This window comes from Petromyzon marinus, unplaced genomic scaffold (assembly GCF_048934315.1).
Source record: "Petromyzon marinus isolate PM22_M1 ecotype Great Lakes invasive population unplaced genomic scaffold, UKy_Petmar_22M1.pri1.0 PM_Scaffold_140, whole genome shotgun sequence".
In the NCBI taxonomy this organism is placed as follows: domain Eukaryota; kingdom Metazoa; phylum Chordata; class Hyperoartia; order Petromyzontiformes; family Petromyzontidae; genus Petromyzon; species Petromyzon marinus.
The window spans coordinates 39,191-111,279 of record NW_027423103.1 but is presented as its reverse complement, the minus strand read 5'-3'; the positions used below and the strand labels follow the sequence as shown (position 1 = coordinate 111,279).

Genomic DNA, 72,089 nt, shown 5'->3' with positions numbered 1-72,089 from the left:
CTGTGTGTGTCTGTGTGTGCGTGTGTGTGTCTGTGTGTGGGGAGCGGTAGTGTAGTGGTTAGCGCTACGCTGCGCTACGAACCCAGCGACCCCAGTTCGCTTCCCGCTCACGGCCAACACCACCAGTGACGATTATCTGAACCGGTCCCGGGCCTCCCCTAGGTCGACTCAGCCTCAAATGAGTACCTGGTGCGGTGTGTAAACATCGCCACTAGGGAGACAAAGGCGGTCGGGGTGGTGCTGGTCACCCACCCCTTCGTGTACCGTTCCGGCCTTCATAGGTGCTCGCTAACAGCACTTGCCCCTACAGTCTGTTAAGGCTATATGGGGGATCTTTGTCTTTTGTCTGTGTGTGCGTGTGTCTGTGTTTCTGTGTGTCTGTGTGTGTGTCTGTGTCTCCACCCCCACAACTCCCAATCGGTGATGGGGCAGTTGTGGAGAGAGTGTAGAGTTTCCCAAACCTGGGCAGTGTGCTTATGACTGGCTCCAGTTTAACAGCAGAGGTCTCACTCCAAATCAGTCGAGCGGCAATATCTTTTCATCCGTTGCATAACGCTGTGTGGAAGCTACCTGGTCTGTCGCTCCGCACTAAGTTTCAGGTCTTCTCGGCCACGGTCATTCCCTCCCTTCTCTACGCTTGCGAAACGTGGACCCCCCTAATGGAACATCTTCGCCGGTTAGAAAAATTTAGGCTGGCCTGCCTACGATCCATCCTGGGTTTGACCAGGCTGGATTGTGTGAGGAGCTCACAAATCCTTGAAAGATCTGGGCAAGGTCCCATCGGTGAGCTCCTCCGGCAGGCAAGGCTGCGTTGGTGGGTCATGTAGCCCGCATGCCCAGCCACCACATGCCGAAACAGCTTTTGTTGGGCCGGATCGAGGGGGCTAAATGGGCGCGGCACGGGCTAGAGAAGAGATGGAGTGATGTGGTACATGAGGACATGGAGCTGAGTGGACTTGCCGATGACTGGTACCAGTGGTGTCAAGATCGGCCTCTGTGGAGGAGGCTCGTGAAGGACGCTGCTGGGTTAGTGCCAGGCTAGGTGCACCTTGAGGCTACTGGGCAGTTGGAGGCAGTCGCCCTCCAACAACAACAGAGGGCAGAGGAGCGACGCTCACAACAACGAGCGGAGCGCCGGGTGGCTAAAGCACAGCAGGTTGGCACAGTAGGGGGCACAGGTGCTGCATCAGCCAGTCATCTCAGTCAGTCGACCCGTGGCACCTGGGTCTGCCCCGTGACCTCCTGCCAGGAGGCGTTCGACACTTCAAGTGGCCTCAAGGTGCACATGTCCTGGCACAAGCGTCGTGGTGATGTCACCGCCACTTAGTGGCGAACGGCGGCTGTTGTTGTGTGTGTGTGTCTGTGTGTGTGTGTAGTGGTGACTGTGTGTGTGTGTAGTGGTGACTGTGTGTGTGTGTCTGTGTGTGTGTCTGTGTGTGTGTCTGTGTGTGTGTGTAGTGGTGACTGTGTGTGTAGTGGTGACTGTGTGTGTGTGTCTGTGTGTGTGTCTGTGTGTGTGTCTGTGTGTGTGTGTAGTGGTGACTGTGTGTGTGTGTAGTGGTGACTGTGTGTGTGTGTCTGTGTGTGTGTCTGTGTGTGTGTGTAGTGGTGACTGTGTGTGTGTGTCTGTGTGTGTGTCTGTGTGTGTGTCTGTGTGTGTGTCTGTGTGTGTGTCTGTGTGTGTGTGTAGTGGTGACTGTGTGTGTGTGTCTGTGTGTGTGTGTCTGTGTGTGTGTCTGTATGTGTGTGTGTGTGCGGTTGTTTTTAGGGCATCACCTTTGAACCCCTCCCACCAAGAACACCTGGGCGAGGAGAAGAGGAGCGAGAGACGTGGGTGGGCGAGGAGGTGGGTGGGCGACGAGGTGGGTGGGTGGGCGAGGAGGTGGGTGGGTGGGCGAGGAGGTGGGTGGGTGGGCGAGGAGGTGGGTGGGTGGGCGAGGAGGTGGGTGGGCGAGGAGGTGGGTGGGCGAGGAGGTGGGTGGGTGGGCGAGGAGGTGGGTGGGCGACGAGGTGGGTGAGCGAGGAGGTGGGTGGGCAAGGAGGTGGGTGGGTGGGCGAGGAGGTGGGTGGGTGGGCGAGGAGGTGGGTGGGTGGGCGAGGAGGTGGGTGGGTGGGCGAAGAGGTGGGTGGGTGGGCGAGGAGGTGGCAGGCGAGTGTGACGATGCGGGAGACCCCGGGACTCCAGCCCCGCGCCCGCACGGCGCTCCTCCTGACCCTGGCGCTGACCCTGGCGCTGACCTTGGCCCTGACCTTGGCCGTGACCCTGGCGGCCATCCTGGCCGGGGAGCTGCGCTCGCTGCGTCTCGAGTTGGGGGCCCTCAGGGCACAGGTGGGGGGCCTGGGGGAGCGGCTGGGGGGCTCACCCCAGGGTGCCCGGGGCGGTGGCGGGGGTCAAGGGGTCACGGACGATGCCACGGTGAGTTGGGTCTAGGCGCTTTGATTTGTGTGGTGGGGAGCGGTGGTGCAGCGGTTAGCGCACTGTGTGTGTGTGGGGAGCGGTGGTGCAGCGGTTAGCGCTACGCTGCGCTACGAACCCGGCGACCCGAGTTCGATTCCCGCTCTCACGGCCACCAACACCGCCGGTGACGATTATCTGAACCGGTACCTGGGCCTCCCCTAGGTCGACTCGGCCTCAAATGAGTACCTGGTGTAGCGGTGTGTAGTAAACATCGCTAGAACTGGGGAGACAAAGGCGGCCGGGCGTGGTGCTGGTCACCCACCCCCTCGTGTGCCACAGTGCCGGTAGCCTTCACAGCTGCTTCTCGCTAACAGCACTTGCCCCTACAGCCTGTTAGAGGCTACACGGGGGATCTTTGTCTGTGTGTCTATAGGTGCTGCTCGCTACTAACAGCACTTGCCCCTACAGTCTCTTAGAGGCTACACGGGGGACCTTTGTCTTTACCTTTGTACGTTGTATGCACGTTCAACTTTTTTCACACCGTATGTAACCAACCGTGCTGTGTGTGTGTGATGGTGGTGTTGATGGTGATGTTGATGGTGTTGATGTTGATGGTGTTGATGTTGTTGATGTTGATGGCGGTGATGTTGATGGTGATGTTGTTGATGGTGATGTTGTTGATGGTGATGTTGTTGATGTTGATGGTGGTGATGTTGATGGTGTTGATGTTGGTGGTGATGTTGATGATGGTGATGTTGATGGTGATGTTGATGGTGGTGATGTTGATGGTGGTGATGTTGATGGTGATGTTGATGGTGATGTTGATGGTGTTGATGTTGATTGTGATGTTGATGGTGGTGATGTTGATGGTGGTGATGTTGATGGTGGTGTTGATGGTGTTGATGTTGATGGTGTTGATGTTGATGGTGATGTTGATGGTGGTGATGTTGATGGTGGTGATGTTGATGGTGATGATGTTGATGGTGATGTTGATGGTGATGTTGATGGTGTTGATGGTGATGTTGATGGTGTTGATGGTGATGTTGATGGTGGTGATGTTGATGATGATGTTGATGGTGATGTTGATGATGATGTTGATGGTGGTGATGTTGGTGGTGATGTCGATGGTGTTGATGGTGATGTTGATGGTGGTGATGTTGATGATGATGTTGATGGTGATGTTGATGATGATGATGTTGATGGTGGTGATGTTGATGGTGATGTTGATGGTGTTGATGGTGGTGATGTTGATGATCATGTTGATGGTGATGTTGATGGTGTTGATGGTGGTGATGTTGATGGTGATGTTGATGGTGTTGATGGTGATGTTGATGATGATGTTGATGGTGATGTTGATGGTGATGTTGATGATGATGTTGATGGTGATGTTGATGGTGATGTTGATGGTGATGTTGATGGTGATGTTGATGGTGATGTTGATGGTGTTGTTGATGGTGATGTTGATGATGTTGATGGTGGTGATGTTGATGGTGATGTTGATGGTGATGTTGATGTTGATGGTGGTGATGTTGATGGTGATGTTGATGTTGTTGATGGTGATGTTGTTGATGTTGATGGTGATGTTGATGGTGGTGATGTTGATGGTGATGTTGCTGATGGTGATGTTGCTGATGGTGATGTTGATGATGATGTTGATGGTTATGTTGATGGTGTTGATGTTGATGATGGTGATGTTGATGATGATGTTGATGATGATGTTGATGGTGTTGATGGTGATGTTGATGATGATGATGTTGATGGTGATGTTGATGTTGATGATGATGTTGATGGTGTTGATGGTGATGTTGATGGTGGTGATGTCCCCATGATGATGATGTTGATGGTGATGTTGATGGTGGTGATGGTGATGTTGATGGTGATGTTGATGGTGTTGATGGTGATGTTGATGGTGTTGATGGTGATGTTGATGGTGATGTTGATGATGTTGATGATGATGTTGATGATGTTGATGATGATGTTGATGATGATGTTGATGATGATGTTCATGGTGATGTTGATGATGGTGATGTTGATGATGTTGATGATGATGATGATGTTGATGGTGGTGCTGTTGATGATGATGTTGATGGTGTTGATGATGGTGATGTTGCTGATGGTGATGGTGATGTTGATGATGATGCTGATGATAATGATGTTGATGGTGTTGATGTTGATGATGGTGATGTTGCTGATGGTGATGGTGATGTTGATGATGATGTTGATGGTGATGTTGATGGTGTTGATGTTGATGATGATGTTGATGATGATGATGTTGATGATGATGCTGCTGATGATGATGATGTTGTTGTGGCAGGCTGCTGCTGGCCCTGTGCTGCCGGCCCTATGTTGATGTTGATGATGGTGATATTGATGATGATGGTGATGTTGATGATGATGATGCTGATGATGATGATGTTGATGATGATGGTGATGTTGCTGATGGTGATGTTGATGATGATGCTGATGATAATGATGTTGATGGTGTTGATGTTGATGATGGTGATGTTGCTGATGGTGATGTTGATGATGATGTTGATGATGATGATGTTGATGATGATGTTGATGGTGATGTTGATGGTGTTGATGTTGATGATGATGTTGATGATGATGATGTTGATGATGATGATGATGTTGATGATGATAATGTTGATGATGATGTTGATGGTGTTGATGTTGATGATGATGTTGATGATGATGTTGATGATGATGTTGATGATGATGTTAATGATGATGTTGATGATGATGATGATGTTGCTGATGGTGATGATGATGATGTTGTTGGTGCTGATGTTGATGATGGTGTTGATGGTGATGTTGATGATGATGGTGATGATGATGGTGCTGATGTTGATGATGATGTTGATGATGTTGATGATGATGGTGTTGATGATGTTGATGATAATGGTGATGTTGATGATGGTGTTGATGATGATGATGATGTTGATGGTGTTGATGTTGATGAGGATGATGATGTTGATGATGATGATGATGTTGCTGATGTTGCTGATGGTGATGTTGATGATGTTGTTGATGATGTTGTTGATGATGATGGTGATGTTGATGATGATGATGTTGCTGATGATGATGATGATGTTGCTGATGATGATGATGTTGCTGATGTTGATGATGGTGTTGATGTTGATGGTGATGTTGATGATGATGTTGCTGATGATGATGATGATGTTGGTGATGTTGATGATGATGATGTTGATGATGATGTTGTGGCAGGCTGCTGCTGGCCCTGTGTTGCCGTCTCGATGGTGATGATGTTGCTGATGATGATGTTGGTGATGTTGATGATGATGATGATGTTGATGATGATGTTGATGGCAGGCTGCTGCTGGCCCTGTGTTGCCGTCTCGATGGTGATGATGTTGATGATGATGCTGATGATGATGTTGATGGCAGGCTGCTGCTGGCCCTGTGCTGCCGTCTCGATGGTGATGATGATGATGTTGCTGATAATGTTGATGTTAATGTTGTTGGTGATGTTGATGGTGATGTTGATGATGTTGCTGATGATGGTGATGATGATGATGTTGATGATGATGTTGTTGATGGTGTTGATGATGTTGTTGTTGTGGCAGGCTGCTGCTGGCCCTGTGCTGCCGTCCCTAATGTTGATGATGATGTTGATGATGATGCTGCTGATGATGATGTTGTTGTTGTGGCAGGCTGCTGCTGGCCCTGTGCTGCCGGCCCTATGTTGATGTTGATGATGGTGATATTGATGATGATGGTGATGTTGATGATGATGATGCTGATGATGTTGATGATGATGGTGATGTTGATGATGTCCCCATGATGCTGATGATGATGTTGTTGGTGATGGCAGGCTGCTGCTGGCCCTGTGCTGCCGGCCCTAATGGTGATGATGATGTTGATGATGATGTTGTTGATGATGGTGATGATGATAATGATGATGATGTTGATGGTGATGATGTTGATGATGCTGATGATGATGATGTTGATGATGATGATGTTGATGGCAGGCTGCTCGTGGCCCTGTGCTGCCGGCCCTAATGGTGATGATGATAATGGTGATGATGATGATGTTGATGATGTTGATGATGTTGATGATGATGTTGATGATGTTGATGATGATGATGATGTTGATGATGATGATGTTGTGGCAGGCTGCTGCTGGCCCTGTGCTGCCGGCCCTAATGGTGATGATGATGATGTTGATGATGATGATGCTGATGATGATGTTGTTGATGCTGATGATGTTGTGGCAGGCTGCTCATGGCCCTGTGCTGCCGGCCCTAATGGTGATGATGATAATGATGGTGATGATGTTGATGATGATGTTGATGGTGATGATGCTGATGATGATAATGTTGATGATGATGATAATGTTGATGATGATGTTGATGGCAGGCTGCTCATGGCCCTGTGCTGCCAGCCCTAATGGTGATGATGATAATGATGATGTTGATGTTGATGATGTTGATGATGATGATGTTGTTGGTGATGGCAGGCTGCTGCTGGCCCTGTGCTGCCGGCCCTAATGGTGATGATGTTGATGTTGATGATGATGATGCTGATGATGATGTTGTTGATGCTGATGATGTTGTGGCAGGCTGCTCGTGGCCCTGTGCTGCCGGCCCTAATGGTGATGATGATGATGTTGATGATGATGATGCTGATGATGATGTTGTTGATGCTGATGATGTTGTGGCAGGCTGCTCGTGGCCCTGTGCTGCCGGCCCTAATGGTCCCAGTCCGATCGCGTCGGAGCCCGGCAGGGGAAGGGAAGCGATCTAAGAAGAGTGAGTTTACATACGGTACTATACATAGTCATATATATAGTCCTATATATAGTACCATATATAGTACTATATATAGTACTATATATAGTACTATGTATAGTACTATATATAGTACTATATATAGGACTATATATAGAGAAACGGTGTAGACACAGAGACACGGTGTAGACACAGATACACAGAGACACGGTGTAGACACAGAGACACGGTGTAGACACAGAGACACAGAGGCACGGTGTAGACACAGAGACACAGAGACACGGTGTAGACACAGAGACACGGTGTAGACACAGAGACACAGAGACACAGAGAGACAGAGACACGGTGTAGACACAGAGACACAGAGACACAGAGACACGGTGTAGACACAGAGACACAGAGACACGGTGTAGACACAGAGACACAGAGACACAGAGACACGGTGTAGACACAGAGACACAGAGACACGGTGTAGACACAGAGACACGGTGTAGACACAGAGACACGGTGTAGACACAGAGACACGGTGTAGACAGAGACACGGTGTAGACACAGAGACACGGCGTAGACACAGAGACACGGTGTAGACACAGAGACACGGTGTAGACACAGAGACACAGAGACACAGTGTAGACACAGAGACACGGCGTAGACAGAGACACGGTGTAGACACAGAGACACAGAGGCACGGTGTAGACACAGAGACACAGAGACACGGTGTAGACACAGAGACACGGTGTAGACACAGAGACACAGAGACACAGATACACAGAGACACGGTGTAGACACAGAGACACGGCGTAGACACAGAGACACAGAGACACGGTGTAGACACAGAGACACAGAGACACGTTGTAGACACAGAGACACGGTGTAGACACAGAGACACGGTGTAGACACAGAGGTACAGAGACACAGAGACACGGTGTAGACACAGAGACACGGTGTAGACACAGAGACACAGAGACACGGTAGAGACACAGAGACACGGCGTAGACAGAGACACGGTGTAGACACAGAGACACGGCGTAGACACAGAGACACGGTGTAGACACAGAGACACGGTGTAGACACAGAGACACAGAGACACGGTGTAGACACAGAGACACGGCGTAGACAGAGACACGGTGTAGACACAGAGACACAGAGGCACGGTGTAGACACAGAGACACAGAGACACGGTGTAGACACAGAGACACGGTGTAGACACAGAGACACAGAGACACAGATACACAGAGACACGGTGTAGACACAGAGACACGGCATAGACACAGAGACACAGAGACACGGTGTAGACACAGAGACACAGAGACACGTTGTAGACACAGAGACACGGTGTAGACACAGAGACACGGTGTAGACACAGAGACACAGAGACACAGTGTAGACACAGAGACACGGTGTAGACACAGAGACACGGTGTAGACACAGAGACACGGTGTAGACACAGAGACACGGTGTAGACACAGAGACACGGAGACACGGTGTAGACACAGAGACACAGAGACAGGGTGTATGCACAGAGACACAGAGACACGGTAGAGACACAGAGACACAGAGACACAGAGACACGGTGTAGACACAGAGACACGGTGTAGACACAGAGACACAGAGACACGGTGTAGACACAGAGACACGGTGTAGACACAGAGACACAGTGTAGACACAGAGACACAGAGACACGGTGTAGACACAGAGACACGGTGTAGACACGGAGACACGGCGTAGACACAGAGACACGGCATAGACACAGAGACACGGTGTAGACACAGAGACACAGAGACACGGCATGGACACAGAGACACGATGTAGACACAGAGACACAGAGACACGGTGTAGACACAGAGACACGGTGTAGACACAGAGACACGGTGTAGACACAGACACAGAGACACGGTGTAGACACAGAGACACGGTGTAGACACAGAGACACGGTGTAGACACAGAGACACAGAGACACGGTGTAGACACAGAGACACAGAGACACGGTGTAGACACAGAGACACGGTGTAGACACAGAGACACAGAGACACAGAGACACGGTGTAGACACAGAGACACGGGGTAGACACAGAGACACGGTGTAGACACAGAGACACAGAGACACGGTGTAGACACAGAGACACAGAGACACGGTGTAGACACAGAGACACAGAGACACAGAGACACGGTGTAGACACAGAGACACAGAGACACAGAGACACGGTGTAGACACAGAGACACGGTGTAGACACAGAGACACAGAGACACGGTGTAGACACAGAGACACAGAGACACGGTGTAGACACAGAGACACGGTGTAGACACAGAGACACAGAGACACGGTGTAGACACAGAGACACAGAGACACGGTAGAGACACAGAGACACAGTGTAGACAGAGAGACACGGTGTAGACACAGAGACACAGAGACACGGTGTAGACACAGAGACACAGAGACACGGTGTAGACACAGAGACACAGAGACACGGTAGAGACACAGAGACACAGTGTAGACAGAGAGACACGGTGTAGACACAGAGACACAGAGACACGGTGTAGACACAGAGACACAGAGACACGGTGTAGACACAGAGACACAGAGACACGGTAGAGACACAGAGACACAGTGTAGACAGAGAGACACGGTGTAGACACAGAGACACAGAGACACAGAGACACGGTGTAGACACAGAGACACAGAGACACGGTGTAGACACGGAGACACAGAGACACAGAGACACGGTGTAGACACAGAGACACGGCGTAGACACAGAGACACAGAGACACGGTGTAGACACAGAGACACAGAGACACGGTGTAGACACAGAGACACGGTGTAGACACAGAGACACGGTGTAGACACAGAGACCCAGAGACACAGAGACACGGTGTAGACACAGAGACACGGTGTAGACACAGAGACACAGAGACACGGTGTAGACACAGAGACACAGAGACACGGTGTAGACACAGAGACACGGTGTATACACAGAGACACAGTGTAGACACAGAGACACGGTGTAGACACAGAGACACGGTGTAGACACAGAGACACGGCATAGACACAGAGACACAGAGACACGGCATGGACACAGAGACACAGTGTAGACACATAGACACAGTGTAGACACATAGACACGGTGTAGACACAGAGACACAGAGACACGGCATGGACACAGAGACACGATGTAGACACAGAGACACAGAGACAGGGTGTAGACACAGAGACACAGAGACACGGTGTAGACACAGAGACACAGAGACACAGAGACACAGAGACACGGTGTAGACACAGACACACGGTGTAGACACGGTGTAGACACAGAGACACGGCATAGACACAGAGACACGGTGTAGACACAGAGACACGGTGTAGACACAGAGACACGGTAGAGACACAAGACACAGAGACACAGAGACACGGTGTAGACACAGAGACACAGAGACACGGTAGAGACACAGAGACACGGTGTAGACACAGAGACACAGAGACACAGAGACACGGTGTAGACACAGAGACACAGAGACACGGTGTAGACACAGAGACACAGAGACACGGTGTAGACACAGAGACACAGAGACACGGTGTAGACACAGAGACACAGAGACACAGAGACACGGTGTAGACACAGAGACACAGAGACACGGTGTAGACACAGAGACACAGAGGCACAGAGACACGGTGTAGACACAGAGACACAGAGACACAGAGACACGGTGTAGACACAGAGACACAGAGACACGGTGTAGACACAGAGACACAGAGACACGGTGTAGACACAGAGACACAGAGACACGGTGTAGACACAGAGACACAGAGACACAGAGACACGGTGTAGACACAGAGACACAGAGACACAGAGACACGGTGTAGACACAGAGACACAGAGACACAACGCTGACTCTGTGTGTCTGTCCACAGAGACACAGAGCTACATTCACCTCAAACCCGGGCCAGTTCTCGACAGCAAAGGTGAGCACACATCATACACATCATAAACATCATCAACAACATCAACAACAACATTAACATCATCATCATAAACATCATCAACAACATCAACATCATCAACATCATAAACATCATCAACAACAACATCAACAACATCACCATCATCAACAACATCAACATCATCAACAACATCGTCAACAACATCATCAACAACATCGTCAACAACATCAACAACATCAACAACATCATCATCAACAACATCAACAACATCATCAACATCAACAACACCATCAACAACATCATCAACATCATAAACATCATCAACAACATCGTCAACAACATCATCAACATCGTCAACAACATCAACATCAACAACATCCTCATCATCAACAACATCAACAACATCAACAACATCGTCAACATCAACAACGTCAACATCATTATCACAACATCAACAACATGAACATCATCAACAACATCAACAATAACATCAACAACATCAACAACATCATAAACATCATCAACAACATCATCAACATCATAAACATCATCAACAACATCGTCATGATCATAAACATCAACATCAACAACATCGTCAACAACATCAACAACAACATCAACAACATCATCAACATCAACAACATCATCATCAACAACGTCAACAAGATCATCATCCTTAACAACATCATCAACATCATCAACCACATCATCATCATAAACATCATCAACAACATCAACATCATCATCGTCAACATCATCATCAACATCATCAACAACAACATCATCATCAACATCGTCAACATGGTCAACATCATCATCAACATCATCAACATCATCATCAAGAACATCATCAACATCATCATCAAGAACATCGTCAACATGGTCGACATCATCAACATCGTCAACATCGTCAACAACATCATCAACAACATCAACATCATCAACATGGTCAGCAACATCAACATCGTCAACATCATCAATATCGTCAACATCGTCAACAACATCATCAACAACATCGTCATCGTCAACATCAACATCGTCAACAACATCGTCATCAACATCGTCAACATCGTCAACAACATCAACAACATCATCGTCAACATCATCAACATTATCATCAACATCATCATCATCGTCAACATCATCAACATCATCAACATGGTCAACATCATCAACATCATCATGAACATCATCAACATCGTCAACAACAACATCGTCAACATCGTCAACATCATCATGAACATCATCAACATGGTCAACATCATCAACATCATCATGAACATCATCAACATCGTCAACGTCAACATCGTCAACAACATCATCGTCAACATCGTCAACATTATCATCAACATCATCATCATTATCATCATCGTCAACATCGTCAACATCATCATCATGGTCAACAACATCAACATAGTCAACATCGTCAACATAGTCAACATCATCATCATTATCAACATCATCAACATCATCATTATCAACATCATCAACATCATCGTCAACATCATCAACATCATCAACATGGTCAACATCATCAACATCATCATGAACATCATCAACATCGTCAACAACAACATCGTCAACATCGTCAACATCATTATGAACATCATCAACATGGTCAACATCATCAACATCATCATGAACATCATCAACATCGTCAACGTCAACATCGTCAGCAACATCATCGTCAACATCGTCAACATTATCATCAACATCATCATCATCGTCAACATCGTCAACATCATCATCATGGTCAACAACATCAACATAGTCAACATCGTCAACATAGTCAACATCATTATCATTAACAACATCATCATTATCAACATCATCAACATCATCATCGTCAACATCGTCAACATCATCATCAACATCGTCAACATTCCACGTGTCCACGTGTCTCCTCGTGTGTCTCCACGTGTCCCTGTGTGTCCCCGTGTGTCTCCATGTCCCCGTGTGTCCCCGTGTGTCTCCACGTGTCCACGTGTGTCTCCGTGTCTCCATGTCCCCGTGTGTCTCCATGTCCCCGTGTGTCCCCGTGTGTCTCCACGTGTCCACGTGTGTCTCCGTGTGTCTCCATGTCCCCGTGTGTCTCCATGTCCCCGTGTGTCCCCGTGTGTCTCCATGTCCCCGTGTGTCTCCATGTCCCCGTGTGTCTCTATGTCCCCGTGTGTCCCCGTGTGTCTCCATGTCCCCGTGTGTCTCCGTGTGTCCCCGTGTGTCTCCATGTCCCCGTGTGTCTCCATGTCCCCGTGTGTCTCCATGTCCCCGTGTGTCTTCATGTCCCCGTGTGTCTCCATGTCCCCGTGTGTCTCCATGTCCCCGTGTGTCTCCATGTCCCCGTGTGTCTTCATGTCCCCGTGTGTCTTCATGTCCCCGTGTGTCTCCATGTCCCCGTGTGTCTCCATGTCCCCGTGTGTCTCCATGTCCCCGTGTGTCCCCGTGTGTCTCCATGTCCCCGTGTGTCTCCGTGTGTCCCCGTGTGTCTCCATGTCCCCGTGTGTCTCCATGTCCCCGTGTGTCTCCATGTCCCCGTGTGTCTCCATGTCCCCGTGTCCCCGTGTGTCCCCGTGTCTCCCCGTGTGTCCCTGTGTGTCCCCGTGTGTCTCCATGTCTCCGTGTGTCTCCACGTGTGTCTCCGTGTCTCCCCGTGTGTCCCCGTGTCTCCCCGTGTGTCCCTGTGTGTCCCCGTGTGTCTCCATGTCCCCGTGTGTCTCCATGTCCCCGTGTGTCTCCGTGTCCCCGTGTGTCCCTGTGTGTCTCCACGTGTGTCTCCACGTGTGTCTCCACTTGTCTCCCTGTGTGTCTCCATGTCCCCGTGTCTCCCCGTGTGTCTCCATGTCCCCGTGTCTCCCCGTGTCTCCCCGTGTGTCTCCCCGTGTCTCCCCGTGTGTCTCCATGTCCCCGTGTTTCCCCGTGTGTCTCCATGTCTCCATGTCCCCGTGTCTCCCCGTGTCTCCCCGTGTGTCTCCATGTCCCCGTGTCTCCCCGTGTCTCCCCGTGTGTCTCCATGTCCCCGTGTCTCCCCGTGTCTCCCCGTGTGTCTCCATGTCCCCGTGTGTCCCCGTGTGTCTCCGCTCCAGACGACGAGACTCGCATTCAGTGGCAGCTGGGCCTCAAGAAGGGTGACGCTCTGAGCCTGCGGGAGAACGCGATCCACGTGCACGAACGTGGATCATACTTTATCTACAGCCAGGTGCAACCCACACGCAACCCACACGCAACCCACACGCAACCCACACGCAACCCACACGCAACCCACACGCAACTCACACGCAACTCACACGCAACTCACACGCAACTCACACGCAACCCACACGCAACTCACACGCAACTCGCACGCCACCCACACGCAACCCACACGCAACCCACACGCAACTCACACGCAACCCACACGCAACTCACACGCAACCCACACGCAACTCACATGGAACCCACACGCAACTCACACGCAACTCGCACGCCACCCACACGCAACCCACACGCAACCCACACGCAACTCACACGCAACCCACACGCAACTCACACGCAACCACCACGCAATCCACGTGCAACCTCCACGTGCAACCTACACCACCGTCATTCAATTTTCCGCCCGGCCTCGCACCGAAACTACCTCGCTAGCCCCTCCCCTAGCCCCTCCCCTACCCCCTTAGCTCCTCCCCTACCCCTTACCCTAGCCCCTCTCCTAGCCCCTCCCCTAGCCCCTCCCCTAGCCCCTCCCCTATCCCTTTCCCTAGCCCCTCCCCTACCCTAGCCCTTCCCCTACCCCCTTAGCCCCTCCCCTACCCCCTACCCTAGCCCTTCTCCTAGCCCGTCACCTAGCCCCTCCCCTACCCCCTTAGCCCCTCCCCTACCCCCTACCCTAGCCCCTCTCCTAGCCCGTCCCCTAGCCCCTCCCCTACCCCCTTAGCCCCTCCCCTACCCCCTACCCTAGCCCCTCTCCTAACCCCTCCCCTAGCCCCTCCCCTAGCCCCTCCCCTACCCCTTTCCCTAGCCCCTCCCCTACCCTAGCCCTTCCCCTACCCACTTAGCCCCTCCCCTACCCCCTACCCTAGCCCCTCTCCTAGCCCGTCCCCAAGCCCCTCCCCTACCCCTTTAGCCCCTCCCCTACCCTAGCCCCTCTCCTAGCCCCTCCCCTAGCCCCTCCCCTAGCCCCTCCCCTACCTCCTTAGCCCCTCCCCTACCCCCTACACTAGCCCCTCTCCTAGCCCCTCCCCTAGCCCCTCCCCTAGACCCTCCCCTACCCCTTTCCCTAGCCCCTACCCTAGCCCCTCCCCTACCCCCTTAGCCCCTCCCCTACCCCCTACCCTAGCCCCTCTCCTAGCCCCTCCCCTACCCCATTCCCTAGCCCCTCCCCTACCCTAGCCCCTCCCCTACCCCCTTAGCCCCTCCCCTACCCCCTACCCTAGCCCCTCTCCTAGCCCCTCCCCTAGCCCCTCCCCTACCCCCTTCCCTAGCCCCTCCCCTACCCTAGCCCTTCCCCTACCCCCTTCCCCTACCCTAGCCCCTCTCCTAGCCCCTCCCCTAGCCCCTCCCCTACCCTAGCCCCTCCCCTAGCCCCTCCCCTACCCCCTTAGCCCCTCCCCTACCCCCTACCCTAGCCCCTTCCCCTACCTTAGTCCCTCCCCTAGCCCCTCCCCTAGCCCCTCCCCTCCCCTACCCCCTCCGCTAGCCCCTCCCCTAGCCCCTCCCCTAGCCCCTCCCCTACCCCCTTCCCCTACCCTACCCCCTCCCCTAGCCCCTTCCCCTACCCCAGCCACTCTCCTAGCCCTTCCCCTACCCCCTCCCCTAGCCCTTCCCCTACCCTAGCCCCTCCCCTACCCCCTTAGCCCCTCTCCTACCCCCTTAGCCCCTCCCCTACCCCCTCTCCTAGCCCTTCCCCTAGCCCCTACCGCCTTCCCTAGCCCCTCCCCTACCCTAGCCCCTCCCCTACCCCCTTCTCCTCCCCTAGCCCATCTCCTAGCCCCTCCCCTAGCCCCTCCCCTAGCCCCTTCCCCTACGCTAGCGCCTTCCCTAGCCCCTCCCCTCCCATAGCCCCTCCCCTAGCCCCTCCCCTAGCCCCTCCCCTACCCTAGCCCCTCCGCTAGCCCCTCCCCTAGTCCCTCCCGTAGCCCCTCCCCTAGCCCCTCCCCTAGCCCCTCCCCTAGCCCCTCCCCTAGCCCCTTCCCCTACGCTAGCGCCTTCCCTAGCCCCTCCCCTCCCATAGCCCCTCCCCTCCCATAGCCCCTCCCCTAGCCCCTCCCATAGCCCCTCCCCTAGCCCCTCCCCTAGCCCCTCCCCTACCCTAGCCCCTCCCCTAGCCCCTCCCCTACTTCCTTCCCTACCCTAGCCCCTCCCCTACCCCCTTCCCCTACCCTAGCCCCTCTCCTAGCCCGTCCCCTACCCCCTTCCCCTACCCCCTCCCCTACCCTAGCCCCTCCCCTACCCTAGCCCCTCTCCTAGCCCCTCCCCTACCCCCTTCCCCTACCCTAGCCCCTCCCCTACCCTAGCCCCTCCCCTACCCCCTACCCACTCCCCTAACCCCTTCCCCTACCCCCTTCCCCTACCCTAGTCCCTCCCCTACCCCCTCCCCCTACCCTAGCCCCTACCCTACCCCCTCCCCCTACCCCCTCCCCTACCCTCTCCTCCTACCCCCTCCTCCTACCCCCTTCCCCTACCCCCTACCCTACCCCCTCCCCCTTCCCCTACCCCCTACCCTACCCCCTCCCCCTACCCCCTCCCCTACTCCCTCCTCCTACCCCCTCCTCCTACCCCCTTCCCCTACCCCTTCCCCTACCCCCTACCCTACCCCCTACCCCTTCCCTACCCCCTACCCTACCCCCTCCCTCTACCCCCTCCCTCTACCCCCTCCCCCTACCCCCTCCCCTACCCCCTACCCTACCCCCTCCTCTTACCCCCTCCCCTACCCCCTACCCTAGCCCCTCTCCTAGCCCCTCCCCTACCCCCTGCCCTAGCCCCTCCCCTACCCTAGCCCCTCCCCTACCCCCTTCCCCTACCCTAGCCCCTCTCCTAGCCCCTCCCCTATCCCCTACCCTAGCCCCTCCCCTAGCCCCTCCCCTACCCCTTCCCCTACCTTAGCCCCTCCCCTACCCTAACCCTCCCCTAGCCCCTCCCCTAGCCCCTCCCCTAGCCCCTCCCCTACCCCCTTTCCATACCCTAGCCCCTCCCCTAGCCCCTTCCCCTACGCTAGCGCCTTCCCTAGCCCCTCCCCTACCCTAGCCCCTCCCCTAGCCCCTCTCCTATCCCCTCCCCTAGCCCCTATCCTAGCCCCTCCCCTAGCCCCTCCCCTGCCCCCTACCCTAGCCCCTCCCCTAGCCCCTTTCCCTACGCTAGCCCCTCCCCTAGCCCCTCCCCTACCCTAGCCCCTTGCCTAGCCCCTACCCTAGCCCCTCCCCTACCCTAGCCCCTTCCCTAGCCCCTCCCCTACCCTAGCCCCTCGTCTAGCCCCTCCCCTACCCTAGCCCCTCGTCTAGCCCCTCCCCTACCCTAGCCCCTCGTCTAGCCCCTCCCCTAGCCCCTCCCCTAGCCCCTCCCCTACCCTAGCCCCTCCCCTAGCCCCTCCCCTACCCCCTCCCCTACCCTAGCCCCTCCCCTACCCCCTTCCCCTACCCTAGCCCCTCTCCTAGCCCCTCCCCTAACCCCTTCCCCTACCCTAGCCCCTCCCCTACCCCCTCCCCTACCCTAGCCCCTCTCCTAGCCCCTCCCCTACCCCCTCCCCTACCCTAGCCCCTCCCCTAGCCCCTCCCCTACCCCTTTCCCCTACCCTAGCCCCTCCCCTACCCCCTCCCCTACCCTAGCCCCTCTCCTAGCCCCTCCCCTACCCCTTTCCCCTACCCTAGCCCCTCCCCTACCCCCGCCCCCTACCCTAGCCCCTACCCTACCCCCTCCCCCTCCTCCTACCCCCTCCCCTACCCCCTCCTCCTACCCCCTACCCCTTCCCCTACCCCCTACGCTACCCCCTACCCCTACCCCCTACCCTACCCCCTCCCCCTACCCCCTCCTCTACCCCCTACCCTACCCCCTCCCCTACCCCCTCCTCCTACCCCCTTCCCCTACCCTAGCCTAGCCCCTCCCCTAGCCCCTCCCCTACCCCCTTCCCCTCCCCTACCCCCTCCCCTACCCCCTACCCTACCCCCTTCCCTTAACCCCTCCTCTAACCCCCCCTACTCCTCCCCTAGCCTCTCCCCCAACCCCTACCCCCTCCCCTACCCCCTCCCCTAGCCCGTCCCCTACCCCCTAGCCCGTCCCCTACCCCCTAGCCCGTCCCCTACCCCCTAGCCCGTCCCCTACCCCCTAGCCCGTCCCCTACCCCCTAGCCCGTCCCCTACCCCCTAGCCCGTCCCCTACCCCCTGCACTAAGCTGGACTTGGCCCAGGCTCTAGTTGAGGTTGTGACCCTGTGACCCCATAGTGGTGGTGGTGGCGGTGGTGGTGGTGGTGGCGGTGGTGGCGGTGGTGGTGGTGGTGGTGGTGGCGGTGGTGGCGGTGGTGTTGACCCTGCGGTGGTGGTGGTGTTGGTGGTGGTGGCGGTGGTGGTGGTGTTGTTGGTGGTGGTGATAGTGGTGGTGTTGACCCTGCAGTGGTGGTGGTGTTGACCCTGCGGTGGTGGTGGTGGTGGTGTTGACCCTGCGGTGGTGGTGATGTTGACCCTGTGGTGGTGGTGGTGGTGTTGACCCTGCGGTGGTGGTGGTGTTGGTGGTGGTGGCGGTGGTGGTGGTGTTGTTGGTGGTGGTGATAGTGGTGGTGTTGACCCTGCAGTGGTGGTGGTGTTGACCCTGCGGTGGTGGTGGTGTTGACCCTGCGGTGGTGGTGATGTTGACCCTGTGGTGGTGGTGGTGGTGTTGACCCTGCGGTGGTGGTGGTGTTGGTGGTGGTGGCGGCGGTGGTGGTGGTGTTGTTGGTGGTGGTGATAGTGGTGGTGTTGACCCTGCAGTGGTGGTGGTGTTGACCCTGCGGTGGTGGTGGTGGTGGTGTTGACCCTGCGGTGGTGGTGGTGGTGGTGTTGGTGTTGACCCTGCGGTGGTGTTGTTGGTGGTGTTGGTGAGCAGGTGCTGTTCAGTGACCCCACGTTTGTGATGGGTCACATCGTGAGGCGAGGGGCCCACAGCAAGGTGGCGCTGTTCCGCTGCATGCAGAACATGCCGGAGAAGGAGCCCAACAACTCCTGCTACACCGCCGGTGAGACGGAGACACGGAGACACGGCGCTAAAGACACGGTGGTAGAGACACAGAGACACGGTGGTGGAGACACAGAGACACAGAGACACGGTGGTAGAGACACAGAGACACGGTGGTGGAGACACAGAGACACGGTGGTGGAGACACAGAGACACAGAGACACGGTGGTAGAGACACAGAGACACGGTGGTGGAGACACAGAGACACAGAGACACGGTGGTGGAGACACAGAGACACGGTGGTGGAGACACAGAGACACAGAGACACGGTGGTAGAGACACAGAGACACGGTGGTGGAGACACAGAGACACAGAGACACGGTGGTGGAGACACAGAGACACGGTGGTAGAGACACAGAGACACAGAGACACGGTGGTGGAGACACAGAGACACGGTGGTAGAGACACGGTGGTGGAGACACAGAGACACAGAGACACGGTGGTGGAGACACAGAGACACGGTGGTAGAGACACAGAGACACAGAGACACGGTGGTGGAGACACAGAGACACGGTGGTAGAGACACGGTGGTGGAGACACAGAGACACAGAGACACGGTGGTGGAGACACAGAGACACGGTGGTGGAGACACAGAGACACAGAGACACGGTGGTAGAGACACAGAGACACGGTGGTAGAGACACAGAGACACGGTGGTAGAGACACAGAGACACGGTGGTGGAGACACAGAGACACAGAGACACGGTGGTAGAGACACAGAGACACGGTGGTAGAGACACAGAGACACGGTGGTGGAGACGCAGAGACACGGTGGTGGAGACACAGAGACACGGTGGTGGAGACACAGAGACACAGAGACACGGTGGTGGAGACACAGAGACACGGTGGTAGAGACACAGAGACACAGAGACACGGTGGTAGAGACACAGAGACACGGTGGTAGAGACACAGAGACACGGTGGTAGAGACACAGAGACACGGTGGTGGAGACACAGAGACACAGAGACACGGTGGTAGAGACACAGAGACACGGTGGTAGAGACACAGAGACACGGTGGTAGAGACACAGAGACACAGAGACACGGTGGTAGAGACACAGAGACACAGAGACACGGTGGTAGAGACACAGAGACACGGTGGTAGAGACACAGAGACACGGTGGTAGAGACACAGAGACACGGTGGTAGAGACACAGAGACACGGTGGTAGAGACACAGAGACACGGTGGCAGAGACACAGAGACACGGTGGTAGAGACACAGAGACACAGAGACACGGTGGTAGAGACACAGAGACACGGTGGTGGAGACACAGAGACACGGTGGTAGAGACACAGAGACACGGTGATAGAGACACAGAGACACGGTGATAGAGACACAGAGACATGGTGGTAGAGACACAGAGACACGGTGGTAGAGACACAGAGACACGGTGGTAGAGACACAGAGACATGGTGGTAGAGACACAGAGACACAGAGACACGGTGGTAGAGACACAGAGACACAGAGACACGGTGGTAGAGACACAGAGACACGGTGGTGGAGACACAGAGACACAGAGACACGGTGATAGAGACACAGAGACACAGAGACACGGTGGTAGAGACACAGAGACACGGTGGTAGAGACACAGAGACACAGAGACACGGTGGCAGAGACACAGAGACACGGTGGTAGAGACACAGAGACACAGAGACACGGTGGTAGAGACACAGAGACACGGTGATAGAGACACAGAGACACGGTGGCAGAGACACAGAGACACAGAGACACGGTGGTAGAGACACAGAGACACGGTGGTGGAGACACAGAGACACGGTGATAGAGACACAGAGACACGGTGGTAGAGACACAGAGACACGGTGATAGAGACACGGTGGTGGAGACACAGAGACACAGAGACACGGTGGTAGAGACACAGAGACACGGTGGTAGAGACACAGAGACACGGTGGTAGAGACACAGAGACACGGTGGTGGACACACAGAGACACAGAGACACGGTGGTAGAGACACAGAGACACAGAGACACAGAGACACAGAGACACGGTGATAGAGACACAGAAACACGGTGGTAGAGACACAGAGACATGTTGGTAGAGACACAGAGACACAGAGACACGGTGGTAGAGACACAGAGACACAGAGACACTGTGGTAGAGACACAGAGACACGGTGGTAGAGACACAGAGACACAGAGACACAGAGACACAGAGACACGGTGGTAGAGACACAGAGACACAGAGGCACGGTGATAGAGACACAGAGACACGGTGGTAGAGACACAGAGACACAGAGACACGGTGATAGAGACACAGAGACACGGTGGTAGAGACACAGAGACACGGTGATAGAGACACGGTGGTAGAGACACAGAGACACAGAGACACGGTGGTAGAGACACAGAGACACGGTGGTAGAGACACAGAGACACGGTGGTGGAGACACAGAGACACGGTGGTAGAGACACAGAGACACGGTGGTAGAGACACAGAGACACAGAGGCACGGTGGTGGAGACACAGAGACACGGTGGTAGAGACACAGAGACATGGTGGTAGAGACACAGAGACACGGTGGTGGAGACACAGAGACACAGAGGCACGGTGGTAGAGACACAGAGACACGGTGGTAGAGACACAGAGACACAGAGACACGGTGGTAGAGACACAGAGACACGGTGGCAGAGACACAGAGACACGGTGGTAGAGACACAGAGACAGAGACACGGTGGTAGAGACACAGAGACACAGAGACACGGTGGTAGAGACACAGAGACACGGTGGTGGAGACACAGAGACACAGAGACACAGAGACACGGTGGTAGGGACACAGAGACACAGAGACACGGTGGTAGAGACACAGAGACACAGAGACACGGTGGTAGAGACACAGAGACACAGAGACACGGTGGTGGAGACACAGAGACACGGTGGTAGAGACACAGAGACACAGAGACACAGAGACACGGTGGTAGAGACACAGAGACACGGTGGTAGAGACGCGGTGAGACAAGAGACGCGGTGAGACAAGAGACACGGTGAGACAGAGACACGGTTGATGTCTTTGTTATTGACGTTGTTGTTGACGTTGTTGTTGGCGACGTTGTTGTTGACGTTGTTAACTTTGTTGTTGCTGACTTTGATGTTAACTCTGTTGTTGTTGACTTTCTTGTTGTTGATGACGTTGTCGTTCATTGCGTTGTTGTTGATGATGACGTTTTCCTTGTTGTTGATGACGTTGACGTTGATTGCGTTGTTGTTGATGATGACGTTTTCCTTGTTGTTGATGACGTTGTCGTTGATTGCGTTGTTGTTGATGATGACGTTTTCCTTGTTGTTGATGACGTTGTCGTTGATTGCGTTGTTGTTGATGATGACGTTTTTCTTGTTGTTGATGACGTCGTTGTCGTTGATTGCGTTGTTGTTGATGATGACGTTTTTCTTGTTGTTGATGACGTCGTTGTCGTTGATTGCGTTGTTGTTGATGATGACGTATTTCTTGTTGTTGATGACGTCGTTGTTGTTGTTGTTAACCCCAGGAATGGCGGAGTTCAGTAGAGACGACGTGGTGGACCTGGTGATCCCACGTTGTTGTTGACGACATTGTTGTTGTTGTTGTTGGCGACATTGTTGTTGTTGACGACATTGTTGTTGTTGTTGTTGGCGACATTGTTGTTGTTGGCGACATTGTTGTTGTTGTTGTTGGCGACATTGTTGTTGTTGTTGTTGGCGACATTGTTGCTGTTGGCGACATTGTTGTTGTTGTTGTTGGCGACATTGTTGTTGTTGTTGTTGGCGACATTGTTGTTGTTGTTGACGACATTGTTGTTGTTGTTGGCGACATTGTTGTTGTTGACGACATTGTTGTTGTTGACGACATTGTTGTTGTTGTTGGCGACATTGTTGTTGTTGTTGGCGACATTGTTGTTGTTGTTGTTGGCGACATTGTTGTTGTTGACGACATTGTTGTTGTTGGCGACATTGTTGTTGTTGACGACATTGTTGTTGTTGACGACATTGTTGTTGTTGACATTGTTGTTGTTGACGACATTGTTGTTGTTGACATTGTTGTTGTTGTTGACGACATTGTTGTTGTTGTTGACGACATTGTTGTTGTTGACATTGTTGTTGTTGTTGACGACATTGTTGTTGTTGACGACATTGTTGTTGACGACATTGTTGTTGTTGTTGACGACATTGTTGTTGTTGTTGGCGACATTGTTGTTGTTGACGACATTGTTGTTGTTGTTGTTGGCGACATTGTTGTTGTTGACGACATTGTTGTTGTTGGCGACATTGTTGTTGTTGTTGTTGGCGACATTGTTGTTGTTGTTGGCGACATTGTTGTTGTTGGCGACATTGTTGTTGTTGTTGTTGGCGACATTGTTGTTGTTGTTGTTGACGACATGTTGTTGTTGTTGTTGACAACATTGTTGTTGTTGTTGGCGACATTGTTGTTGTTGGCGACATTGTTGTTGTTGACGACATTGTTGTTGTTGGCGACATTGTTGTTGTTGACGACATTGTTGTTGTTGTTGACGACATTGTTGTTGTTGACATTGTTGTTGTTGTTGACGACATTGTTGTTGTTGTTGACGACATTGTTGTTGTTGTTGACGACATTGTTGTTGTTGTTGACATTGTTGTTGTTGTTGTTGTTGACGACATTGTTGTTGTTGATGACATTGTTGTTGTTGTTGACGACATTGTTGTTGTTGGCGACATTGTTGTTGTTGTTGGCGACATTGTTGTTGTTGACGACATTGTTGTTGTTGACCCCAGGTATGGCGGTGCCGAGTAGGGGCGACGTGGTGGAGCTGGTGAGCCCACGTTGTTGTTATTGTTGTTGACGTAGTTGTTGTTGAGGTAGTTGTTGAGGTAGTTGTTGACGTAGTTGTTGTTGTTGTTGTTGAGGTAGTTGTTGAGGTAGTTGTTGACGTAGTTGTTGTTGTTGAGGTAGTTGTTGACGTAGATGTTGACGTAGTTGTTGTTGTTGTTGACGTAGTTGTTGTTGAGGTAGTTGTTGACGTAGTTGTTGTTGTTGTTGTTGACCCCAGGCATGGCAGAGTTGAATAAGGGCGACGTGGTGGAGTTGGTGATTCTGCGTTGTTGTTGACGTAGTTGTTGACGTTGTATTGACGTAGTTGTTGTTGTTGAGGTAGTTGTTGACGTAGTTGTTGTTGTTGTTGTTGACCCCAGGCATGGCGGAGTTGAATAAGGGCGACGTGGTGGAGTTGGTGATCCCGCGTTGTTGTTGACGTAGTTGTTGACGTTGTTGTTGTTGTTGTTGTTGTTGTTGTTATTGATGTAGTTGTTGACGTAGTTGTTGTTGTTGAGGTAGTTGTTGTTGTTGACGTAGTTGTTGTTGTTGTTGACCCCAGGCATGGCGGAGTTGAATAAGGGCGACGTGGTGGAGTTGGTGATCCCGCGTTGTTGTTGACGTAGTTGTTGACGTTGTATTGACGTAGTTGTTGTTGTTGTTGTTGAGGTAGTTGTTGACGTAGTTGTTGTTGTTGTTGTTGTTGACCCCAGGCATGGCGGAGTTGAATAAGGGCGACGTGGTGGAGTTGGTGATTCCGCGTTGTTGTTGACGTTGTGTTGACGTAGTTGTTGTTGAGGTAGTTGTTGACGTAGTTGTTGTTGTTGACGTAGTTGTTGTTGTTGAGGTAGTTGTTGTTGTTGACGTAGTTGTTGTTGTTGTTGACCCCAGGCATGGCGGAGTTGAATAAGGGCGACGTGGTGGAGTTGGTGATCCCGCGTTGTTGTTGACGTAGTTGTTGACGTTGTATTGACGTAGTTGTTGTTGTTGTTGAGGTAGTTGTTGTTGACGTAGTTGTTGTTGTTGTTGTTGACCCCAGGCATGGCGGAGTTGAATAAGGGCGACGTGGTGGAGTTGGTGATCCCGCGTTGTTGTTGACGTAGTTGTTGACGTAGTTGTTGTTGTTGTTATTGATGTAGTTGTTGACGTAGTTGTTGACGTAGTTGTTGTTGTTGTTGACCCCAGGCATGGCGGAGTTGAATAAGGGCGACGTGGTGGAGTTGGTGATCCCGCGTTGTTGTTGACGTAGTTGTTGACGTAGTTGTTGTTGTTGTTGTTATTGATGTAGTTGTTGACGTAGTTGTTGACGTAGTTGTTGTTGTTGACGTAGTTGTTGTTGTTGAGGTAGTTGTTGTTGTTGTTGACCCCAGGCATGGCAGAGTTGAATAAGGGCGACGTGGTGGAGTTGGTGATCCCGCGTTGTTGTTGACGTAGTTGTTGACGTTGTATTGACGTAGTTGTTGTTGTTGTTGAGGTAGTTTTTGACGTAGTTGTTGTTGTTGTTGTTGACCCCAGGCATGGCGGAGTTGAATAAGGGCGACGTGGTGGAGTTGGTGATTCAGCGTTGTTGTTGACGTTGTGTTGACGTAGTTGTTGTTGAGGTAGTTGTTGACGTAGTTGTTGTTGTTGACGTAGTTGTTGTTGTTGAGGTAGTTGTTGTTGTTGACGTAGTTGTTGTTGTTGTTGACCCCAGGCATGGCGGAGTTGAATAAGGGCGACGTGGTGGAGTTGGTGATCCCGCGTTGTTGTTGAGGTAGTTGTTGACGTAGTTGTTGTTGTTGACGTAGTTGTTGTTGTTGAGGTAGTTGTTGTTGTTGACGTAGTTGTTGTTGTTGTTGACCCCAGGCATGGCGGAGTTGAATAAGGGCGACGTGGTGGAGTTGGTGATCCCGCGTTGTTGTTGACGTAGTTGTTGACGTTGTATTGACGTAGTTGTTGTTGTTGTTGTTGAGGTAGTTGTTGTTGACGTAGTTGTTGTTGTTGTTGACCCCAGGCATGGCGGAGTTGAATAAGGGCGACGTGGTGGAGTTGGTGATCCCGCGTTGTTGTTGACGTAGTTGTTGACGTAGTTGTTGTTGTTGTTGTTGTTATTGATGTAGTTGTTGACGTAGTTGTTGACGTAGTTGTTGTTGTTGTTGACCCCAGGCATGGCGGAGTTGAATAAGGGCGACGTGGTGGAGTTGGTGATCCCGCGTTGTTGTTGACGTAGTTGTTGACGTAGTTGTTGTTGTTGTTATTGATGTAGTTGTTGACGTAGTTGTTGACGTAGTTGTTGTTGTTGTTGACCCCAGGCATGGCGGAGTTGAATAAGGGCGACGTGGTGGAGTTGGTGATCCCGCGTTGTTGTTGACGTAGTTGTTGACGTAGTTGTTGTTGTTGTTGTTATTGATGTAGTTGTTGACGTAGTTGTTGACGTAGTTGTTGTTGTTGTTGACCCCAGGCATGGCGGAGTTGAATAAGGGCGACGTGGTGGAGTTGGTGATCCCGCGTTGTTGTTGACGTAGTTGTTGACGTTGTATTGACGTAGTTGTTGTTGTTGTTGTTGAGGTAGTTGTTGACGTTGTTGTTGTTGTTGACCCCAGGCATGGCGGAGTTGAATAAGGGCGACGTGGTGGAGTTGGTGATCCCGCGCGAGGATTCGGCGCTCAGCCTGGAGGCCGACTCCACCTTCATCGGTGTCATGAAGCTCATGTGACCTCGCGACGGTCACGTGACCCAGCGACGGTCACGTGACCCAGCGATGGTCACGTGACCTCGCGACGGTCACGTGACCCAGCGACGGTCATGTGACCCAGCGATGGTCACGTGACCCAGCGACGGTCACGTGACCTCGCGACGGTCACGTGACCCAGCGACGGTCACGTGACCTCGCGACGGTCACGTGACCCAGCGATGGTCACGTGACCCAGCGATGGTCACGTGACCCAGCGACGGTCACGTGACCCAGCGACGGTCACGTGACCCAGCGACGGTCACGTGACCCCCGCGGCGACGGTCACGTGACCCCGCGATGACGGTCATGTGACCCCACGATGGTCACGTGACCCCGCGACTATGGTCACGTGACCCAGCGATGGTCACGTGACCCAGCGATGGTCACGTGACCCAGCGACGGTCACGTGACCCGGTGACGGTCACGTTACCCCGCGGCGACGGTCACGTGACCCCACGATGGTCACGTGACCCCGCGACTATGGTCACGTGACCCAGCAATGGCCACGTGACCCCGCGGCGCCGGTCACGTGACCGCTCTCACGCCGTGGCTCGCGCGACCGGAGCGTGACCCTAGCATGACCATCACGTGACGGTGGTGTGCCTGTGGGGGTGGCGTGCGTGGACCCTGCCGTTGATCACGTGGTGTGGGGGGATCGTGGGGGGGGAGAGAGAGAGAGAGGGGGGAGGGGGTAACGGTGTCAAGGTGTAAAAAGTGCACCGAGCCTGGCACCACAAGCGTGGTGACGTCACCGCCACTCCTGCGGTTGTTGTTGTTGTTGTTGTGTGTGAGCGCGTGAGAGTCCACAGGCGTCTGTGTGTGTGGTCTTGGTGTGTAGCGGTTGGCGCTACGAACCCGGCAAAGACTCCCGCTCACGGCCGGTCCTGGGCCTCCCCTAGGTCGACTCAGCCTCAAATTGAGTACCTGGTGTAGCGGTGTGTAGTGAACGTCGCTGGCACTGGGGAGACAAAGGCGGCCGGGCCTGGTGGTGCTGGCCACCCACCCCCTCGTGTGCCACACTGCCGGTAGCCTTCACAGGTGCTGCTGCTCGCTAACAGCACTTGCCCCGAAAAAGCATATCAAGTGCAGATATATGGGAGCGACACGGTGGCTATGAGATGTTGACTCCCTCGCCTGGTCTACAGGAGGTCGTGGGTTCGATCCCGACCTTGACGACGCCTGCTGCTGCTGCTGTGTATCTGGAGTCTGCGTCTCTCGCTCATCCGCATCATCACGGTGGCTATGAGATGTTGACTCCCTCGCCTGGTCTACAGGAGGTCGTGGGTTCGATCCCGACCCTGACGACGCCTGCTGCTGCTGTATATTCGGAGTCTGCGTCTCTCTCTCATCATCATCATCACGGTGGCTAGGAGATGTTAACTCCCTCGCCTGGTATACAGGAGGTCGTGGGTTCGATCCCGACCCTGACGATGCCTGCTGCTATATATTTGAAGTCTGTGTCTCTCTCTCTCATCATCATCACGGTGGCTAGGAGATGTTGACTACCTCGCCTGGTCTCCAGGAGGTCGTGGGTTCGATCCCGACCCTGACGATGCCTGCTGCTGCTGCTGTATATTTGGAGTCTGCGTCTCTCTCTCTCTCGCCCCGTGATCGCGTGGATTCTTCTCCAGGTCCTCCGCTCTTTCCCCTCCACGTTGAGAATGAGCATCGCCGGGCGTCTAAGAATATTTGGCTGCTGCGTTCAACTTTTTAATTTCCACGCGACGATGATGATGACCATCCTGATGATGATGACCATCATGATGATGATGACCATCATGATGATGATGACCATCATGATGATGATGACCATCATGATGATGATGATGATTGATCGTCATCATCATCATCATCGTAAGGCACTTGGGTGAGCTATCATTTGTGGTACGCTTCTGTAATGAGAGCCCATACATAGCAGCCTAATCTGGTGAAGTAAAACGTAAAATAGATAGTGTATGTCGAGGCTATAGGGTGGGGTCTTTGTCAATGCACAGGTGTGAGAGTCGGTGTGATTGGTGGAGGGTCAAGAGTGCACAGACGTGTGTGTGTGAGGGGGTGTACAGGTGTCTCTCACACCTGTACAGGTGTGAGGGGGGTACACAGGTGTGTCACACACCTGTATAGGTGTGTGTGAGGGGGTGTACAGGTGTCTCTCACACCTGTACAGGTGTGAGGGGGGTACACAGGTGTGTCACACACCTGTATAGGTGTGTGTGAGGGAGTACAGGTGTGTGAGAGAGGGTACACAGGTGTGTCACACACCTGTACAGGTGTGTGTGAGAGGGTACACAGGTGTGTCACACACCTGTACATGTGTGTGTGAGAGGGTACACAGGTGTCACACACCTGTACAGGTGTGAGGGGGGGTACACAGGTGTGTCACACACCTGTATAGGTGTGTGTGAGGGAGTACAGGTGTGTGAGAGAGGGTACACAGGTGTGTCACACACCTGTACAGGTGTGTGTGAGGGGGTGTACAGGTGTCACACACCTGTACATGTGTGTGTGAGAGGGTACACAGGTGTCACACACCTGTATAGGTGTGAGGGGGGGTACACAGGTGTGTCACACACCTGTACATGTGTGTGTGAGAGGGCACACAGGTGTGTCACACACCTGTACATGTGTGTGTGAGAGGGTACACAGGTGTCACACACCTGTATAGGTGTGAGGGGGGGTACACAGGTGTGTCACACACCTGTACATGTGTGTGTGAGAGGGTACACAGGTGTCACACACCTGTATAGGTGTGAGGGGGGGTACACAGGTGTGTCACACACCTGTATAGGTGTGTGACACACCTGTACAGGTGTGTGAGAGAGGGAGTACAGGTGTGTGTGAGGGGGGGTACACAGGTGTGTGAGGGGGGTACAGGTGTGTGACACACCTGTACAGGTGTGTGTGAGAGGGTACACAGGTGTCACACACCTGTACAGGTGTGTGACACCTGTACAGGTGTGTGAGAGAGGGAGTACAGGTGTGTGTGAGGGGGGGTACACAGGTGTGTGAGGGGGGTACAGGTGTGTGACACACCTGTACAGGTGTGTGTGAGAGGGTACACAGGTGTCACACACCTGTACAGGTGTGTGACACCTGTACAGGTGTGTGTGAGAGGGTACACAGGTGTCACACACCTGTACAGGTGTGTTAGAGGGAGTACAGGTGTGTTAGAGGGGGTGCACGGCCTACGTAGTCTTTGCGGTTGTTGTTGTTATTGCATAGGGGTTGTTATTGCATAGGGGTTGTTGTTGTTATTGCATAGGGGTTGTTGTTGTTGTGTAGCTACACTCGTACGGTTGTCGTGGTTCGATTATTTTAGACTTTTTGTCTGCTGATATAAATTCCCACGTGGTGTGTGAGGCCGACGACGATGACGACGATGACGACAATGACGACGATGACGACGATGACGACGATGACGACAATGACGACGATGACGACAATGACGATGACGATGACGACGATGACGACAATGACGATGACGACGATGACGACGACGACGACGATGACGACGATGACGATGACAATGACGACGACGATGATGACGACGATGACGACGATGACGACGATGACGATGATGACAATGACGATGACGATGACGACAATGACGATGACGACGATGACGACGATGACGACGACGGCGATGACGACGATGACGATGACGACGATGACGACGTTGACGATCACGACGATGACGACGATGACGACGACGATGATCACGACGATGATGATCACGACGATGGTGACGATCACGACGATCACGACGATGACGACGGTGACGACGATCACGACGATGACGACGGTGACGACGATGACGATCACGACGACGACGATCACGTAGATGATCGCGACGATGACGATGACGACGATGACGACGATGACAATCACGACGACGATGATCACGACGATGACGACAACGATGACGACGATCACGATCCGCCATTTGCGTCGAGCAGCCGTGTGTGGTGGCCAATGGGGTGAGAGGATTCTGCGAGAAGCTCGCGACAGACGCCGCCCTAGCGGCAGCTCGGCGGGGGGCGAGGTGGGGGGCTCAGAGGTTTGTGAAGTGAATAAAAACTTTGACGTGGTGTCAGTGATGTCCCAGCCGTGGGTCTTCAGCTGCAGGTTTACTGGTGGGCGAGCCACACCTCCGGCCATGCCCCCGGGGCCGATCTGTGGAACAGCGGTCTAGGTGGCTCGGTTCTCGTTCCGTGCGTGTGTACACACAGACACACACACACACGCACACAGGTGTGTGTGTGTGTACACACACACACACACGTGCACACGTACATCGGTGAGCTCCTCCGGCAGGCAAGGCTGCGATGGCTGGGTCATGTAGCCCGCATGCCCAGCCACCGCATGCCGAAACAGCTTTTGTTCGGCCGGATCGAGGGGGCTAAACGGGCGCGGCACGGGCTAGAGAAGAGATGGAGTGATGTGGTACAGGAGGACGTGGAGCTGAGTGGACTTGCCGATGACTGGTACCAGCGGTGTCAAGATCGGCCTCTGTGGAGGAGGCTCGTGAAGGACGCTACTGGGCAGTTGGAGGCAGTCGCCCTCCAACAACAACGGAGGGCGGAGGAGCGACGCTCACAACAACGAGCGGAGCGCCGGGTGGCTAAAGCACAGCAGGTTGGCACAGTAGGGGGCACAGGTGGTGCATCAGCCAGTCATCTCAGTCAGTCGACCCGTGGCACCTGGGTCTGCCCCGTGACCTCCTGCCAGCGGGCGTTCGACACTTCACGTGGCCTCAGGGTGCACATAGCCTGGCACAAGCGTCGTGGTGGCGTTACCGCCACTTAGTGGCGAATGGCGGTTGTTATGTACACACACACGTACACACACACAGGTGTGTACGTGTGTGTGTGTACGTGTGTACAAAGGTGTGTGTACGTGCGTGTACGTGTACACAAGGTGTGTGTGTGTGTACGTGCACACACACACACACCTTATGTACAAATGTGTTGACGTCTAGACACACACACACCTTGTGTACACGTACACACACGTACACACACCTTTGTACACACGTACACACCTGTGTGTAGTGTCAGTGTATACACTACACACACACACCACACACATCTGTGTGTGTGTGGTGTGTACACACCTGTGTGTGTGTAGTGTCAGTGTACACACTACACACACACTACACACCTGTGTGTGTGTGGTGTGTACACACCTGTATGTAGTGTCAGTGTACACACTACACACACACAGTACACACCTGTGTGTGTGTAGTGTGTACACACCTGTGTGTGTGTAGTGTGTACACACTGCACACACACTACACACCTGTGTGTGTATAGTGTGTAGTGTGTACACACCTGTGTGTGTGTAGTGTGTACACACCTGTGTGTAGTGTCAGTGTACACACTACACACCTGTGTGTGTGTGGTGTGTGTGTGTACACACCTGTGTGTAGTGTCAGTGTACACACTACACACACCTGTGTGTGTGTAGTGTGTACACACCTGTGTGTAGTGTCAGTGTACACACTACACACCTGTGTGTGTGGTGTGTAGTGTGTACACACCTGTGTGTGTGTAGTGTGTACACACCTGTGTGTAGTGTCAGTGTACACACTACACACACACTACACACCTGTGTGTATAGTGTGTAGTGTGTACACACCTGTGTGTAGTGTCAGTGTACACACTACACACTACACACCTGTGTGTGTGTGGTGTGTGTGTGTACACACCTGTGTGGGGGGAGGGGCGCACCTGTGTGTGTGGTGGTGTGTGGGGGGAGGGGCGCACAGGTAGGAGCCAGGTGAACCAGTTTGTTCCTCTCTGTGTTGAACCTGCGCGCGTTATGCAAATTGGTATGCAAATTAGATGGGCGCGCGCGAGAGATCACGTGGCCCTGCTTTGACTCGGGGGGGGGGGAGGGCGGTGGGGGTAAGTGGTGGGGGGGGTGGAGGGGAAGGTGGTGGGGAGGGGAAGTCGTGGTGGGGAGGGGAGGTGGGGGGGGGAGGTGGTGGGTGGGGGGGGAGGTGGGAGGGAAGGTGGTGGGGGGAAGGTGGTGGGGGGAAGGTGGTGGGGAGGTGGTGGGTGGGGGAGGGTGGAGGGGAAGGTGGTGGGGGGAAGGGTGGTGGTGGGGGGAAGGGTGATGGTGGGTGACCGTAGTGAAACGAGTACGTGATCGGTGACCCAGGGGCGCAGCTTCCAATGTCTACAACACGAGAGAGAGAGGGGGGTTGAAGGTGCAAGATGCGACTGTGTCCCCCCCACTCCCTTCTCCTGTACACGTGGGCCAGGGGATGTTGACTACCTCGCCTGGTCTACAGGAGGTCGTGGGTTCCATCCTGACGCTGACGATGCCCGCTGCTATGAGGAGTCTGCGTCTCTCTCGATCACGGTGGCCCCTCCCCACACTCGCCACCACGCCCCACCCCACACTCGCCACCACGCCCCTCCCCACACTCGCCACCACGCCCCACCCCACACTCGCCACCACGCCCCACCCCACACTCGCCACCACGCCCCACCCCACACTCGCCACCACGCCCCTCCCCACACTCGCCACCACGCCCCTCCCCACACTCGCCACCACGCCCCACCCCACACTCGCCACCACGCCCCTCCCCACACTCGCCACCACGCCCCTCCCACACTCGCCACCACGCCCCTCCCCACACTCGCCACCACGCCCCTCCCCACACTCGCCACCACGCCCCACCCCACACTCGCCACCACGCCCCTCCCCACACTCGCCACCACGCCCCACCCCACACTCGCCACCACGCCCCTCCCCACACTCGCCACCACGCCCCTCCCCACACTCGCCACCACGCCCCACCCCACACTCGCCACCACGCCCCTCCCCACACTCGCCACCACGCCCCTCCCACACTCGCCACCACGCCCCTCCCCACACTCGCCACCACGCCCCTCCCCACACTCGCCACCACGCCCCACCCCACACTCGCCACCACGCCCCTCCCCACACTCGCCACCACGCCCCACCCCACACTCGCCACCACGCCCCTCCCCACACTCGCCACAACGCCCCTCCCACACTCGCCACCACGCCCCTCCCCACACTCGCCACAACGCCCCTCCCACACTCGCCACCACGCCACTCCCCCACTCGCCACCACGCCCCTCCCACACTCGCCACCACGCCCCTCCCCCAGACTCGCCACCCACAGCCCCGCCCCCTCGGTAACCCTGCAGCATCAACATCATCAACAGCATCATCATCCGCATCATCATCAGCAGCATCAACAGCAGCATCATCATCAGCATCATCATCATCATGGACCCAGCGACGTCTGTGGAACACAAGAGCTTTACAGCTCACCAGGATTGCCGAGTAAAACATCGTGATTCTGGCGACTCAGAGGACCTTGCTCTGTGCAGGCTACGGCCGAAACTCCACAGCCTCCCCCCGCGATTTATTCTCATGCAACAAGCAACACCGTCATCATCAACAACATCATCAACATCATCAACATCGTCAACAACATCGTCCAGATTATGGGATGCGTTTCTGCTTCTCCGGACAACACAACAGCAGTCGTGTTCACGATGTAAAAAAAAAAAATCACCAAACGGATCGCAGCCTTTTGGCAGGGGATGAAGTTTCTGCGTAAAACCGCACGCGGCACTTTGCGCTGAACACGCAAACATCGCCGCTCTGATCACAATCAAAATCATGATCATGATGATGATGTTACACGCGTTGCCTTCAATAATAATAGCGTAACTATGATGTTGACTTGAAGCTTTCGTGACTGCAGGAACTCAGAATCTCTGTGGGTCTTTCTGCAAAGCCACGTCGATGGAGGGGGGGAAATTTTTTTAAAAAAGTAATAACGGCGACAAATCACACGACGTTTCCATCGTGGCAACACAAAGCATTCGCCATCGGGCGAAAACAAAATACGGGGGAAGAATAGCGAGAGAGCGAAAGCATGGAAGAGGTTATCACGGTAAAAAAAAAAAACCTTGGATTGCAAAGCACAATTCCTTCCGGAAACACGCCTGCTCGTCATCCAAATCGCTCGTATATCAAAGCACCCGTGCGTCAGTTGTGATCACGTGACGCTGGGCAGTGCGAAGCGTGTTCACGTTCACTGCTCGTACTTCAAGGCAACCTCGCCCGTTCGTCAAGTCAAGATTCATTTAAACTTTTGGTTTTTTTTTGGCTCGTCTTGCAAAACAACTCGCGGGGCCGACGTTACTCGCAATCCAAAGGTTTTTTTTTTACGCAAAGTCTGAGATGGGTGCAACCCAAGGCTGAGTGGGCACGGGCTAGAGATGGAATTTGCAAGTGAATGTAAGATCGCAGAGCCAGGTACACCCAGGACATTGTGTTGCTAGAGATAAGCTTGTCAACCTGTTCATGTAACCCCCCTACAGCTACAGTGCTGAATAACCCATTGTGTTGCTAGAGACGAGAGTGTCAACCTGTTCATGTAACCCCCCTAAAGCTAAGGTGCTGAATAACCCATTGTATTGCTAGAGATAAGCTTGTCAACCTGTTCATGTAACCCCCCTACAGCTACAGTGCTGAATAACCCATTGTGTTGCTAGAGACGAGAGTGTCAACCTGTTCATGTAACCCCCCACACAGCTACGGTGCTGAATAACCCATTGTGTTGCTAGAGACGAGTGTCAACCTGTTCATGTAACCCCCTACAGCTACAGTGCTGAATAACCCATTGTGTTGCTAGAGACGAGAGTGTCAACCTGTTCATGTAACCCCCCTAAAGCTAAGGTGCTGAATAACCCATTGTATTGCTAGAGATAAGCTTGTCAACCTGTTCATGTAACCCCCCTACAGCTACAGTGCTGAATAACCCATTGTGTTGCTAGAGACGAGAGTGTCAACCTGTTCATGTAACCCCCCACACAGCTACAGTGCTGAATAACCCATTGTGTTGCTAGAGACGAGAGTGTCCACCTGTTCATGTAACCCCCTACAGCTACGGTGCTGAATAACCCATTGTGTTGCTAGAGACGAGAGTGTCAACCTGTTCATGTAACCCCCACACAGCTACGGTGCTGAATAACCCATTGTGTTGCTAGAGACGAGTGTCAACCTGTTCATGTAACCCCCCTAAAGCTACGGTGCTGAATAACCCATTGTGTTGCTCGAGACGAGAGTGTCAACCTGTTCATGTAACCCCCCACACAGCTGCGGTGCTGAATAACCCATTGTGTTGCTAGAGACGAGAGTGTCAACCTGTTCATGTAACCCCCCTACAGCTACGGTGCTGAATAACCCATTGTGTTGCTAGAGACGAGAGTGTCAACCTGTTCATGTAACCCCCCACACAGCAACGGTGCTGAATAACCCATTGTGTTGCTAGAGACGAGAGTGTCAACCTGTTCATGTAACCCCCCACACAGCTACAGTGCTGAATAACCAATTGTGTTGCTAGAGACGAGAGTGTCAACCTGTTCATGTAACCCCCCCATACACAGCTACAGTGCTGAATAACCCATTGTGTTGCTAGAGACGAGAGTGTCAACCTGTTCATGTAACCCCCCACACAGCAACGGTGCTGAATAACCCATTGTGTTGCTAGAGACGAGAGTGTCAACCTGTTCATGTAACCCCCCACACAGCTACAGTGCTGAATAACCAATTGTGTTGCTAGAGACGAGAGTGTCAACCTGTTCATGTAACCCCCCCATACACAGCTACAGTGCTGAATAACCCATTGTGTTGCTAGAGACGAGAGATCAGCGTTGTCAACGTGAGAGACATTCGGCAAATTCAACGACGACCACCCACCGCCACATCGAGGGAAAGGGAGTGGCGGTGGCTTACTATTTTTCCAGCTAAGTGACTTTACCGACAGGCCCAAAGGACTGTTGTGGAACTTGGGTAACGAAACCGATTGGGCCACACCGGAAGCAGCAGTGTCCTTCTTCAGGGCTGCCTCTCAGGCGGACAGTACAAGGGGAATGCCACACGTGGTGCTGGTCGTGGTGGTGGTGTAGGAGGGATTCATATTGTCCACACGTGGTGGTGGTGGAGGTGTAGGAGGAGGGATTCGTTTTGTCCACACGTGGTGGTGGTGGTGTAGGAGGGATTCGTTTTGTCCCCACGTGATCGTGGTGTAGGAGGAGGGATTCGTTTTGTCCACACGTGGTGGTGGTGGTGGAGGAGGGATTCGTTTTGTCCCCACGTGGTGGTGTAGGAGGGATTCGTATTGCCCACACGTGGTGGTGGTGGTGGTGTAGGAGGAGGGATTCGTTTTGTCCCCACGTGGTGGTGTAGGAGGAGGGATTCGTTTTGTCCCCACGTGGTGGTGTAGGAGGAGGGATTCGTTTTGTCCCCACGTGGTGGTGGTGGTGTAGGAGGAGGGATTCGTTTTGTCCCCACGTGGTGGTGTAGGAGGAGGGATGCGTTTTGTCCCCACGTGGTGGTGTAGGAGGAGGAGGGATTCGTTTTGTCCCCACGTGGTCATGGTGTAGGAGGGATTCGCTTTGTCCCCACGTGGTGTAGGAGGGATTCGTTTTGTCCCCACGTGGTAGTGGTGGTGTAGGAGGGATTCGTTTTGTCTCCACGTGGTGTAGGATGAGGAGGGATTCGTATTGTCCCCACGTGGTGGTGTAGGAGGAGGAGGGATTCGTTTGGTCCCCACGTGGTGGTGTAGGAGGAGGGATTCGTTTTGTCCCCACGTGGTGGTGTAGGAGGAGGAGGGATTCGTTTTGTCCCCACGTGGTGGTGTAGGAGGAGGAGGGATTCGTTTGGTTCCCACGTGGTGGTGTAGGAGGAGGAGGGATTCGTTTTGTCTCCATGTGGTGGTGGTGGTGTAGGAGGGATTCGTTTTGTCCCCACGTGGTCATGGTGTAGGAGGAGGGATTCGTATTGTCCCCACGTGGTCATGGTGTAGGAGGAGGGATTCGTTTTGTCCCCACGTGGTGTAGGAGGAGGGATTCGTATTGTCCCCACGTGGTCATGGTGTAGGAGGAGGGATTCGTTTTGTCCCCACGTGGTGTAGGAGGAGGGATTCGTATTGTCCCCACGTGGTCATGGTGTAGGAGGAGGGATTCGTTTTGTCCCCACGTGGTGTAGGAGGAGGGATTCGTATTGTCCCCACGTGGTGGCGGCTGTTGGTTGTTGTTCAGAGGTTAACGGCGATACCAAAAGGGTGGGGGGGGCGGGGGTCACGTGGGTCACACAGGGGGGGGAGGGGCGCGGGGGTCACGTGGGGGTCGCACAGGAGAGATGGGGTGTGGGGGTCACGTGGGGGGGAGGAGGAGGGGGGGGGTCCCCGAAAAAAAAAAAAGTTTAACAATAAAAAAATCGAACAGCAAAACCTGAAGCGGATTGAACGAGAGGAGCGCGGAGCACGGAGCACCAGCGTTGGGCGCGTTGGCGAGCGTGGTGCGGGGCGAGTGTGGTAGCTTGCTCCGGTCCGGTGTGTGGCGCCGGTGGCCGGTCCCGGTGCGTGTTGGCGGTGGTCAGAGTCCCGGTCCAGTGTCTGGCCTCAATCCGGTCCTGGTGCACGTGTTGTTGGTGTTGGTGGTGGCGGTGGCGGTTGAGAGTCCGGTCTGGTGTGTTACTCTAATCCGGTCCGGTGTGTTACTCTAATCCGGTCCGGTGCCCAACCGCAGTCCAGCCCAGCGTGTGACTGCAGACCCAACGGCGTGGCGGCGGTGGTGGTGGTGGTGGATGCCGGAGTGCGATCCGCCCTGTCGGTGGCGCGCCCTGGGGTTAGTCCGGTCCGGTGCGGTCCGGCGGACTCTATCCCATGTTTTTGCGGTTGCCCCAGCCTCGCCTGTGAGTGTCCTTCCATTCATCCCAATCGCGTGCGCGGCGCAGCGCCTCCTCATCGTCGCCCCCATCCTCTTCGTCGCCGCCGCCGCCGCCCTCCGCATCACCTCCTCCTCCTCGCTCCTCATCCGGAGCGCTTTCTGTGGCGGGCACCGTCAAGGGCAGCACCAACATCATCAGCCTCATCGTCCACGTCATCATCATCGTCGTCATCATCGTCGTGGTGGTTGTGTTGATGGTTGTGTTGATGGTTGTGTTGATGGTGGTGGTTGTGTTGATGGTGGTGGTTGTGTTGATGGTGGTGGTTGTGTTGATGGTGGTGGTTGTGCTGATGGTGGTGGTTGTGCTGATGGTGGTGGTTGTGTTGATGGTGGTGGTTGTGTTGATGGTGGTGGTTGTGTAGATGGTGGTGGTTGTGTAGATGGTGGTGGTTGTGTTGATCGTGGTGGTTGTGTTGATGGTGGTGGTTGTGTTGATGGTGGTGGTTGTGTTGATGGTGGTGGTTGTGTTGATGGTGGTGGTTGTGCTGATGGTGGTGGTTGTGCTGATGGTGGTGGTTGTGTTGATGGTGGTGGTTGTGTTGATGGTGGTGTTTGTGTTGATGGTGGTGGTTGTGTTGATGGTGGTGTTTGTGTTGATGGTGGTGGTTGTGTTGATCGTGGTGGTTGTGTTGATGGTGGTGGTTGTGCTGATGGTGGTGGTTGTGTAGATGGTGGTGGTTGTGTTGATCGTGGTGGTTGTGCTGATGGTGGTGGTTGTGCTGATGATGGTGGTTGTGCTGATGGTGGTGGTTGTGTTGATGGTGGTGGTTGTGTTGATGGTGGTGGTTGTGTTGATGGTGGTGGTTGTGTTGATGGTGGTGGTTGTGTTGATGGTGGTGGTTGTGTTGATGGTGGTGGTTGTGTTGATGGTGGTGGTTGTGTTGATGGTGGTGGTTGTGCTGATGGTGGTGGTTGTGCTGATGGTGGTGGTTGTGTTGATGGTGGTGGTTGTGCTGATGGTGGTGGTTGTGCTGATGGTGGTGGTTGTGTTGATCGTGGTGGTTGTGCTGATGGTGGTGGTTGTGCTGATGGTGGTGGTTGTGTTGAGGGTGGTGGTTGTGCTGATGGTGGTGGTTGTGCTGATGGTGGTGGTTGTGCTGATGGTGGTGGTTGTGTTGATGGTGGTGGTTGTGTTGATGGTGGTGGTTGTGCTGATGGTGGTGGTTGTGCTGATGGTGGTGGTTGTGCTGATGGTGGTGGTTGTGTTGAGGGTGGTGGTTGTGCTGATGGTGGTGGTTGTGCTGATGGTGGTGGTTGTGTTGATGGTGGTGGTTGTGTTGATGGTGGTGGTTGTGTTGATGGTGGTGGTTGTGTTGATGGTGGTGGTTGTGTTGATGGTGGTGGTTGTGTAGATGGTGGTGGTTGTGCTGATGGTGGTGGTTGTGTTGATGGTGGTGGTTGTGCTGAGGGTGGTGGTTGTACTGATGGTGGTGGTTGTGCTGATGGTGGTGGTTGTGTTGATGGTGGTGGTTGTGCTGAGGGTGGTGGTTGTACTGATGGTGGTGGTTGTGCTGATGGTGGTGGTTGTGTTGATGGTGGTGGTTGTGTTGAGGGTGGTGGTTGTACTGATGGTGTTGGTTGTGCTGATGGTGGTGGTTGTGTTGATGGTGGTGGTTGTGTTGATGGTGGTGGTTGTGCTGATGGTGGTGGTTGTGTTGATGGTTGTGTTGATCGTGGTGGTTGTGCTGATGGTGGTGGTTGTGCTGATGGTGGTGGTTGTGTAGATGGTGGTGGTTGTGCTGATGGTGGTGGTTGTGCTGATGGTGGTGGTTGTGCTGATGGTGGTGGTTGTGCTGATCGTGGTGGTTGTGTTGATCGTGGTGGTTGTGTTGATGGTGGTGGTTGTGTTGATGGTGGTGGTTGTGTTGATGGTGGTGGTTGTGCTGATGGTGGTGGTTATGTAGATGGTGGTGGTTGTGTTGATGGTGGTGGTTGTGTTGATGGTGGTGGTTGTGTTGATGGTGGTGGTTGTGTAGATGGTGGTGGTTGTGCTGATGGTGGTGGTTGTGTTGATGGTGGTGGTTGTGTTGATGGTGGTGGTTGTGTTGAGGGTGGTGGTTGTACTGATGGTGGTGGTTGTGCTGATGGTGGTGGTTGTGTTGAGGGTGGTGGTTGTACTGATGGTGGTGGTTGTGCTGATGGTGGTGGTTGTGTTGATGGTGGTGGTTGTGCTGATGGTGGTGGTTGTGTTGAGGGTGGTGGTTGTGCTGATGGTGGTGGTTGTGTAGATGGTGGTGGTTGTGTTGATGGTGGTGGTTGTGTTGATGGTGGTGGTTGTGCTGATGGTGGTGGTTGTGTTGATGGGGGTGGTTGTGCTGATGGTGATGGTTGTGTAGATGGTGGTGGTTGTGTTGATCGTGGTGGTTGTGCTGATGGTGGTGGTTGTGTAGATGGTGGTGGTTGTGTAGATGGTGGTGGTTGTGTAGATGGTGGTGGTTGTGTAGATGGTGGTGGTTGTGTTGATGGTGGTGGTTGTGTTGATGGTGGTGGTTGTGCTGATGGTGGTGGTTGTGTTGATGGTGGTGGTTGTGTTGATGGTGGTGGTTGTGTAGATGGTGGTGGTTGTGTAGATGGTGGTGGTTGTGTTGATGGTGGTGGTTGTGCTGATGGTGGTGGTTGTGCTGATGGTGGTGGTTGTGTTGAGGGTGGTGGTTGTACTGATGGTGGTGGTTGTGCTGATGGTGGTGGTTGTGTTGAGGGTGGTGGTTGTGCTGATGGTGGTGGTTGTGCTGATGGTGGTGGTTGTGCTGATCGTGGTGGTTGTGTTGATCGTGGTGGTTGTGTTGATGGTGGTGGTTGTGTTGATGGTGGTGGTTGTGCTGATGGTGGTGGTTGTGCTGATGGTGGTGGTTGTGCTGATCGTGGTGTTTGTGTTGATGGTGATGGTTGTGTTGATGGTGGTGGTTGTGTTGATGGTGGTGGTTGTGTTGATGGTGGTGGTTGTGCTGATGGTGGTGGTTGTGCTGATGGTGGTGGTTGTGTTGATGGTGGTGGTTGTGTTGATCGTGGTGGTTGTGCTGTTCGTGGTGGTTGTGCTGATCGTGGTGGTTGTGCTGATCGTGGTGGTTGTGCTGATCGTGGTGGTTGTGCTGATGGTGGTGGTTGTGCTGATGGTGGTGGTTGTATTGATCGTGGTGGTTGTGTTGATGGTGGTGGTTGTGCTGATGGTGGTGGTTGTGCTGATGGTGGTGGTTGTGCTGATGGTGGTGGTTGTGCTGATGGTGGTGGTTGTGCTGATGGTGGTGGTTGTACTGATGGTGATGGTTGTGTAGATGGTGGTGGTTGTGCTGATGGTGGTGGTTGTGCTGATCGTGGTGGTTGTGTTGATCGTGGTGGTTGTGTTGATCGTGGTGGTTGTGTTGATGGTGGTGGTTGTGCTGATGGTGGTGTTTGTGCTGTTCGTGGTGGTTGTGCTGATCGTGGTGGTTGTGCTGATGGTGGTGACGGAGAGTCGCTGGTGGCTACTGATTGTTATGGTTGTTGCAGTGTTTGTGGTGTGGTGGTTGAGGTGGTGCGGTGTTGGTTGTGGGGGGTTGATGGTTGCGGTGGTGGTGGTTGTGGTGGTGGTTGTGGTGGTGGTTGTGGTGGTGCGGTGTTGGTTGTGGGGGGTTGATGGTTGCGGTGGTGGTTGGGGTGGTGGTTGTGGTGTGGTGGTGGTTGTGTTGATCGTGGTGGTGGTTGTGGTGGTGTGGTTGTGGTGTGGTGGTGGTTGTGTTGATCGTGGTGGTGGTTGTGGTGGTGGTTGTTGTGGTGGTGGTTGTGGTGGTGGTTGTGGTGGTTGTGTTGATCGTGGTGGTGGCTGTGGTGGTGTGGTGGTGGTTGTGGTGGTGGTTGTGTGGTGGTGGTTGTGGTGGTGTGGTGGTGGTTGTGGTGGTGGTTGTGGTGGTGGTTGTGGTGGTTGTGGTGGTGGTTGTGGTGGTCACCGATGGTGGTGGCGGACAGGCCCTGGTCTGGCAGCATGCCCTTGCGTAGATGTTCCTCATACCACTGCTGCACGGACATGACAGGGCGTGCCGGGTAGCCCAGCCCCAACACCCTAGCCGCGTCACACCACAACATGTTACACACAACACACCGCGTCATACACACAACACGCCACGTCACACCACAACATGTTACACACAACACACCGCGTCATACACAACACGCCATGTCACACCACAACACGTTACACACAACACACCGCGTCATACACACAACACACCACGTCACACCACAACACGTTACACACACCACACCGCGTCATACACACAACACGCCGCGTCACACCACAACACACCGCGTCACACCACAACACGTGACACACAACACACCGCGTCACACCACAACACGTTACACACACACACCGCGTCACACACACAACAACCACCATTCAACAACCGCCATTCGCCACTAAGTGGCGGTGACGTCACCACGACGCTTAAGCCAGGCTATGTGCACCTTGAGGCCACGTGAAGTGTCGAACGCCCGCTGGCAGGAGGTCACGGGGCAGACCCAGGTGCCACGGGTCGACTGACTGAGATGACTGGCTGATGCACCACCTGTGCCCCCTACTGTGCCAACCTGCTGTGCTTTAGCCACCCGGCGCTCCGCTCGTTGTTGTGAGCGTCGCTCCTCCGCCCTCCGTTGTTGTTGGAGGGCGACTACCTCCAACTGCCCAGTAGCGTCCTTCACGAGCCTCCTCCACAGAGGCCGATCTTGACACCGCTTGTACCAGTCATCGGCAAGTCCACTCAGCTCCACGTCCTCCTGTACCACATCACTCCATCTCTTCTCTAGCCCGTGCCACGCCCGCTTAGCCCCCTCAATCCGGCCGAACAAAAGCTGTTTCGGCATGCGGTGGCTGGGCATGCGGGCTACATGACCCAGCCATCGCAGCCTTGCCTGCCGGAGGAGCTCACCGATGGGACCTTGCCCAGATCTTTCAAGGATTTGTGAGCTCCCCACACAATCCAGTCTGGTTAAACCCAGGATGGATCGTAGGCAGGCCAGCCTAAATGTTTCTAACCGGCGAAGATGTTCCATTAGGGGGGGGTCTACGTTTCGCAAGCGTAGAGAAGGGATGGAATGACCGTGGCCGAGAAGACCTGAAGCTTAGTGCGGAGCGACAGACCAGGTAGCTTCCACACAGCGTTACGCAACCGATGAAAAGATATTGCCGCTCGACTGATTCGGAGTGAGACCTCTGCTGTTAAACTGGAGCCAGTCATAAGCACACTGCCCAGGTATGGGAAACTCTCCACTCTCTCCACAACTGCCCCATCACTGATTGGGAGTTGTGGGGGTGGAGTGTCCGATGGTACAAAATACCCAGGCAGGTGCTTAGTTTTGGTGGGGCTGATGGTAAGGCCCCACCTCTTAGTGGCACGCTCCAGTCTCAGCAGCAGCGTCTCCAACTCCTCCTCTGAATGAGCAGCTATTACCAAATCATCAGCATACATAACGTGGTTGAGCAATAGGGAGCCATCCCTTGACCGCACCTGGGCATCGATCAGCCTCCCATTATATCTGTACCATATGGAGATTCCCCCGGTACAGCTATTGAAGGCTTCACGAACTACGTGGTCAAAATAGATGTTAAATAATGTGGGAGCCAGAGGACATCCCTGTCGCACCCCAAGGTGTACAGGGAATGGCTCCGACTCCCAGCCACGTAGTTTTACCCGGGCCCGCTCACCATCATGAAGGTCCTTAATGATCGTGAGCAGAGGGTCAGGTACTCCAAAAGCACGAAGAACAACCCAGAGCCCAGGCCTACTGATGGTATCATAGGCCTTGACCAGGTCAATAAAGCAGAGATGTAGGTCTTGTTGGAATTCCCTACACCTCTGCTGTAGCAGACGGATAGAAAATATGGCATCTGTGCAGGACCGTCCTTTCCTGAAACCGCATTGGGGCTCTGCAAGCCTCTCCTCAGCGTGCCTGGCAAGGCGATGTTGAATAATCCTTGCCAGGACCTTTCCCGGCACACTGAGGAGTGAGATGCCCCTGTAGTTGTTATAGTCTATGCGGTCCCCCTTCTTAAAAAGGGGGACCACCAGGGCATCCTTCCAATCCTGCGGAACCCGTCCAGTGGTCCAGACCGTTGTTATGATGTCATATAGGGCAGTCTGTGCACAAACGCCACCCTCCCTCAGCATTTCGCTTGGGAGATCATCTCTGCCCGCTGCCTTTCCTCGTCCCTGACTCCGGATCGCCTTCAGTACTTCCTCAACAGATGGCACCTCAGCCAGCCACTCACAGGGGGTGACTTCTTCCAATATTTGAGGCACCGCAGCCTCAGCAGGGTCATCCTCACTTTGTGCCACGATGTTTTCCTGGCTGAGGGATTTTCCCTCCCCCAGGACCTCACAGAAATGCTCAGCAAATCTGCAAACCTGTTCCTGGGGGTCGGAGATTGGATCACCGTTTTTTCCCCTAATGATGGTAATAGGTGTGGCGCTGCAGGTTACTTTTTTGATGGAGTTAAATAGAGATTTGTGATCACGGGCCACTGAGGCAGACTCCATCTCCTCAGCAACCCGCGACCACCACCCATCCTTGCAGCGCCTCACGGCTCTCCGAACCTCCGAGCGAAGGCTGCGGTAAGCCTCCTCATTCTCTGACGTGGGATTCTGTAGCCGATGACAGTGGGCCTGTCGCTTTTTCTCAACCATCCTGAACACCTCCTCTATCAGCCAGGGTCTCTGGGGAGGTCTGGACCGCGTATCCAAAGCAGCCATTGCAGCTGCATGAGTCACAGTCCTAAACCTCGCCCATTTACCCTCGACATCAGGAGGAGTCGGGGACGATGCCAATCCCAGTCGCAAGCGATGATGAAATTCTCGCTTGCAACTTTCATCAGATAACTGAGACCAGGCCACTTTAGGTTGGAATGGGGTCCTGGGTGTACACCCATTACCGGAGTGGAAGAATGGCAGGCGCATCTTACAGATGACTAGTCGATGGTCAGAGGGCAGATCAGCTCCATGGTAGGTCCTGGTGTCAAGGACATGGGCTCGCATCCGCTGGTCCGTCACTATGTAGTCCAGCAGATGTTCTTGCTTGGACCCGGCATGCATCCATGATGTTGTGTGGATGCGCCGATGCCGGAACAGCGTGTTGGTAATTACAAGCCCATGGGCTGCACAAAAATCTAGCAGCCTCCTACCGTTGTAATTGAGCTGATCTGGCCCATGCCCTCCAATCACTCCAGACCAGGTGCCAGTATCATGACCAACTCGGGCATTGAAGTCACCCAACATGACGACTCTATCCCGAGGGGCCACTTTGGCCAGCACCTGTGACAGGAGGTCATAGAAGGCATCTGACTCATCGGCTTTGCCTGCATCCCTCCACGGATGTTCATCTTCGGTGGGGGCATAAGTAACCACGACCACCATTCCTCGCCTCCGGTTGATGGGAAGGCGAGCCCAAAGTAGCCTGGGGCTTACAGCTTCCCACACCTCACCGCCACGCTCCCACGCCCCCTTCATTCTTTTGTTCAAAAGAAGACCCACACCCTGTTGTTTGGCAGTCTGCTGCCCCGAGTAGAGGACTGTCCACCCCTCATGGTGGCAGGAGCCAGAGCCGGTCCACCGGACCTCCTGAATGCCACATAGAACCAGGCGGTACCGGTCCAGCTCCCGACAGAGGAGTGGCAGCCTCTCCACACACACACACACACCACGTGACACACACACACACACCACGTGACACACACACACACCGCGCCACGTCACACACACACACCGCGCCACGTGACACACACACACACACACACACGTCACACACACACTGCACACACACACCGCGCCACGTGACACACACACACACCGCGCCACGTCACACACACACCGCGCCACGTGACACACACACACACACACACGTCACACACACACCGTGCCACGTCACACACACACGTCACACACACACACCGCGCCACGTGACACACACACACACACACACACGTCACACACACACACACCGTGCCACGTCACACACACACACACACGTCACACACACACACACACCGTGCCACGTCACACACACACACACACACGTCACACACACACACACCGTGCCACGTCACACACACACACGTCACACACACACACACACACCGCGCCACGTCACACACACACCGCGCCACGTGACACACACACACACGTCACACACACACACTGCACACACACCGCGCCACGTGACACACACACACACCGCGCCACGTCACACACACACCGCGCCACGTGACACACACACACACACACACGTCACACACACACCGTGCCACGTCACACACACACGTCACACACACACACCGTGCCACGTCACACACACACACACACGTCACACACACACACACCGTGCCACGTCACACACACACACGTCACACACACACACACCGTGCCACGTCACACACACACACACACGTCACACACACACACACCGTGCCACGTCACACACACACACGTCACACACACACACACCGTGCCACGTCACACACACACACACACGTCACACACACACACCGTGCCACGTCACACACACACGTCACACACACACACACACGTCACACACACACACCGTGCCACGTCACACACACACACGTCACACACACACACACACGTCACACACACACCGTGCCACGTCACACACACACACACACACACGTCACACACATCACACACACACACACGTCACACACACACACACGTCACACACACACACACGTCACACACACACACACACACGTCACACACACACACGTCACACACACACACACACGTCACACACACACCGTGCCACGTCACACACACACACACACACACGTCACACACATCACACACACACACACGTCACACACATCACACACACACACACGTCACACACACACACACGTCACACACACACACACGTCACACACACACACACACGTCACACACACACACACGTCACACACACACACACACACTGCACATCGTCGCTCACACGCCCACCCACCTGCTCTGTAGGGCATTCCTCGTGAGCACCAGGGGCTGTGTGGGGGGTCCGTGGGGTCGCGGTGGCCGAGACGGCGCCCCCACCTAGGGTCACAGGGTCGTCACGGGGTCGTCACGGGGTCGTCACGGGGGTCGTCACGGGGGTCGTCACGGGGGTCATAAAGTCGTCAAGGAGTCACAGGGTCGTCACGAGGGTCGTCAAAGGGGTCGTCAGGTCGTCACGGGGGTCATAAGGTCGTCAAGGAGTCACAGGGTCGTCACGGGGGTCGTCAAAGGGGTCATAGTCGTCACGGGGTCACAGGGTCGTCACGGGGTCACAGGGTCGTCACGGGACCACAGGGTCATCACGGGGTCACAGGGTCGTCACGGGGTCACAGGGTCGTCACGGGACCACAGGGTCGTCACGGGGTCACAGGGTCGTCACGCGGTCGTCACTGGGGTCACAGGGTCGTCACGCGGTCGTCACTGGGGTCACAACGGGGGTTACAGGGCAGGCCACGCTGCCCCACCCACTTCCCGCGCTACCCGCCCGGCCCGCCCGCCTGCTGCCCCGCCTGCTGCTGCCCCGCCTGCTGCCCCGCCTGCTGCTGCCCCACCTGCTGCTGCCCCACCTGCTGCTGCCCCACCTGCTGCCTGTGCTGCCCCACCTGCTGCTGCCTGTGCTGCCCCACCTGCTGCTGCCCGTGCTGCCCCGCCTGCCGCCCCACCTGCTGCCCCGCCTGCCGCCCCACCTGCTGCCCCACCTGCTGCTGCCTGTGCTGCCCCACCTGCTGCTGCCTGTGTTGCCCCGCCTGCTGCCCCGCCTGCTGCCCCGCCTGCTGCCCCACCTGCTGCCTGTGCTGTGCGTGCTGCAGCAGGGGCAGCTCGCTGGCGATGGAGTCGAGGTCGTCGAGGCAGCGCGCCGCCCACTGCTGCAACTGCAGCAGCAGCTCCTCCCGCAGGCGCTCCTCGCCACCCTCGCCACCCTCGCCACCCTCGCCGCCCTCGCCACCCTCGCCACCCTCGCCACCCTCGCCACCCCCGCGCAGACCCCGAGCTCGCAACGCCGCAAGACGCTCCTCCGCATCCTTGCGAAGGCGGTACCTGTGTGGGGGGGGGTGGTGGGGGGAGGTGGTGGGGGGTGGTGGGGGGTGGTGGGGGGTGGTGGGGGGAGGTGGGGGGAGGTGGGGGGAAGACGCGGGGGGAGGGACGTGTGGTGGGGTGGGGAAGGCGTGGGGAGATAAAGAGGGGAGACGTTGGGGAGATTCAGGGCGGACGCAGGGGACATACAGGGGAGACATGGGGGAGACATGGGGGAGACGTGCGGACATACAGGGGGGAGACGAGGGGAGAGACATGGGGGAGACGCGGGGGAGAGACATGGGGGAGACGCGGGGGAGAGACATGGGGGAGATGTGGGGAGAGACATGGGGGAGATGTGGGGAGAGACATGGGGGAGATGGGGGGAGACTGGGAGAGACGCGAGGGAGACGTGGGGATGGGGGTGATATGGGGGAGACCGGGACGTGGGAATGATGCAGGGAGACACGGGGGGTAGACACGGCGGGAGACAGGCGGAGAGACGCAGGGAGACACAGGGAGACACAGGGAGACACGGGGGTAGACACGGTGGAGAGACACAGGGAGACAGGCGGAGAGACACAGGGAGACAGGCGGAGAGACACAGGGAGACACAGCGGGAGACACGGCGGAGAGACACAGGGAGACACGGGGTAGACGTGGTGGGAGACACGGCGGAGAGATGCGGGGAGACACAGGGAGACACGGCGGAGAGACACAGGGAGACATGGGGGTAGACGTGGTGGGAGACACGGCGGAGAGACACAGGGAGACACAGCGGGAGACACGGCGGAGAGACACAGGGAGACACAGGGAGACACAGGGAGACACGGCGGAGAGATGCGGAGAGACACAGGGAGACACAGGGAGACAGGCGGAGAGACACAGGGAGACACAGGGAGACAGGCGGAGAGACACAGGGAGACACAGGGTAGACGTGATGGGAGACAGGCGGAGACACAGGGAGACACGGCGGGAGACGGGGACACGAAGACAGCGAGACGCGGGGACACAAACAACGAAGACACGGGGAGACATCTCCCCCCCTCCCCCACTTCTCCCCCACCACCTGCACCTCTTCCCGTACCTCCTCCTCCTCGTCACCAACAACCTTCTTACCTCTTCCTTACCTCTCCTCCCCTCTTCGCTCAGCAGCCCTCTCACCTCTTCCTCCTGCTCACCCTCCCTCCTCCTCACCTCCTCCTCACCACCTCCTCACCACCTCCTCACCACCTCCTCACCCCACCGCCCCCATTCCCTCCACCTCCTCATTCCCTCCTCACCCCACCGCCCCCCTTCCCCCCACCTCTTCCTCCTGCTCACAACCTCCTCACCACCTCCTCACCGCCTCCCTCCACCTCCTCCTCCTCACCACCTCCTCACCCCACCGCCCCCCTTCCCCCCACCTCTTCCTCCTGCTCACACTCCCTCCTCCTCACCACCTCCTCACCACCTCCTCACCACCTCCTCACCACCTCCTCACCACCTCCTCACCACCTCCTCACCCCACCGCCCCCACCACCACCACCACCACCGCCAACTCACCTCTCTATTTTCGCCCTCCTCCGCTCGGCCATGGCGGCGAGGTTCGGCGGGCCGTTGATGACGGCGGCGATGTCGCCGCCGTCGTCGCCGCCCCGCCGCCGCCCCTCCTCCCTCACCTCCTCCTCCTCCTCCTCGTCGTCGTCGCCGCCCAGCGTGGCTCCGCGCACGCCGTAGTCGCGTGCCCGCCGCAGGTAGTCGCGGTGGTAGCGGGCGGAGCGGCGGAGCGCGTCGGCGCGGCCGGCGGCGGCCCCGCGGCACGAGCGCTGGGCGAGCGAGCCGAGCAGCGCCGGCAGCAGCAGGTAGCGCAGGTCCCTCGTCGACACCTCCTCCAGGGACTCGTTGCGGCTGGGGCAGGGCGGCGGCGGGCGGAGGAGGAGGAGGAGGAGGGGGAGGTGAGGAGGCGAGCGGGGCCATGAGCGGGAGGAGGGATAGGAGGGGCGGGAGAGGAGGATGACAACGAGGGGGAGGAATTGGAGGGGGAGGAGGAGCAGGAGGGGGGAGGAATAGGAAGGGGAGGAGCAGGAGGGGAAGGAGAGGGACGAGCAACAGAGGGAGTAGCAAGAGGGGGAGGAATAGGAGGGGGAGGAGGAGGAATAGGAGGGGGAGGAGGAATAGGAGGAGGAGGAATAGGAGGGGGAGGAATAGGAGAAGGAAGAGGAGGAACAGGAAGGGGAGGAAGAGAGTCGGGCGATGAGGGGGAGGGAGAGGAGGATGCGGTAGGGGAGATTAGGATGACAAGGGGGAGGGAGTAGAGGATGGGGAGGATGGGGTGAGGAGGATGAGGGTGAGGAGGATGAGGGTGAGGAGGATGAGGGTGAGGAGGATGAGGGTGAGGAGGATGAGGGTGAGGAGGATGAGGGTGAGGAGGATGAGGGCGAGGAGGATGAGGGCGAGGAGGAAGGGGTGTTCTGGATTTGCTCTCCAATGCACAACCGGTTAGTGCTGTACTAGTAACAAATTGTAAATGTTGCAGTGGGTTTAACTCTCCAACACACAGCAACCGGTTAGTGCTGTACTGGTAACGAATTGTAAATGTTGTAGTGGGTTTAACTCTCCAACACACAGCAACCGGTTAGTGCTGTACTGGTAACGAATTGTAAATGTTGTAGTGGGTTTAACTCTCCAACACACAGCAACCGGTTAGTGCTGTACTGGTAACGAATTGTAAATGTTGTAGTGGGTTTAACTCTCCAACACACAGCAACCGGCTAGTGCTGTACTAGTAACGAATTGTAAATGTAGTAGTGGGTTTAACTCTCCAACACACAGCAACCGGTTAGTGCTGTACTAGTAACGAATTATAAATGTTGTAGTGGGTTTAACTCTCCAACACACAGCAACCGGTTAGTGCTGTACTAGTAACGAATTGGCTACGTTCTGTTTACGTGACAAACCCCTGATTAATTGACTGTGTTAGGTGATGGCGGGTTTAACGACACATTTATATTTACGCGATTTAACCCGAAAAAAAACTCCCTTATATTATGAATGCAATCATTATTCCTATTATTACTCGTTACAGTTAGGCCCGACCACCCGAGCTCGCCCGCTCGCCCCGCCGCCCACGACGCCCCAAGCCCGGCAGCGCCTTCTAGGCAAGCGCACCCTCCCCCCTTCTCCCCACCCACCCACCGCCGGTCACCTGAACAGCTGTAGCTCGTTGACCATCTCCGTGGCGCGCTCGAGAAGGGCGATCGCCTCGAGCGCCCGCGCCTGCGAGGCGCCGTCCGCCGACTCCTCGCCGCGCTCAAGCTCTTCGTGAATGCGCCAGCCTCGCTCGAAGGCCTCGCTCAGGCCCGGTCCCGGAGCGTCAGCGGCCATTGCTCCTCCCTAAACACCCTCGCACAGATAAGCTCCGCCCATGTTTAAATTAGCATAACTGGGAGTGGCCATCAAAAGTTGCTCCTTTCTCCCGCTGCCTCACACGTTGGGGATAGCCACGTCTCTTGGTTGAGGCCCCGCCTATTTATAATAATTTGCATAAATAGGCGGGGAGATTTTCGGATTTTCTCCGCCCCCTAGGCTCAGGCCAGCACATTTCACGATGAATTTACATAAAGGGGCGGAGCATTCAGACGGTGTTTTGACCCCCCACACCAACGCTTCGTTAAGTCCCCGCCCACATTAAATTATATTTGCATATTGGAGGTGGAGTAAGTGGACGCTGGTCACGCCCCTACCGTGGATCGGGCCAATCGGAGCGATCGCTTCTGCTCAAGGTAATCAGAACGAGAATCCGATGAGCTATAAAGCTCTTTTTTTAATGTCCAGTTAAGTGGGGGCACGGGGTGGTGAGAACATAATAATAATAAAAACCCACAAAGTGCATTCGTCAATTAATAACTGTGCGTGTGGCATTAACAGAATAAAATATGCAATAAGGTGACGTTTCGTGGCACCTGTGAAGAAGAGCTTTATAGCTCATCGGATTCCTCCTGGAGCGTAAATGCAGATTCTCATTCTGGGCACAATGAAATGCTGTAACAAATCTGTATATTTCGGTCGTGACGCGACCGCTTAATGATCCTGACGTCATTACGCAGGGGCTTCCAACGCTAACAACGCACAGTGGTGCGGAGTTGCGACGTCATCACGCCAGTCACGTGACGTCATCACGCACGACTGGTTTCACGTCATCCCCCCCCATGTGAGTTTTTTTATTTTATAAACTGGCGCCAGCGGGTGGCAACGTCAGAACTCGTGACGCAATCACGTTACGATTGAGACGTAATCACGCACGGTTTTCCCCAGACCGTATGACGTCATCACGCCAATCGCGTGACGTCACCACGCATCAAACTCGTGACGTCAGACCGCTTGACGTAAGTCATGTTACGATCATGACGTCATCGCACTCTCGTTTTCACATTGTTTCGCCTTCAATGGCATACTAGGACGTCATCGCGCACGTCTCCATAACGTCATAACGCACGTTCCGTCAGAACGCAATCAATTTACGATCGTGACCTCATCCCGCCCGGGTGTTCTTGTTGTTTCGCCTCCAAGGTGTGCAAGTGACGTCTTCCCGAGCAACCGCTGATGACGTCATTAAGTCTCGAATGTTTTATTCCTGCGCATCGGACGACGAACATTTTGGTCGTGACGCAATCACATTACAATCGTGACGCACTCCGTTTTTCTTTTTTCCCATTGTTCCGCCTGCAAGGCGTGCTAGGACGTCATCGCATATAACCCCCCCGATGACGTCACTTACGTGTTTAAAACATTTTTTCGCGAGATCGGACGGCACGAACCAACACGGTCGTGACGTAATCATCTCACAAATGTGACGTCATCGCGCCGAGGTTTCCCCCGTTTTTCCTGCAAGGCTTGCTAGCGACGTCATCGAGTACAACCACCGATGACGTCACTTACGTCTAGTTTTTTTCCCGCGAGATCGGACACCAAATAATACCGGCCGTGACGTAAAAATCCCGCGATCGTGACGTCATCGCGCCTAGGTTTCCCCCGTTCGGCCTGGCAGCGTGCTACAAACGTCATCGCGTACAACACCCTCCTCGATGACGTCATTACGCGTACAACAACCCTCCTCGACGGAACCAAACAATACGCATCCGTGACGCAATCACGTTCGCAAAACGTCATCCCGCTGGGTGGGTGGGGAAATTGTGTGGCGGAGACGGGGGGGGGGCAAGGGTGTTCGCTCTACGCGTGAAACGATCCGGTGACGTCATGACGCAACATGCCCCACCCCCACCCCGTGCGTGACGTCACCACGCACGTCGTTCCACGCCTCAGTTAAGCGCCAAAGGAGATAAGCGACGCAGTGAATTATTATTCGTGGTCATTGTAACGATAACAACAACATCGGCGTTAAATATTTCGTGAGGTAAATTTAGTGCCGAAACAAACACACACACGCACGCGCACGTATATATATTTAATATACACGTATACATAGAGAAAATATTTATTCATAATATTTTTTATTTTGCAATCAACATAACGGAGGAGCATCGAACGCCACGCGCATCTAAGTCGGTGAGTTGGCGGCGGTTTGCGAGGTTAATTCATTTAAACTAAGCCACAATTAATCAATTAACTGATTGGTTTAAGACGCGCCGAGCCCCCGTGTGCATCTCTGTGGTGGTTGGTGGGGGTAGCACTGCTGTACGGTGTGAAAGAAGTTCTACACACACACAGCACGGTTGACTACGTACGGTGTGAAAGAAGTTCAACACACAGCACGGTTGACTACGTACGGTGTGAAAAAAGTTCACACACAGCACGGTTGACTACGTACGGTGTGATAGAAGTTCACACAGCACGGGTGACGACGTACGGTGTGATAGAAGTTCAGACACACAGCACGGTTGGCTACGTACGGTGTGAACGAAGTTCACACACACAACACGTAGCACTACGTACGGTGTGAATGAAGTTTAACACACACAGCACAGTTGGCTACGTACGGTGCGATCCCGACCCTGACGCCTGTTGCATATTTGGAGTCTGCGTCTCTCTCTCATCATCACGGTGGCTAGGAGATGTTGACTACCTCGCCTGGTATACAGGAGGTCGTGGGTTCGATTCAGACCCTGACCACGTCTGCTGCTACTGTGTATTTGCGTCTCTCTCTCTCCCTGTGGTGAGATGTTAACTACCTCGCCAGGTATACAGGAGGTCGTGGGCTCGATTCAGACCCTGACCACGTCTGCTGCCGCTGTGTATTTGGAGTCTGCGTCTCTCTCTCTCATCTTCATCGCGGTGGCTGTGAGATGTTGACTACCTCGCCTGGTATACAGGAGGTCGTGGGTTCGATCCCGACCCAGACGACGCCTGCTGCTGCTGCCGCTGCTGCTGTATATTTGCGTCACTTTCTCTCCCCGTGGTCACGTGGATTTGTTTATCTGGTTACATTTTGACCATTCGAGCAAAGGTTCCGGGTTTAACGCTCCAACACAACACACGTGCTCGTGCCAAACTCGTAACGAATTTGACAACACTTTGTTTACGTGACAAAGCCCCTAAGCTGCTTGGCCGTGTCAGGTGGTGGCGGGTTTAACGACACACAAATCATAATTCACGCGCCCTAATGGAAACAAACCTCTCGCATGGATAATATTGATCGCGAGAACCCTCCCATTACCGAGTGTTAAACCGATTTTAAAAATAATGTGGTGTTATGATCATTGTCACGTGTTTCATATTGTATGTCTGTGAGTCTCTCTCTGCTTGTGTGTCTGTCTATGTGTCTATGTTGTGTGAGTCTGTCTGTCTCTGTGTGAGTCTCTCTCTGCTTGTGTGTCTGTCTGTGTGTCTATGTGTGTGTCTCTCTGTGTGTCTCTGTGTGAGTCTCTCTCTGCTTGTGTGTCTGTCTGTCTATGTTGTGTGTCTCTCTCTGTGTCTCTGTGTGAGTCTCTCTCTGCTTGTGTGTCTGTCTGTGTGTCTCTGTGTGAGTCTCTCTGTATGTCTCTGTGAGTCTCTCTCTGCTTGTGTGTCTGTGTGTGTCTATGTTGTGTGTCTCTCTCTGTGTGTCTCTGTGTGAGTCTCTCTCTGCTTGTGTGTCTCTCTCTCTCTGTGTCTCTGTGTGAGTCTCTCTGCTTGTGTGTCTGTCTGTATGTCTATGTTGTGTGTCTCTCTCTATGTGTCTCTGTGTGTCTCTCTGTGTCTCTCTGTGAGTCGCTCTCTGCTTGTGTCTGTCTGTGCGTGTGTCTCTCTGTATGTCTGTCTGTGTGTCTCTATGTGTGTCTCTCTCTGTATGTCTCTATGAGTCTCTCTCTGCGTGTGTGGCTGTGTGTCTGTGTGTGTGCGTCTCTCTGTATGTCTCTATGAGTCTCTGCGTGTGTGTCTGCTGTGTGTCTCTGTGTGTGTGTGTCTCTCTCGACTTGTGTGTCTGTCTGTCTGTGTCTCTCTCTGTGTCTCTCTGTGAGTCGCTCTCTGCTTGTGTTTGTCTGTGTGTGTGTCTCTGTATGTGTCTCTCTCTGGTCACGGCCAACACCAGTGACGATTATCTGAACCGGTCCCGGGCCTCCCCTAGGTCGACTCAGCCTCAAATGAGTACCTGGTGCGGTGTGTAAACATTGCCACTAGGGAGACAAAGGCGGTCACGCGTGGTGCTGGCCACCCACCCCCTCGTGTACCGTTCCGGCCTTCATAGGTGCTCGCTAACAGCACTTGCCCCTACAGTCTGTTAAGGCTATATGGGGGATCTTTATCTTTGTCTCTCTCTGTATGTCTCTGAGTCTCTCTCTGCGTGTGTCTGTGTGTGTGTCTCTCTGTATGTCTCTATGAGTCTCTCTCTGCGTGTGTGTCTGTGTGTCTCTCTGTATGTCTCTATGAGTCTCTCTCTGCGTGTGTGTGTCTGTGTGTCTCTGTGTGTGTGTCTCTCTGTATGTCTCTATGAGTCTCTGCGTGTGTGTCTGCTGTGTCTCTGTGTGTGTGTCTCTGTATGTCTCTGTGAGTCTCTCTCGACTTGTGTGTCTGTCTGTCTGTCTGTGTGTCTCTGTGTGTCTCTCTCTCTGAGTCGCTCTCTGCTTGTGTCTGTGTGTGTCTCTCTCTGTATGTCTCTATGAGTCTCTCTCTGCGTGTGTCTCTCTCTGTGTCTCTCTGTGAGTCTCTCTCGACTTGTGCGTCTGTCTGTGTGTCTCCGCGGCTGTGTTTTGTCTCTTTCTCAAATTTAGCATTCTTTAGAAGAACGTTAATCAACCAGGTAGGGTGTTGACTGTTGTGTTAGCCGACTCTGTGTGTTGTATTGCATTCCATTTCTTAGTTTGCTATGCTTTCTCATTCCTTCGTACCTGATGATGGTTGCTTGTGTTACAATCGAAACGTCGTATTCTATTATTATTAAATTGATTTTCTTTCTGCGTGGCTTCACCGAAAGAACCAAAGAGTATGGAATGGTATTTGGTGGTAGTAGTAGTAGTATTATTAAATATACAGCAGGCATCGTCAGTTGTTAGGATCGAACCCAAGACCTCCTGCACACCAGGCGAGGTAAATCAGCAACTCCCAGCCACAGCCGCGCCCCGATGTTATCGCATCCATCGCCTTTAAGTCGACGGAAACTCCTCGGATGGCCTCGCTTAGCTGTAAACGAGATTACAGGGTGATTAGGGAAGTCATGTCACAATTTTGGAATGACAGAGGTGGATATCCTGTAATTGGTTATACGGGAATTATAGAGCAATATAGGGGGGTACTTCAGTGTTTAAGCATTATAGGGGATTATAGGGGTGGGTGGGGGGTTCACAGTTATTTATTTTATTCTAACACGTGTTTGCACAATAGTTGTTTCCTTTTGAATACATTTAAATGGGTTACGGTTAATCGACACACATTGTGTATTCACAGACATCACAATGGATAGCGATTAGTGTGGGGTTTACTCTCCAACACACACCCAGTTAGTGTGCTGAACTAGTAACTATATTGTGGGTTTACTCTCCAACACACCCAGTTAGTGTGCTGAACTAGTAACTATATTGTGGGTTTACTCTCCAACACACACACAGTTAGTGTGCTGAACTAGTAACTATATTGTGGGGTTTACTCTCCAACACACACCCAGTTAGTGTGGTGAACTAGTAACTACATTGTGGGGTTTACTCTCCAACACACCCAGTTAGTGTGCTGAACTAGTAACTATTGTGGGGTTTACTCTCCAACACACACCCAGTTCGTGTGCTGAACTAGTAACTACATTGTGGGGTTTACTCTCCAACACACACCCAGTTAGTGTGCTGAACTAGTAACTACATTGTGGGTTTACTCTACAACACACACCCAGTTAGTGTGCTGAACTAGTAACTATATTGTGGGTTTACTCTCCATCACACACCCAGTTAGTGTGCTGAACTAGTAACTACATTGTGAGTTTACTTCAACACACACCCAGGTAGTGTGCTGAACTAGTAACTACATTCTGGGGTTTACTCTCCAACACACACCCAGTTAGTGTGCTGAACTAGTAACTATATTGTGGGTTTACTCTCCAACACACACCCAGTTAGTGTGCTGAACTAGTAACTATATTGTGGGTTTACTCTCCATCACACACCCAGTTAGTGTGCTGAACTAGTAACTACATTGTGGGGTTTACTCTCCAACACACACCCAGTTAGTGTGCTGAACTAGTAACTATATTGTGGGTTTACTCTCCAACACACACCCAGTTAGTGTGCTGAACTAGTAACTACATTGTAGGGTTTACTCTCCAACACACACCCAGTTAGTGTGCTGAACTAGTAACTATATTGTGGGTTTACTCTCCAACACACCCAGTTAGTGTGCTGAACTAGTAACTATTGTGAGGTTTACTCTCCAACACTGCCAGTTAGTGTGCTGAACTAGTAACTACATTGTGGGTTTACTCTCCAACACACACCCAGTTAGTGTGCTGAACTAGTAACTACATTGTGGGGTTTACTCTCCAACACACACCCAGTTAGTGTGCTGAACTAGTAACTATATTGTGGGTTTACTCTCCAACACACACCCAGTTAGTGTGCTGAACTAGTAACTATATTGTGAGGTTTACTCTCCAACACACACCCAGTTAGTGTGCTGAACTAGTAACTATATTGAGGTTTACTCTCCAACACACACCCAGTTAGTGTGCTGAACTAGTAACTACATTGTGGGTTTACTCTCCAACACACACCCAGTTAGTGTGCTGAACTAGTAACTATATTGTGGGTTTACTCTCCAACACACACCCAGTTAGTGTGCTGAACTAGTAACTATATTGTGAGGTTTACTCTCCAACACACACCCAGTTAGTGTGCTGAACTAGTAACTACATTGTGAGTTTACTCTCCAACACACACCCAGTTAGTGTGCTGAACTAGTAACTATATTGTGGGTTTACTCTCCAACACACACCCAGTTAGTGTGCTGAACTAGTAACTATATTGTGAGGTTTACTCTCCAACACACACCCAGTTAGTGTGCTGAACTAGTAACTATATTGTGGGTTTACTCTCCAACACACACCCAGTTAGTGTACTGAACTAGTAACTATATTGTGGGTTTACTCTCCATCACACACCCAGTTAGTGTGCTGAACTAGTAACTATATTGTGGGGTTTACTCTCCAACACACACCCAGTTAGTGTGCTGAACTAGTAACTACATTGTGGGATTACTCTCCAACACACACCCAGTTAGTGTGCTGAACTAGTAACTACATTGTGGGGTTTACTCTCCAACACACACCCAGTTAGTGTGCTGAACTAGTAACTACATTGTGAGTTTACTCTCCAACACACACCCAGTTAGTGTGCTGAACTAGTAACTATATTGTGGGGTTTACTCTCCAACACACACCCAGTTAGTGTGCTGAACTAGTAACTACATTGTGGGGTTTACTCTCCATCACACCCAGTTAGTGTGCTGAACTAGTAACTATATTGTGGGTTTACTCTCCAACACACACCCAGTTAGTGTGCTGAACTAGTAACTACATTGTGGGGTTTACTCTCCAACACACCCAGTTAGTGTGCTGAACTAGTAACTATATTGTGGGTTTACTCTCCAACACACACCCAGTTAGTGTGCTGAACTAGTAACTATATTGTGGGGTTTACTCTCCAACACACACCCAGTTAGTGTGCTGAACTAGTAACTACATTGTGGGGTTCACTCTCCAACACACACCCAGTTAGTGTGCTGAACTAGTAACTACATTGTGAGGTTTACTCTCCAACACACACCCAGTTAGTGTGCTGAACTAGTAACTACATTGTGAGGTTTACTCTCCAACACACACCCAGTTAGTGTGCTGAACTAGTAACTACATTGTGAGGTTTACTCTCCAACACACACCCAGTTAGTGTGCTGAACTAGTAACTATATTGTGGGTTTACTCTCCAACACACACCCAATTAGTGTTCTGAACTAGTAACTACATTGTGGGGTTTACTCTCCAACACACACCCAGTTAGTGTGCTGAACTAGTAACTATATTGTGGGGTTTACTCTCCAACACACACCCAGTTAGTGTGCTGAACTAGTAACTATATTGTGGGTTTACTCTCCAACACACCCAGTTAGTGTGCTGAACTAGTAACTATATTGTGAGGTTTACTCTCCAACACACACCCAGTTAGTGTGCTGAACTAGTAACTACATTGTGGGTTTACTCTCCAACACACACCCAGTTAGTGTGCTGAACTAGTAACTATATTGTGGGTTTACTCTCCAACACACACCCAGTTAGTGTGCTGAACTAGTAACTACATTGTGGGGTTTACTCTCCAACACACACCCAGTTAGTGTGCTGAACTAGTAACTACATTGTGAGTTTACTCTCCAACACACCCAGTTAGTGTGCTGAACTAGTAACTATATTGTGGGGTTTGCTCTCCAACACACACACAGTTAGTGTGCTGAACTAGTAACTACATTGTGGTGTTTACTCTCCAACACACACCCAGTTAGTGTGCTGAACTAGTAACTACATTGGACATGTGGTGTGTTGCACATGGTGGTGGTGGGTTTAATTGACGCAAGTTTATTTTTATGCCGTGTTTCTTCTTTTACCCCAAAACGACTAAAGAGCAAACCTCCGTCACGGATAATTATTGTTATCTTTTTCCTCCACCCGGCGGTTCGCAGAACCTCCGGAGTGGAAATTCCCGCGACGGTGCGGTGCGTCAGAATCGTTCCGTCGCGATGTCTGTAGCGGTGGGAATGACGAATTGTGATTTTTTTTTTTTAAAAACAAAGTGTGAAAATTAAAAATAGTTGGGTGTCTTTTTAACCCTTTCTGGCCGTGATAAAAACGAGAGCGTTAAGATGGTTAAACACCAAATAGATGGAAGCTTTTTTCAAGGAATCAAACTGCCGCTTTAACTATTCTAGATTTAAAGCTTTCGTGACTGCTAGGATCCATACTGTTTGGTTCTATTGGGTAAAGTCACGTAGGTGAAAATAAAATAACAAAAAAAATCACGATTGTTTCGGCCACAACACAAGCGGCCTTCATCAGGTGAAGGGACGAGACTGTCTGGTAGGACAGCGCTGGAGTGAGAGAAGCCACGCTTAGATCACGACCTTTAAGCTTGTGATCGCGGCATCGTTTGAGGAAGGTCAGCGTCTCGATGAGCTGCGACTTCTTGTCCCGTTGTCTGTTTAAAGCTCTAACAGGTAGGTGAAAGCCCTCCCCATAGAGGTTATCAATTCTAGATTTTAGAATTGATTCTAGATTTTAGAATTGATAACCTACGCGACTTTACCCAATAGAACCAAAGAGTATGGATCCTAGCAGTCACGAAAGCTTTCAATCGTGATCTAAGCGTGGCTTCTCTCACTCCAGCGCTGTCCTCCAGACAGTCTCGTCCCTTCACCTGATGAAGGCCGCTTGTGTTGTGGCCGAAACGTCGTGATTTTTTTTGTTATTTTATTTTCACCTACGTGACTTTACCCAATAGAACCAAAGAGTATGCTGCTTTAACCACACAAGATACTTGTGGTGAACATGCAGAACACACGTGGCTCTGATAATAATAATGATAACAACAGTAGATGGGCATTGTCTTTGAAACCGATTGGCCTACGTAGGGTATAAAATGAATCACGACGTTTCGGGCGCAACACAAGCGTCTGTCATCAGGTGGGACGCTCGTGTTTTGCGCCCGAAACGTGATTTATTTTATATTCTGCCTACTAAGTGACTTTACCGAAAGAACCAGAGTATGGATTCCTGCAGTCACGCAAGCTTCAAATCAAGCAGCGCCCTTCTTTATGGCCTAGTCTGACCAGCAGTGTCAGACCAGAGAACAACCCCATTAGACGAACGGCACAAGGGCAATGCCACGCACGCATCGGAGCGTTCATAGCTCGGGGTGGGTAGCAGTAACAGAAACAGTTACAGTCGCAGCAACGGATCCAGCTACAGCAGCTGCTACAGCAACTTCTACAGGAGCAGCTACAAGTATAGATATATTTTTTTCTTTTCCGCTTGTGTGTTAATCTGTGTTTACCCCGGATATTTTAAGAGGTGGCAATTCTCTTGCTGTGTATGCTACTGCTGTCCCTCCCGGCCATATCTAGTGCCACACTCAACTCTACAAACAGCTACCCTCATTCCTTTGCATCCATACTTGTTGCTCGATTTGCCACTACACCTGCAAATGAAACAGCTCATAGACACTTCTACACTCCATCTTTGTATCCTTTTAAACCCTCTCTTTGTCCCATTACTTCACCAGCACTCCTTCCAAACTTCATTCTGCTCTTAAAAATAACACCATCTGCGAGCTGCTGCTATTTGTCCAAGGTTCGCCGCTCTTCATCCTTTCACAGAAAATACTTGTGCAAACTATTAATTCTACGTTTCTTATTTCTGGGTGGTATTGAGCTTCATCCTGGCCCAAATGTAAAGAACTCGTATAATTCTGCAGATTTTTCTGGCAGAAAAGGTGTTGGTGTTCTACATGTCAACATCAGAGGGCTTGTGACTAAATTAGGTCAACTAAAACTAGAAGTGGCAAATCTTGACCCGGACATTTTTTGCCTAACAGAAACATTTCTCACTCCTGCCGTCAATGACTTGCAGATTACGATTGACAACTTCAACCTTTTTCGGCTTGACCGAGGATCTAAAGGAGGTGGAATTGCCATCTATGTTCGTAATGCTATTGCATGTTCACCAGCTCACTCCTTGTTTAGAAAATGTTGCTTTGAAGGTTTAGCTCTCAGAATAACTCTCCCAAATAATCAACAGATATTGGTAGTGTGCTGCTATAGACCGCCTAGTGGGAAGGATGTTGAAGCTGCATCTGCACTGAGAGAGCTTTTTGAGGGCCTCCCAAAAGGTGAAATAATTTTAGTAGGTGATCTAAATTGGAATTGGCTAAACCCACCGGCCGTGGCCACAAATTTTACAGATGAATTTAACCTGTTTCAATTAATAAATGTCCCCACAAGACCCAACCTAAAAAATCCGGGACAGTCAACTCTGCTTGACGTCCTTTTCACAAATGCCCCTCAATTTCGCACTGACTGGTGTTCTGGGAAATAACCTTAGTGATCACTCCTTCATTTTTGGGGTGAGATCATCAGCCAGACCCAAAGCCCCCCCCCTAAAATTGTTGAGAAGCACTCTTTGAGGCACGTCAGCACTCAGGCATTTACTAATGATGTGCTTCACTCGGATATTGACAAGGTCTGTGATATCCCCAACCTGACTACGGCTTGGGAGACGTTCAGGTACACGTTTCTCCAAATTCTTAACAAACATGCTCCGTTGGTTAGATTTAAAACTAAAGGCAACCGCCCACCATGGTATGATCCTTTGATTACAAAGCTCATGAAAACTAGGGACAAGGCTTGGGCATGTGCTCAAAAAAGTAATTTGGTAAATGACTGGCTAGAGTACATGATTTTAAGGAATAAATGCGTCAAAAAAATACGGCATGCAAAAAATGCCTACTTTTCCTCCACTCTCCTGGAATCACATGGAAATGCCAGGATTTTTTGGAAAACAATCAAATGTATCGAAAAGGCATCCAAAACAGACAATCTGCCCATTGAGCTAAACCGAAATGGGGAATATTTTTCAGATCCCAAAAAAATAGTTGACAATTTTAACCTTTATTTTTCTGAAGCTGGTAATCTTTTTGATAATGTATTGGGAGTCACCCCTGCTCATGCAAATTCCTACACCCCTGTCCAAACATTAAACGAATTTAGTTTCCAGCCAATCCACGAAAGTAATGTTCTGAAACAACTGTCCTACCTCAAAGGGTCCTCCTCTACCGGAGCAGATAGTTTTCCCGTCTTTGCTCTACTAACTGTTGGTCACCTAGTATACAAACCTATAGCCCATATTTTCAACCTGTCCATCAAAGAAGCATCAGTTCCTCTAGAATGGAAACATTCCTATGTCCGTCCACTTCACAAAGGGGGCCCTAAAGATGATCCCAATAACTACCGACCTATCTCAGTTTTGTCCCCATTGATGAAAATTTTTGAAAAATTATTGAACTACCAAATTAGCAGTTTCCTGTCCACCAACAATCTACTACATCTAAAACAATCTGGGTTCCGAAAAAAATGCAGCACCACATCTGCTGCATTAGACTCTCTGAATCAAATTTACAGTAGCCTTGATAATAAGCAGTACTGTGCCTGTCTTTTTCTTGACCTGTCCAAAGCTTTTGATACAGTAAACCACAACACCCTGCTTGGTAAACTAAGTTTCCTCGGTTTTTCCAAAAACGCAGTAAAATGGTTACAAAATTACCTCTTTTCTCGCACCCAAACTGTATTCACAGATGGTTGGAGGTCAAACAGTGTTAAGATAACAAAGGGGGTTCCACAGGGTTCCATCCTTGGCCCCCTCTTGTGCTCTCTTTATGTCAATGACTTGGGCACTGACCTGGACCATTCCAGGGTAAATCTTTTTGCAGATGACACGATACTGATTACTGCTGGCCGCTCTCTGGATGACGTGATTGCTAAGCTCCAGGGTGATTTCAACAAACTACAACATCAGCTAGTTGCTCTTAAACTAGTCCTAAATACCTCCAAAACCAAGGTGCTATGCTTCTCACCGGGACTAAAGCAGGAAGTTATTTTTCCCAAATTACATTCCTTAAATAATGATCAAATAGAGCAAGTCAAGTTCTATAAGTATCTTGGGGTCATCCTGGATTCAAAACTGAATTTTGAAGATCACATTGATTGTATTGGTAAAAAGACAAAAATAAAAATTGTTTTTCTGTATCGACACAAGCACTGCTTCCCCCCTATGTTCCGTTTGGAATTGATAAAAGCTACCATACTGCCTCTACTTGATTACTGTGATATCGTGTATAAATCAGCCCCAAGTAGTGTACTGAAGAAGCTTGATTCCATCTATCACTCGGCCTTAAGATTTGCATTGAACTGCCCATATAGGACTCACCACTGTGATCTCTACATTGGGTCAAACTTAACATCTCTTAATGTTCGACGGTTTGTACACCAGATCGTATTTATTCACGATGTACTTGCAAAACAATCCGCAGACTACCTGCTGGATCTCCTCTCTGTTTCAAAGAACAAATTTGACCTCAGGTCTTCGCCCATCTACCAGCTTCACATTCCCTATTGCTGTACAAAAACCGGAGGAAGGGCCTTTGCTATTGATGCCCCCAGGGTCTGGAATGCTATTGCCAATAAACCGCAACTTGAATCACTATCTATGAGATCTTCACGCAAAACTGCTCTAGAGGAGTTGTACACCCCTAGCTGCCACTGCTATTCATTGGCATAAAATAAAATAAAATGTTTCGCTCCGGATGACCGCTGCAAAGTATTATCTGTATTTTGATTTAGTGTGCTGATCTTTAAAGGTGCATTGAAAAATGTGATACTCCGACTGATGCTCCTGTTGTTTGTGGAGTGACTCATGCAGCCAGCTGTGGCTCTAGGGTTTGGTGTTACGTGTTATTTATGTATTTTATTGTTAAAAATTCGGTCACAGTTCCTATGATCACTGTTACATTGCATTTATGGCTTTATTTTGGTGATTTCTAAAAGTTTTTTTGGTTTGCCCATGTTTGTGTTTATTGTAGTACGGAGTTAGACTGATGGCCTTAATCTAAGTTTTCTTGTTGTTGTTGTTGTTTGACTTGCATCCCACTGGGATTTTTGCACACAGCGTTGGTGTACGGTGCTATTTCTGGAATATTTTGATGTTTTTTCCTGGATTTTCTGTTTGCACAGTCAACACAAAGTCACTTTAAGATGTTTTCTTGTTCATGTTTTTGTTTTTTTTGTTTGTTGCACCCGATTCAAGAGCCGAATGGCTCACAGGGCTATACCAAATAAATGAAACGATGAAACTAAGTGAAACTTATCTCACAGGATACCGTTTGTTGCCAGTATCAGAGTATGAAAAAATAAGATGAGGCTTTACCCGAATCTGGTGACGACAGACAATTTTCACGTGCTTTCATTTAACTCGCTCTGTCTGCTGCTGCTGCTGTTGTTGTCGTTGTTGTTGTCGTTGTTGTTGTACCCTCAAATGTTGTAACTCAATTGTAACCCACTTGCCAATGTGCTATCGACTGCAAACTTGCCATACTCATGCAACACCGATGACACGGCCCTTTACGATGTGGCCAAGCTTCGGGGCCACCTCCTGGAGTTCTTCCACTACTAGTACGGCACATTTCATAAAGGCGTGTTTTTTTAAAGTTTTTTTTTTTAAATATCACTTTTTTGTTACCAGGTAAGGCCCCCCCCCCCCCCCTGAGATACCATGTCGTCGGTTTTTTTTTCAGAGGCGACCTGGCCAATCACAATGAGCACAGAGTCACGCACGGTATGTCGTAAACATCGCCTCTGGGGAGACAAAGGCGGCAGGGCGTGGTGCTGGCCCACCCACCCACCCACCTCCACTCCCTGGCGTGCCACCGTGTCGGCCTTCGTAGGCGCTGCTGCTCCTCGCTTAGAGCACTTGCCCCAGCAGTCTGCTCAGGGCTACACGGGGGAGGGGGGGGGGGTCTTTGTCTTTGTGTTCACGCTCTGTGCGTCACAGCTACCCGGGGAGTCCATTTGGCCAAGACACGGGGAGGGGAATTCCTCCAAATTGCGGGAATATTTTGACTGGATGTTACCCCCACAAAAAAAAGGGCAAAAGATCACCCGCGTAGCCTGTAACAGGCTGTTGGGGCAAGTGCTGTTCGCGAGTGGCACCTGTGAAGGCTACCGGCACTCTGGCACACGAGGGGGGTCGGTGGCCAGCACCACGCCTAACTAAATCCACACTGTCACACACACCCAGCTAAATCAACACACTCACACACACCCGGCTAAGTCAACACAGATGACTCGCTTCCCTTTTTAAGACCCCCCGTCCGTCTGTCCGTGACTCGGTGGCCCGTTCACAAACACCGATGGAGGAGGATGATGATGATGGGGATGCGGAGGCGTCGTCATCGTCACGGCAAAAAGATGATTCACCAGTTTGCTGGTCCCCCTCCTCACGCGTTCCGCAGTCACAGACTCACACATCGACCCGTAGACTCACACGGAGACCCACAGACTCACACGGAGACCCATAGACTCATACAGAGACCCATAGACTCATACAGAGACCCATAGACTCATACAGAGACCCATAGACTCACAAAAACCCATAGACTAACACGGAGACCCATAGACTCACACGAAAACCCATAGACTCACACGGAGACCCATAGACTCCCACGGAGACCCATAGACTCACAGAGACCCATAGACTCGCACGTAGACCCAGAGACTCGATCACAGACCCATAGACTCGATCAGAGACCCATAGACTCACACGAAGACCTATAGACTCACACGAAGACCCATAGACTTACACGGAGACCCATAGACTCACACAAACACCCATAGACTCGCACGGAGACCCAGAGACTCACACGGAGACCTATAGACTCGATCAGAGACCCATAGACTCACACGAAGACCTATAGACTCACACGAAGACCCATAGACTTACACGGAGACCCATAGACTCACACAAACACCCATAGACTCGCACGGAGACCCATAGACTCACACGGAGACCCATAGACTTACACGAAGACCTATAGATTCACATGGAGACCCACAGACTCGCACAGAGACCCATAGACTCACACGGAGACCCTTAGACTCAGAGACACATAGTGTGGTGGTTGGTAGGATTGACGGTGTTGATGATGGTGCGGGTGGTGGCAGTGACGATGTTGATGGTATCGTTGTTATTGACGGTGATGATAGCGACCGTGTTGATGGTAATGGTATTGTTGGTGACAGTGTTGATGATGGTGGTGGCGGTGGTGGTGATGTAGATGACCGGGTCCAGTTCCCTGGAGGAATGTTGTTGTCGTCGCTGAGTGTCGGGTCACTCATCCCACAACCCCATGAGGAATGTGGACCTAGGGAGCCGGAGGGAGGGGAGATCCGGGGTGGGTGAGTTGAGTGTATGCGGCACATTGGTAATTGATAGCGAGTAGAGGGTGGGGGAGCCATGGGGGGGGGATGGTAGGTGGGAGAGATGGGGGGGGGGAGAGATGGAGGGGGGATGGTAGGTGGGAGAGATGCAGGTAGGAGAGATGGAGGGGATGGTAGGTGGGAGAGATGGAGGTAGGAGAGATGGAGGGGATGGTAGGTGGGAGAGATGGAGGTAGGAGAGATGGAGGGGATGGTAGGTGGGAGAGATTGGGGGGATGGTAGGTGGGAGAGATGGAGGTAGGAGAGATGGAGGGGGGGGGGGGAGATGGAGGGGATGGTAGGTGGGAGAGATGGAGGGGGGGAGATGGGGGGGTGGTGGTGGGAGAGATTGGGGGGGGGGGTGGTGGTAGGTGGGAGAGATGGGGGGGGGGGGTGGTGGGAGAGATGGAGGGGGGTGGTGGTAGGTGGGAGATGGAGGGGAGAGATGGGGGGGTGGTGGGAGAGATGGGGGGGTGGTGGTAGTTGGGAGAGATGGAGAGGGGAGATGGGGGGGGATCGCTGCGAGCTGGGGGGGCAACTGACACTGACACGGCATGCGAGGAGGACATTGGCCGAGAGTAACCCCGCTGGCCCCTCCCCCCGCTGGCCCCTCCCCCCGCTGGCCCCTCCCCCCCCTCCCACGTTCCTATTCCGCTGTGAGCAAGCAGCCACTGACAACGTCACCACCATCACCAAACCTCGACCACCTCGACCACCACGTCCACCACGTCCACCACGACCACCACGTCCACCACGACCACCACGTCCACCACGACCACCATGACCACCACGACCACCACCACGACCACCACGACCACCACGACCACCACGTCCACCACGACCACCACGTCCACCACGACCACCATGACCACCACGACCACCACCACGACCACCACCACGACCACCACGACCACCACGTCCACCACGACCACCACGTCCACCACGACCACCACGACCACCACGACCACCACGTCCACCACGACCACCACGTCCACCACGACCACCATGACCACCACGACCACCACCACGACCACCACGACCACCACGACCACCACGACCACCACGACCACCACGTCCACCACGACCACCACGTCCACCACGACCACCACGACCACCACGACCACCACGACCACCACGACCACCACGACCACCACGTCCACCACGACCACCACGTCCACCACGACCACCACGTCCACCACGATCACCACGACCACCACGACCACCACGTCCACCTCGATCACCACGACCACCACGACCACCACGACCACCACGACCACCACGTCCACCACGTCCACCACGACCACCACGTCCACCACGACCACCACGTCCACCACGACCACCACGTCCACCACGACCACCACGACCACCACGTCCACCACGACCACCACGACCACCACGTCCACCACGACCACCACGTCCACCACGTCCACCACGTCCACCACGACCACCACGTCCACCACGACCACCACGACCACCATCACCACCACGTCCACCACGACCACCACGACCACCACGACCACCACGACCACCACGTCCACCACGACCACCACGACCACCACGACCACCACGTCCACCACGACCACCATCACCACCACGTCCACCACGTCCACCACGATCACCACGACCACCACGACCACCACGTCCACCACGACCACCACGTCCACCACGACCACCACGTCCACCACGATCACCACGACCACCACGACCACCACGTCCAACTCGATCACCACGACCACCACGACCACCACGACCACCACGACCACCACCTCCACCACGTCCACCACGTCCACCACGACCACCACGACCACCACGACCACCACGACCACCTCGATCACCACGACCACCACGACCACCACCTCCACCACGACCACCACGTCCACCACGACCACCACGTCCACCACGACCACCACGACCACCACGTCCACCACGACCACCACGTCCACCACGACCACCACGACCACCATCACCAAACCACGACCACCACGACCACCACGACCACCACGTCCACCACGACCACCACGTCCACCACGACCACCACGTCCACCACGACCACCACGACCACCACGACCACCACGACCACCACGTCCACCACGACCACCACGTCCACCACGACCACCACGACCACCACGACCACCACGACCACCACGACCACCACGTCCACCACGACCACCACGACCACCACGACCACCACGACCACCACGTCCACCACGACCACCACGTCCACCACGTCCACCACGACCACCACGTCCACCACGTCCACCACGACCACCACGACCACCACGACCACCACGTCCACCACGACCACCACGACCACCACGTCCACCACGACCACCACGACCACCACGACCACCACGTCCACCACGACCACCACGACCACCACGTCCACCACGATCACCACGACCACCACGTCCACCACGTCCACCACGACCACCACGTCCACCACGACCACCACGACCACCACGTCCACCACGACCACCACGACCACCACCACGACCACCACGACCACCACGACCACCACCACGACCACCACGTCCACCACGACCACCACCACGACCACCACGTCCACCACGACCACCACGTCCACCACGACCACCACCACGACCACCACCACGACCACCACGACCACCACGACCACCATGACCACCACGACCACCACGACCACCACGACCACCACGACCACCACGACCACCACGACCACCACCTCCACCACGACCACCACGTCCACCACGACCACCACGACCACCACGATCACCACGTCCACCACGACCACCACGACCACCACGACCACCACGACCACCACGACCACCACGTCCACCACGACCACCACGACCACCACGTCCACCACGTCCACCACGACCACCACGACCACCACGACCACCACGACCACCACGACCACCACGTCCACCACGTCCACCACGACCACCACGACCACCACGTCCACCACGTCCACCACGACCACCACGACCACCACGTCCACCACGTCCACCACGACCACCACGACCACCACGACCACCACGTCCACCACGATCACCACGACCACCACCACCACCACGTCTCTCCGTCTCTCCCTCCCCCTCCCGGTCCCTCCGTGCGTCACGGCCGCGTCGACCCCCCCCCCCCCACACACCCCGCGCAAAATCCACAAGCAAGTCGCCTCCGTGCATCTTCACCCCCACAGCATTTGCCGCCAGTGCTGCGGTGTAAATCTTGTCGCCGTTCCCTTTATGTAACCGTGGGGATGCGTGACCGCGTGCGTGCGTGCGCGGTGAGTTGGTGGGGGAGCGGGCCAGGCGCTGCGGTGGCTAGGAGATGTTGACTACCTCGCCTGGTATGCAGGAGGTCGTGGGTTCCATCCCGACCCCTGACGATGCCTGCTGTTTGTTTGGAATTTGCGCGTCTCTCTCTCATCTCATCGTCATCACGGTGGCTAGGAGATGTTGACTACCTCGCCCGGTGTGCAGGAGGTCGTGGGTTCGATCCCGACCCCTGACGATGCCTGCTGCTGCTGCTGTATATTTGGAGTCTGCGTCTCTCTCATCATCATCATCACGGTGGCTATGAGATGTTGACTACCTCACATGGTGTGCAGGAGGTCGTGGGTTCCATCCCGACCCTGACGATGCCTGCTGTTTGTTTGGAATTTGCGCGTCTCTCTCTCATCTCATCATCATCACGGTGGCTAGGAGATGTTGACTACCTCGCCTGGTGTGCAGGAGGTCGTGGGTTCGATCCCGACCCCTGACGATGCCTGCTGCTGCTGTATATTTGGAGTCTACGTCTCTCTCTCTCTCATCTCATCGTCATCACGGTGGCTAGGAGATGTTGACTACCTCACATGGTGTGCAGGAGGTCGTGGGTTCCATCCCGACTCTGACGATGCCTGCTGCTGCTGCTGCTGTATATTTGGAGTCTGCGTCTCTCTCTCTCTCTCATCTCATCGTCATCACGGTGGCTAGGAGATGTTGACTACCTCGCCCGGTACGCAGGAGGTCGTGGGTTCGATCCCGACTCCTGACAATGCCTGCTGCTGCTGTATATTTGGAGTCT

At 53.4% G+C, this 72,089-nt stretch overlaps 2 protein-coding genes across 6 annotated transcripts; one reads left to right on the top strand and one right to left on the bottom strand.

Moving 5' to 3' along the window:
* Positions 1 to 2,127: 2,127 nt before the first annotated feature.
* LOC116958051 (tumor necrosis factor ligand superfamily member 13) lies at positions 2,128 to 27,400 on the top strand. 3 transcript variants are annotated; one of them, XM_032980539.2, is made up of 6 exons: positions 2,128 to 2,416; positions 7,083 to 7,170; positions 11,053 to 11,103; positions 14,166 to 14,278; positions 19,133 to 19,262; positions 26,622 to 27,400. In XM_032980539.2, the coding sequence occupies exons 1-6, from the start codon at positions 2,162 to 2,164 to the stop codon at positions 26,732 to 26,734; spliced, it is 750 nt and encodes a 249-aa protein (XP_032836430.1). In that variant the 5' UTR covers positions 2,128 to 2,161; the 3' UTR covers positions 26,735 to 27,400. The 3 variants fall into 3 exon arrangements, with proteins under 3 accessions (XP_032836430.1, XP_032836429.1, XP_032836432.1); XM_032980538.2 differs by having other exon boundaries at positions 7,083 to 7,185; XM_032980541.2 differs by lacking the exon at positions 26,622 to 27,400 and adding an exon at positions 24,420 to 24,493 and having other exon boundaries at positions 7,083 to 7,185.
* Positions 27,401 to 34,105: 6,705 nt separating this feature from the next.
* LOC116958050 (immunoglobulin-binding protein 1) lies at positions 34,106 to 52,070 on the bottom strand. 3 transcript variants are annotated; one of them, XR_012940246.1, is made up of 7 exons: positions 51,766 to 52,070; positions 50,124 to 50,468; positions 48,347 to 48,602; positions 47,521 to 47,603; positions 42,462 to 42,574; positions 35,385 to 38,637; positions 34,106 to 35,243 (listed from the first exon to the last, which is right to left on the bottom strand). XR_012940246.1 is itself a non-coding variant. In XM_032980537.2 (6 exons), the coding sequence occupies exons 1-6, from the start codon at positions 51,942 to 51,944 to the stop codon at positions 38,468 to 38,470; spliced, it is 1,146 nt and encodes a 381-aa protein (XP_032836428.1). In that variant the 5' UTR covers positions 51,945 to 52,070; the 3' UTR covers positions 34,106 to 38,467. The 3 variants fall into 3 exon arrangements, 1 of the variants encoding a protein (XP_032836428.1); XR_012940247.1 differs by having other exon boundaries at positions 34,106 to 35,384; positions 35,597 to 38,637; XM_032980537.2 differs by having other exon boundaries at positions 34,106 to 38,637.
* Positions 52,071 to 72,089: the final 20,019 nt, after the last annotated feature.

Coding starts and splice junctions, on each gene's coding strand:
- LOC116958051 (XM_032980538.2), top strand. CDS start 2,162: ATGCGGGAGACCCCGGGACTCCAGCCCCGCGCCCGCACGGCGCTCCTC. Junction 2,417..7,082: donor GGGTCACGGACGATGCCACG/GTGAGTTGGGTC, acceptor ATGTTGTGGCAG/GCTGCTCGTGGCCCTGTGCT. Junction 7,186..11,052: donor GAAGAGTGAGTTTACATACG/GTACTATACATA, acceptor GTCTGTCCACAG/AGACACAGAGCTACATTCAC.
- LOC116958050 (XM_032980537.2), bottom strand. CDS start 51,944: ATGGCCGCTGACGCTCCGGGACCGGGCCTGAGCGAGGCCTTCGAGCGA. Junction 47,604..48,346: donor ACGCACAGCACAGGCAGCAG/GTGGGGCAGCAG, acceptor CTGTGACCCTAG/GTGGGGGCGCCGTCTCGGCC. Junction 38,638..42,461: donor CCTGTCCGCCACCACCATCG/GTGACCACCACA, acceptor TGCCCGCCACAG/AAAGCGCTCCGGATGAGGAG.